Source organism: Momordica charantia, assembly GCF_013281855.1.
Source record: "Momordica charantia cultivar OHB3-1 chromosome 3 unlocalized genomic scaffold, Mcharantia_2.0 BLBB01000003.1, whole genome shotgun sequence".
Lineage (NCBI taxonomy): Eukaryota > Viridiplantae > Streptophyta > Magnoliopsida > Cucurbitales > Cucurbitaceae > Momordica > Momordica charantia.
This window is the reverse complement of record NW_028275161.1, coordinates 19,767,407-19,828,354: the sequence shown is the minus strand read 5'-3', so window position 1 is coordinate 19,828,354 and position 60,948 is coordinate 19,767,407. Positions and strand designations below refer to the sequence as shown.

The 60,948-nt window shown below is 34.4% G+C and overlaps 8 protein-coding genes across 8 annotated transcripts; 2 read left to right on the top strand and 6 right to left on the bottom strand.

The window, feature by feature from the left end:
* Window positions 1-1,295: 1,295 nt before the first annotated feature.
* On the bottom strand, window positions 1,296-4,977 carry BRD4 (bromodomain 4). The gene is made up of 5 exons (XM_022284121.2): window positions 4,466-4,977; window positions 3,429-3,478; window positions 3,194-3,271; window positions 2,313-2,907; window positions 1,296-2,201 (listed from the first exon to the last, which is right to left on the bottom strand). Exons 1-5 carry the CDS (start codon window positions 4,613-4,615, stop codon window positions 1,647-1,649), a joined length of 1,428 nt encoding a protein of 475 aa, XP_022139813.1. The 5' UTR covers window positions 4,616-4,977; the 3' UTR covers window positions 1,296-1,646.
* A 1,360-nt stretch (window positions 4,978-6,337) lies between these two features.
* On the bottom strand, window positions 6,338-14,008 carry LOC111010762 (Transducin/WD40 repeat-like superfamily protein). The gene is made up of 18 exons (XM_022284296.2): window positions 13,629-14,008; window positions 12,943-13,070; window positions 12,442-12,559; window positions 11,998-12,224; window positions 11,812-11,914; window positions 11,437-11,507; window positions 11,149-11,223; window positions 10,897-11,040; window positions 10,609-10,792; window positions 9,280-9,828; window positions 9,117-9,170; window positions 8,592-9,022; window positions 8,082-8,207; window positions 7,651-7,725; window positions 7,395-7,507; window positions 7,035-7,151; window positions 6,882-6,950; window positions 6,338-6,799 (listed from the first exon to the last, which is right to left on the bottom strand). Exons 1-18 carry the CDS (start codon window positions 13,651-13,653, stop codon window positions 6,739-6,741), a joined length of 2,670 nt encoding a protein of 889 aa, XP_022139988.2. The 5' UTR covers window positions 13,654-14,008; the 3' UTR covers window positions 6,338-6,738.
* A 5,378-nt stretch (window positions 14,009-19,386) lies between these two features.
* On the top strand, window positions 19,387-20,859 carry LOC111010693 (uncharacterized). The gene has a single exon (XM_022284196.2). It carries the CDS (start codon window positions 19,711-19,713, stop codon window positions 20,596-20,598), a length of 888 nt encoding a protein of 295 aa, XP_022139888.1. The 5' UTR covers window positions 19,387-19,710; the 3' UTR covers window positions 20,599-20,859.
* An 809-nt stretch (window positions 20,860-21,668) lies between these two features.
* Window positions 21,669-25,021, bottom strand: LOC111010664 (CTTNBP 2 amino-terminal-like protein). Its single transcript, XM_022284160.2, has 2 exons — window positions 24,531-25,021; window positions 21,669-22,307 (listed from the first exon to the last, which is right to left on the bottom strand). Exons 1-2 carry the CDS (start codon window positions 24,843-24,845, stop codon window positions 22,125-22,127), a joined length of 498 nt encoding a protein of 165 aa, XP_022139852.1. The 5' UTR covers window positions 24,846-25,021; the 3' UTR covers window positions 21,669-22,124.
* A 5,671-nt stretch (window positions 25,022-30,692) lies between these two features.
* On the bottom strand, window positions 30,693-33,856 carry LOC111010822 (protein GID8 homolog). Its single transcript, XM_088121966.1, has 7 exons — window positions 33,700-33,856; window positions 33,348-33,466; window positions 32,951-33,110; window positions 32,696-32,802; window positions 31,787-31,918; window positions 31,448-31,604; window positions 30,693-31,059 (listed from the first exon to the last, which is right to left on the bottom strand). The coding sequence occupies exons 2-7, from the start codon at window positions 33,396-33,398 to the stop codon at window positions 30,938-30,940; spliced, it is 729 nt and encodes a 242-aa protein (XP_087978092.1). The 5' UTR covers window positions 33,399-33,466; window positions 33,700-33,856; the 3' UTR covers window positions 30,693-30,937.
* Window positions 33,857-35,581: 1,725 nt separating this feature from the next.
* LOC111010626 (alpha/beta-Hydrolases superfamily protein) lies at window positions 35,582-37,066 on the bottom strand. Its single transcript, XM_022284106.2, has one exon. The coding sequence runs from the start codon at window positions 36,888-36,890 to the stop codon at window positions 35,919-35,921; it is 972 nt and encodes a 323-aa protein (XP_022139798.2). The 5' UTR covers window positions 36,891-37,066; the 3' UTR covers window positions 35,582-35,918.
* A 7,707-nt stretch (window positions 37,067-44,773) lies between these two features.
* LOC111010625 (serine carboxypeptidase-like 31) lies at window positions 44,774-49,191 on the top strand. Its single transcript, XM_022284105.2, has 10 exons — window positions 44,774-45,135; window positions 45,381-45,488; window positions 45,791-45,886; window positions 46,034-46,126; window positions 46,245-46,327; window positions 46,592-46,882; window positions 47,223-47,353; window positions 47,466-47,561; window positions 47,670-47,775; window positions 48,798-49,191. Exons 1-10 carry the CDS (start codon window positions 44,775-44,777, stop codon window positions 48,942-48,944), a joined length of 1,512 nt encoding a protein of 503 aa, XP_022139797.2. The 5' UTR covers window position 44,774; the 3' UTR covers window positions 48,945-49,191.
* Window positions 49,192-52,454: 3,263 nt separating this feature from the next.
* LOC111010697 (NAC transcription factor 25) lies at window positions 52,455-54,170 on the bottom strand. The gene is made up of 3 exons (XM_022284202.2): window positions 53,777-54,170; window positions 53,403-53,701; window positions 52,455-53,336 (listed from the first exon to the last, which is right to left on the bottom strand). The coding sequence occupies exons 1-3, from the start codon at window positions 53,976-53,978 to the stop codon at window positions 52,845-52,847; spliced, it is 993 nt and encodes a 330-aa protein (XP_022139894.1). The 5' UTR covers window positions 53,979-54,170; the 3' UTR covers window positions 52,455-52,844.
* Window positions 54,171-60,948: the final 6,778 nt, after the last annotated feature.

Sequence of the window (60,948 nt, the reverse complement as noted above, 5' to 3'; positions counted from 1 at the left end):
TTTTTGGTCCAACATCTTGCATAATATGTAAATCATCTCTCGCTATTAATTTGAGCAATGGGCCCAATTTAGCTAGTTAGAGACGCTTAATATAATTCAATTATTCACGACATTAATGTTAAAATAAAGAGTAATTGCAATGGGTAATAAAAATATTTTATATATTTCAAAAAATGTCATCAGCTTTTCAAAATTTTAAATATAGCAAAATATAGCAAAAACTAAATGTGGTTGCTATTTTGCTTATTTTACTAAATTTTTTTTGCCATATTTGCAAGTGCCCCTAAAATAAAATACAACATTTAACTATATCTAAAAGCTTCTTGCTTTTAATAGTTCTCTAGATTTATCTGGAAGATTATAGATATGTAGGGTAAATAAAAGTTATAGAAATATCTCACCTTTATCCATAGTCTCCAAAAAGATTATAGAGAATTCCATTTGATAACGATGTATTAAAAGGTATCTAAGATACTTTATGAAAAGGTCTAGAAAGATCTATTTGTTCGATCTTCAAGTAAAGTTAAAGAGTATGGAAGAGCCTTCTCTCAAAGAGGAGTGTCTATATGTGTACTTTTCTAATCGAAGTTTTAAGATTGTCTCATAATTAGCTGCATAAATGGTATCTAGTCAACAAAACCATACCTAGCTCGAAGCTCCAAATGGCAACTTTGTTGGTTAAAACCTGCGATCACCTACTCAAGAATCGTGTATTTGAATTGTCAAAGTGAACTTAATAAAACAAACCTTTGATGTCTCTGGAAGCTGAACCTTGAGACAACAGAACTAAACTGTATAAATGATAGAATCTGAACAAAAATGATGAATCATAATTATCTAATAATATGGTAATATAAGCTAGAGTTTTATTGAACAATTTGCGGGAGAAATGCTACTCCCCGAGCATTACCATATTTGTGCATGGAATCATTTAGAATGGAAATACTTATTGGTAAAATTTTCTTCCAAGTCAAGTAGAATGACTGTTTACGAGATCCTTCCCCTCTGCTAGAAATTTTCTCTTTTATCTGTACAGCCATTAAAAGTTGTTCACTATTCTATTCCCAGAGATAATTTTGAATAAATTCCATAAAGAAATGATGATATCATCCACCTTGCACCCACAATATTATTCTCATTGAATAACATTCTTCGGAATTTACCATTCTAAAGAATGTATTGTGCAGAGAAACAAGCAAGCATGTCTGCATTGCTTTCTAATTCTGTAACTTATGTAATTTATACAGAATGGAACAACAAATTACACAAACAACACTTCTATAATTTCGGTTGCATGTTTGAATTCCATTCTCATCATAGATGAATTATTAAAAAATTCGCTTCAATAAAATGAGTTTCAAGTTTTGTCTTCATCAAATCCAATGCATCTAATAAATTCAAACGGACCTTCCATTGAAAATGGATAAAGTTTCCATTCCATCATCCAACGGACAAATGAGAATCAAAATAAAGATCAATCCCATCAAACAAAATGATAGAATGAACATTCCAATTCCCATTTATCTTTCCAATCTGGCCAGTGGCCAAAGCCAAACACATCCTAGAAACCTGGAGCTACCTGGGTTACAACTTACAAGTTCTAATCTGAAAATATTTATCCAGAGCAAGTTTTAACTTCTTACCATTCACTTTGTTCTCCCTCTTTTCCTTCCCCTGGTGCCAGTTGCAGATCGTTCGCTTTTCGATGTCCCAACGACAGCCTTTCTTGTCGCACCAGGGCCTTTCTTTCCCGTGGATGCCCCAAGTGAAGTCTCTTTCTTTGGTAGTCCCACTGAGGAATGGGGATTAGCAATATTACCCCTTCTTCTTCCGCCATTTTGAGTTTTGACATCTCTTAGATTGCCTTCTTTCTGTGATACATTATGCTTCGCAGGCTGCGAACGACGTGGTTTCACCACCGGATCAATGATCTGTGTTTTCTGCTTGTGGTGGTTGTGGGGTACCACAGTGCTGGAGTTCTTAAAAAGCTTCTTAAATTTACTTGTAATGATACCTCTGAGAAGCACAGCAGACTGGTGCTCCCGCGAATTCCTCGAGTAAAATACCAGAGCGTTATTAGCAAGCAGCAGCAGATCTCTGTACAGCTCCTTTAGCGTCGTTATGTAATGACTTGTAACTCTTGACCTTATTGCTTCAATATCCAAGTGTTGCCTGATTACTTTCTTGTATCTTCCTCTCTTCTGTGACATATTGTACAAAGGTTCATGAGCAATTAACTTCTTGTCAAAAAACAAATATTTGTTCCTACAATTCAAGGAAAGGAATAGCATCGCATCTGATTCGTTTCGTACCTGACTATCGAGGCGACGACGAAATACGGAGGCACTTTTGCTCTGTGCAACAGAATTAAAAGCAGCCATTAGAACATCAACTCCTACCCCATCCATGGCTGAGCTCCTGCAGGCTTCATTTGCATCCGACGGTCCATGAGGCTCGAATGAGTTGCAGCATGATTGAGAAACAGTAGCAGGATTAGGTGATTCGGACAAGTTATTTTCTCCAATGCTTCCTTCCTTGACATCCCTATTACTATTACAATTGCTATTGCTATTAGTATTACAATTCTTCCTCTTTCTCTTCCCTCTTCTCTTCCTGACTGTTCCTCCTTGGCTTCCATATAGTATCCCTCTCAACTTCTCAATGCTCGAAACTTTGTCTTGCAATGCTTCTGCTTCTGCTTTGATCTCAATCTCTTCAGCTGACAATGGAGCTGCCTCACATTCGAGCGAACTGCAAGTTCGGATTTCCTGCGTGAAGCTACCAGCAGATAGCTCGTTCGACGTTCGTTTCTGAACAGCTCCCCAAGATTCTGATCTACTACAGCTATTGACAACACACTTATCTCCACTCCTAGACTTGAGAGCTTCAAGCTTTGATTCCAATGACCTGAAGTCTATTCGACCTTATTTACCATAAAACTCAAGTAATGGGGCAGAGTAGCTGATGAAAAACTAAACCTTCATCAAGGATACTGCCAATCTAATTGCACAGTTCCTATAATTAAACCTTTTAGTTTCAGATCAAAATTTTGGGTGTCATCCTATCAACTTTTGTTCTTAAATTTTACATTAAGTTACCAAACTTTCATACATTAAGAACATGACATTAACTGATGCAAAGAAAATATAATCTATACGTCCATCTAAACCATAAATTATAACAATTTACTGACCCTATTGAATCTTCAGAATGTTCCAGAGCTTGCCTTAGTTCCATGATTCGTTTCCGCCGTAGCTCCTCGTACCAAGCTCTATTAACGAGATACCCACATCAAGAATTAATTTTTTTATAATCCCAAAACGTAATTTAGAAAAAAAAAAAAAAAATATATATATATATATATATATTTGTTTCAGGAATTTGTATGTTATATATATCAATATATAAAGTTGAGTTGCAAGATTTACTTGCATCCAACGAAACGCTTCTGCAAGTCTTCATATTTGGCCTTACAAACCTGCAAATGTAAAAATATACCATCTTCAATAAAAACACATAATTTGATGCCTCACTCATCTTCACTGGAAAATGTTACACATTCCTTAAATTAAGTTCTTGTATTACATTTTCATTTAAAAATGTATGAAATTTATTTTTTTAGTTACATTTCTGCCATTGAAACAGATACTCTTTCAATATAGCAGACTATTAATGGATTTTAATAGCTATTAAGAGTGGGGCATGATTGAACAAAATAAAAACCGAAAAAACTGAGATGGGCAAAATTACATATTTAGACAAAAAAAATAAAAAAAAAATAAGAAATATGCAGTGGTCAAGTGGTTGAATAGAATAAGTCAACCCACTTAGCGATTGATGGAGTCAAGAAAGAAGATATTTTTATTTTACATCGTTTCCACCAACCACCAACTATCATTCCTTGCCGCAAATTTTTCTTTTCTTTGAAACGAAATTTTTTAAACAGAATCCGATTACATGCGTTTTCGATAATCAAAGGTCGAGTAAAAATAAATTAAAAAAAGAAAAAGACTTATGGAAAAGGCAACCTATTTTCTTTTATTTAAAGTTTCTAAATGATGTTTCCCGGTTATGCCCCTGTGGGCCCCTACCTGAGGGTAAAAACGACATTCCGAAAAAATATGGCTTTTTTTATTTATTATTTTTTTTGGGTTGACGTGCGTCGGCTTGTGGCGGATGCGGGGACTGGCTGGCTAACGATACACATCAGAAAAACCCCAATTTTTTTTTTTTTTCCTTTTTTTGAGTTCAAAACACCCCAAAAAATTATTTATGGGCATAAAAACGACTTAAAAACTTGCTCATAAATTATTGACGCAAAAGAATAACCAAATGAAAAATTAAAAAATTGAGTGCCAAAAACAGAAGCAAACGGGAGGAATTGGGGAATCATTCGCTTCCTCATTCCTCTGTTTTTCCCTTTAAGCAAATAAAGTTAATGAGAATAAGATTTTTTTGCTTTTACCTCGGGTGTGCAAGCGTACGGACGAACAATCCTCGCTCGGAGCTCCGCCGCGACGAGGTTCCAGTCGCCGGTACCGTGCCGGAGTACGGCCCCTCCCAATAGCAGCTCTTCCCACGTATCCCACCTCCTCTCAATCGCCTCCGTTCCCATACCCCCTCTCTCACGCGCCGGCGAATTCTCTCCGGATTTATCACCGAACCTCCGCCGGAACCCTAGCTGGCCTCGGAAAAAGTGAAAAGCGGTTTAAGGGAGAAGTATTTAACGAGGAATATGGTTTTCCGGGGTACGAAAAGGCGGTTTCGGATGGGTTGGTTGGACGGTTCATTTCATATTCTCCTTTTCTTTCAAATTTTTTTTGTTTTTGTTTTTTCTCTGGTTATTTTGTATAATGGGTTTTTGGTATTAGTGGTGGATCGCGAAAAATAGGGCTCTTCGTTACTTTTAATAGGGGAGGTTGAAGAAGGACCGAAGATGACAAAGGGAAAACTTTTAAAAGAAAAAACCCATAAAATTAAATAAATCCTCCTAAAAAAAATTTAAATAAAAAAAGATAACGAGAGCCCAAAATCCGATTCCGAGTCCACCGTGGATGTGAGAATCGGAAAAAACATGAAAGATACGCGTTCATTTAAAATTATAAACACTGTAAAAATATTATTGTAGTACTAATCAATAAAATATTGTAACATTTTAAAATTCAATTAGAGATACTTCAAATGATAAAAGTATAGCACAAAATTTTGAATACGTGATTAGGTAGGAGTTCACACCCTGAAAAAAAAAAAGTATTTTGCTAATTAATCCTAAAAGCTTCTATATTTTCTAAAAAAATGGTCAATGGATGGTGGACTAGTCGTTTTCCAATGCTGCTTCTGAGATTGTTCCTTTCTCTCTAACTTTTTAATTTTCCATCTCTCATCTCTTATATTTATTTTGTTTCTTTCCCCACAATTTGATTGAAACATCAAAACTGAATTTGGCAGAGCATTAGTTCATTAGTTTCATGAACACGCGCGTCAAAAAAAATGTGTGCACAAAAATGTTTTTATTCCATTCGAAAAAGTCAATAGGCGGTTGCCGTTTGTTGATATAATGTTGGAATAATGTTGTTTAATAAAAATCAATAAAACTATAGAAGAAAACATTTTCTAACTTATAAAATTAATTTAAAAAACTACCCAAAAAAAAACTATTTTGAACTACATATTTGGGATATGGATATTGGATCCAATATTTTGACTTTTATAGTAAAGCCAACTAAATATTCTAGACAATTTCAAACAATATGACGAAAAGGGGGAGATTTCAAAATACTTTAATAGTTTAATAAGTTGTTTAAAAGAAATTTGATATAATCGTATCTTCATTTTTCAACTTAAAACAAGTACTTAAAGTCATACCGATACGTCTATAGGTTGGTATCAAATTTTCTAGATAGATTTTAGAGGAAAAAAAACAATTAGTGAAAAATTCAAAAAAAAAAAAAAAAAAAACTAATTTTTTAACTAGTGTAAAGTTTAAAAACTAATCTATAATATTTAAAAGTTAAAAACTAAAAAATAAAAATTTGAAGCTTAGAGCCGAGATATATATACATATATAACTTCATGAAATTTAAACATTTTATCACAATAAAAATTAAAAACAACAAAATTAACCAATTGAATCCAAACTAGAGGCAAGCCATTTTACCTATACAATTCAAACATAAGTTACACATAATATTCAGTCTGAGTCTCAAATTCCCTACGAATCGTTGCCTTGTGCCATAACAGTGCTAGGCGATTAGATTTATACGTTAACATGTAAAGGGAAGTTTTTACTTACAGAGAAGAAACATCGGCATTCAATAGAAGATCAAGATTCTGTAAGTAGAAACAAACGGATTTGACTCTATGCACATACTTTCCTTAGAATGTCTCCACGCATTACATGTATGAATTTGCACATAATTACAGAATGTTCACAGAAGATACAAACAATACCCAGAATATGAAGAATCAAAATGATGAGGGGTAACTTTCTGCCTGAAGACTCCGACCGGTTTTCGGTCGATGACCTTTACATTTCCTACTTTCCCTCCATGAATCTCAACATATCACTTTACAACTGACGAAGCTGGAACTGGAAGCAAGCACCCAGGCAAAATTGTGGGGCATGACTTATGGTTCCAACTTGAAAGGTGCTGCATCTCCACATTCTTTCTATTAGGGGGGTTGTCAGCCTACCTACTTATTTGTGTTTTGCCAGAAATTTGGCAGGGAGAACGAAACTTATGATTGTTGAAGTACTAGGTTTAATTCCTGAGCGCTTCGTGCTAGAGAACCGCCTCTCCTGTAGCAAAATTATGCAGAAAAAGAAATGAGACCCAAGCCGAGATGTTAACTGGTAGAGTCCCAGAAGAAAATGATTATACCTTACAAATGATGGAAGAATTTTTTGAATCTTCTGCAGCTGGGTGAAGCATTGCTTACAGCATTTTATCCTGTGAGTTTCAAGCGGATGACGCCATATTTACTCCGGTTTACATATATATTCTAAAGGAACTGAAAACAAGATTAAAAACCACCTCTGCTCTGCATGAAGGTCAACACCAACTACTGGAGGTGCTGATACTGCTGAGGTTATAACATGACCGAAAACCGCCACAAGCTTTAATAGAATCTCCATTGACAAACTGGCATGCCTACCATATACAACGTAAGCCGTAAGAACTTCTTACATCTGAGTGAATTGTCCTCAACAGGTATAGACATTTTTAACTGTTGAATTAGCGGTATTTTTAAAGGGCATTATGTCAGTGACTTTCCAGACCATTTCAGTAAGGAAGGGGCATAAGATGGGAATAAGTTCAGGTGGTATATTTGTTGAATATCCTTAAGCTCGAGGAGTAAGAAATTTATTACCACTTCACACCTGAGATAATTACCTTTCTATCTTGCTATCCAATAAACCCACGAGTACGGGAAGCAGGCACGAGAATAAATCTAGAGTCAAGACATCCATCTTCTCAATGAGAACGCTGATCACATCTGCTTGCACCTGCATCATAACCTAATTGTTCTTGAAAAGCGCCATTTAAAAAGAGAGAAGATACCAGTTGCTTAAAAAAATTGAAGGCACTTCAAAGTATTAAAAAAAAAAAAAAAAGCAACCGCGGATGAACCAATTCAAAAGATACCCACAGAATGATCCGGCAGCCTTGTCAAGGCATTTATGGCACCTTTCATGTCATTCCACTCCCAAAAGTGTCGCACCACCTGCAAGATACTCATTGATATGAACGAAACTTCCAAGAACAGAAAGTTAATGGTCCAAACAAAAATATCAAATAGGCATTCCAATCGTAGGTATTATAATCATCACAAATAGATTGATAAAAGTCACACAACAAAACTGTTTCTGAACCAAGCACATTGATAAGCCAGCATGTTTTTTTGGCGGATGTTGCTTTTTTTTCTCTCTTTTTCAAAAAAGTCGACTTGTGAAGTTTATGAAAACAAGTTTCACTTTGTGGCTCGTTTACAAACCTACCGCTGTTAAAGGGGCATAGTTGTAGTTCACGGTTTGTTTCACATTAGTTCATTGTATAATCTACATTCTGAAAGAAAATTACCTGCAATTTTGTCAGGCGGGAACGGAGGCTGCTTAAGAATACATCATGAGATTGCATTAAATCTTCAATGACATCCCTATCATTTGGAGAGGTAGAATCCCTTCCAGAAACTTGAGGCTCCCCTTTCTGCCATTAACCAAAAAACACAAAATGACTGGTTTGAAGAAACCTAACAAAGTAAATATGTGCCTATGTCCGACTTGCATTTATGAAAATTCATTGACATTCGCTATTCTCTATAACTACTGCATGGAAACAATTTTTCAACAGAAGCACAAAAATTCCTCAATTGGATAGCATTTCAAACAACTTCAAATGTAACCTTAAATTCTAATAAGATTGATGAGGTTCATTAATTTCAGGCCTTTACAAAAAACAAGAAAAAAAATCAGCTTGACAATATAAATTTGCAAAAAGACGCCCGAATGAAGTGCTATAAATATATGTAAATAGATGTCATCATATACATTGGAACACCGCTGTCTATTTAAAGCTTCATAGTAGCTGTACCTGTAAATCGTCTCTTCTATCTGTTTCAGGGATACGAGAAGGTATAATTGTTTTCACTTCATAGTTATTTGTTGTTTTTGCTTCACACTTAATGGTTGGCTTCTCAGTTTCAGGGGTACGAGGTCTAACCATTGCCCGTACTTCATACTTATTAGTTTGTTCTCTTGACTTCTCAGGTTCAGGGACATGAGAGGGTATAACCATTGCCTGTACTTCAAAGTTATTAGTTCGTTCACGTGTCTTCTCAGGTTCAAGGATCTGAGAAGGTGCAACCATTGCCTGTACTTCATAGCTATTAGTCTGTTCTCTTGTCTTCTCTAATTCAAGGACATGGGATGGTGAAACTGTCGTCTGTACTTCACAATTATTAGTTTGTTCTCTCCTTTCAAACCTCTCGACTAGAGTGCGAGTCCTTCCAGGAACAACTGCCACTGCAAAATTAAGATATAAGACCATTCAATTTCCACACATTTACTTCATATTTTCTGCCAGTGGCAAATAGACAAATAGACATGGATTACAAACCTCCATTCACAAATTTAACGGAGTTGACCGCTTTGCTATCAACTGATTTATTGCCTGGAAATTTTGCCATAAAATAAAATAAAAAAAAACTATATAAATGGTTTTAAAATGATGCAGACATATAATAATAGAGCATCCACGCAAGGTAAGGACAACATCTTACGGATTTCTTGTTCAGAAGGCATCTCAGCAGAGGGAACTTTTTCAATCTTCTCTTCAATACTTTTGATGTCAGAAGTTTTTGTATGAGAATCTTTATGTACTTCGGGTACAACACTAGCTTGGAAGTTTGGTTGTTGAGTTCTATTCAAATCATGGAAGGTATGACTAATATTTACAGAATCTACAACTGGTAGTTTCTCGAGATCAATTTTTCTACTTGAATCAACTGACACTGATAGTTTTTCAAGATCCATTTTACTATTTGATGGCTTTCTTACATGAGCTGGTCTGAGTAACATACCACGCCTTGTCTTGGAAAATGTGATAGATTCCCTTACAGAGCTTGGTGAGTCTTTACCCTCGGTACTATCACAAGGTACAACCGGGGGTTTGTCGTTTGATACTTCATTGGATTTCATTTCAACTCTTGATGCAGGACTTTGCTTTGGGCTTGAATCATAGCTAATCTCCTTTGAGTCCAATGTGAATACAACTTTTGGGGAGCTTAAAGATTCAGCTTTCTGTGGGGCAACAGGCTTTCCACCGGTTGCTTTACAAAAACAAAAAATAAAATAGAAACTATATTTAAAATACATGTGTGAAAGCAGACAAGCATGCATAAAATAAGCTATATGTGACATGAAATAATTAGTTTATACTCGTCTCATTGGTATTCTAAATAGCAAAATCCCCTTATGGGAATATCTGACCGACCAACATGAAGTGCACATCAGTTGGATAAATTTTAAAGACACAGAGGTTAATCCTGTTCCTGACTATCAAAAAATGATAGAAACCTAAAGAAGTTGGGTGTCCTATGTAACGGTTGCATGTTGCATCAAAGTTCCGGTTTTTTAATACAATTTCCTGTTCATTTGTGTTAGATTTGGAGACCCAATTATTGAACCCGTTGGGTCAATTTCCAGTATGCTCTGAAATGCAATTTATTATGTTGGGCAGTTGTAAATAAACAGAAAAGGAGATGGAGCGAGCTGCGGCCAGACAACTACAAAGGTGTGAACAATGAATTCAGTATAGCTATAACATATTTGTATTGCATGAAGAGAGAAACCAGCTTCATCGCTAAAAAGATAGAGATCCACTTGGTGATATTATTAAGATCCAGGTTCTTTTCCTAATAAAATTTATTACTTTTGGGGATTTTCTCTGTTTTCTAGCAAAGAAACCATTGCAAACTCATGGTTGCAGTTAGAAATTTATTGCAAACAGTGATTGTACTCCTAACACTTAAAATAGGGTCACGGTCAGGAACCTATCATAAAAACGTTAAGCACAACCCCTCCTTGCGAAGCAGAAAATGAAGACTTACTGTCTACGTATATGTTTTTTATCTCCTTGGTTTCATAATCAGGAGACACAGATTGCAGATTTGAAGTCCTTAGACCAGCTCCAATGCTTTTGCAAGCTAGATTGTTCTTGAAAGTAGAATTAGATTTCTGTTCTTTCGGCTCCTTTTGTGCAGATACTGAACTAGCTCCATAAGGCTCAATATTCTGGAAGTGAGAACAGAAAATGAGGATACTTTTTCTTAATTTACTTGAAAAAGAATGTGGGTAACAGTAACACACAAGTTTCCAAAAAGATTAGGTTAGTATACCGCTACATCAGCTACCCAAACTCCAACAGAATTTCTATAAAATGAGCAGCTCAAAAGTTTCCCATCATGAATGCAAAGGTCACCAAGTGTTGACCATCCCATATCAACAGAATCATGACAGATGACAGGCTCCCATGAATATACCTACAATACCAATGAAAAGAGATATGATGTTAATGTTCGGGTAGATGTTATGGAGGTAATAACTCTTTATTCTGGATCTCGTTGTTGTGAGAAAGTATCACTCCTCACCTTCAGACTTTCATCTAGACCAGAAAACAGGGTCCTCCCATCTGGGTGGAAGGTGATTGCACGTACTCCAGTTGCCTGGATAAAAGATATTAAGTAACTATGGAGGGAGAGAGTATTGAAAATCTTGTAACTTTTTGTTAAAAGAAATATTTTAGAAAGGTTCAGCACCAAAAACATGGAAATATGCTTCACTTTCCAACATTAATCTCCCACCTGGAGGAAGAACAAGAAACTGACCATCTATTACAATGCTAAGGCAACTTGTCTTTCTGAACAGAATAGATATACCTCTGGTCTTGTAGATCCAATCAATTCAAAGGTTTCCAAATCCCAGAATTTTACAGTTTTATCCGCTGACCCTGGAAATATGTATCATACAGTAAAATTTTTACTCAGTGAGGGAGAGAGAAAAGAGAAGGTAATCTTAGGATGCATAAAGGCAATAATACCAGTATCATATTTTTAATAAATATAAAAAGTGCACCAAGAGGGCATTGTTATTTGAGATCTGCATATTTCTCTTGTTTTGGGGTGGGGGGAGGGCGAGACAAGCAGGAGAGATGCAATTTAACTACATCAGGCAGCATGAAAAACTAATTGCTGTTTTTGTATTTAAGAAACTTCCCACTAAAGCATCAACCATTTCATCTTTCTTTCACTCACCTGTCGCAAGGAGAAACTCTAGTGGATGAAAAGCTATGGATCGAATGTGCCCTTCATGGAACTTAAAATCATGCAACAGCTTTCCTGCAGTTAGATCCCATACCTACTCAAGAGCAACTTCAAATTATGGCCATGATAATAATGATGATAGAAAGCTACGCCATTTATAGTGTGATTCATTATTACCTTTACAGCACTATCAAATCCACCAGAGACTACCCATCGACCATCTGGCGTGAACTTGATAGTACTAATGCCTTGAGTGTGACCCTTGTATGTGTGAATGCAACCTTTCTTTCTGATATCCCAGATTTTTAGATTAGTGTCTCTTGAACCTGATGCAAAGAACTCACCAAATGGATGAAACTCAACTGCCGTGCAGTTTGATCTGTGACCAGAAAGAGTGCGAACCACTACACTTCAAGAACATAACAAAAGATTAGAGGTTGTAAATTAAGGAAAATAATCTTATGTTTTTATCAACAATTGAAGGCAGCAATTAACGTTCTATAAATGAACAATGCACCATAGTTATATATGACCGATGATTTAATTAACAATAAATACTCATCTATTGGATAGGAATTTCACATATATGTACAAGTAAAGAAAATTGTCGAGCAAACTTACTTTTAGCCTCTTCAAGATCCCACAGCTTTATCACACCAGAAGAAGCTCCGGCGAGCACCAAAATTTCAGCTGAATCAAAAGCTACTGATTCAACTGGATTAGTATGACCGCACAGACTCTGCACAAGACCAAAAGAAAAACTCCAAGTCTATTACAAGAGAAATTACAACCATGGACCATATATTGTGCCAAAATGTAATCCAGAAAGAATATGCAGCCAAAGGATTTCAACAATTATTTGTCTTTAATTGCATTCTACAAAATCACAATTTAAGCCCCTAAAGTACAAGGATATTTTCATCAACAACATGGTGAGGATAAAAAATATGTCTGAAGACTGGCCATCAGAATGGTACCCATCAAATATACAATTCTTTAACCAACCGTCAAATAAGTTCATGAATATGCATATAATAGGAAACTTATGAATTTATGACATGTCGTCCCTTCGAGGACACCTGATTGCGTACAAAGAGATGGAAGATGAGGCATTCTACTAACCATCAAAGAATGAGGTTTTCCGATTGTCCAAAGGTTGACTTTATAATCTCCACCAGTTATAAACAGTCGGCAAGCTTTTTTCCCAATACTTAGACAGTTGACGTTTGCTGAGTGTGCCGCAAATTCCTCTGGTTTCAAATGGGTCAAGGAAATGCTTTATAACCATAGAAGTTGAGTTAACCCCTTAACAGAAAAAAAAAAGTTCTAATTTTAGCTTTAAGTCATGTAAATTAAAGAAGATAAGCGCCCAATGATATCCAGGAAGCTAAAGAAAATAAAAGAAAATTATTAATCGATCCACGTACACCATCCTGAAGCAAAGGCATTAACTATCCCGAGACATATCAAATTAATGAAAACAACAAAATACGTTTGCACAACCATAGCATGAAGATCATCAATCCTAAGTCATCAGCCCAAAAAATAATTAACCTCCGCTTACACTTCCTCAACATCCAAAAAGAGCATTCCAATCCCTAATGCTATAAATTCGGTCCTAAAGTTGGTTTATGCTTAGATTCATTGAGCTCTTCTCAGCTAACTAGAAATCTGATCCCAAATTTTCCGCGGAGAGCAGGCAAAAAGCTAAAATGACTGAAAGTTATCAAACTCGAATTTTAGCTGAGCATCCGAGCAAAAAAAGAAAAAAAGAAAAAATCACAGTACTAAAGATTACAAAAGGATACGTAGTTTATATCCACGCTTCGCCATTGTCCAGGAGAACTAAGAGGCCAACTCTGAAGTAGAAATAAGATCGGAAAAACGAAATCCGCGCGTTGTACGACTAAATTGAATTCACTTGGAACCGAAATTGACTAGAAGATTCAACGAGCAAGAAAGCTCCCAACTCAAAACAGAGGTCGCCACTGGAAAACGAAAATCAAGAATCACCGTGAAAGATGAAACGTGAACTGCAATTCAGCTCAGATTTGGGATTGCAGTGAAGAAGAAAAGTTGTGGGCTGAAATAGTAAATGAAATAAAAGGAAGAGAATGGTTGTTTGCTTTTAGAGATGGGAACCATAATTCATTCAGACCGTGACTGAACCATTTCCGTATTGTTCTTTTCGCATTTACCATTATACCCCTCCTCTGTTCCGCAACTGGATGAAACCCACGCCCACGCCTTTTGGGCTTTCTGGTCATAAACTGTGCGGCGTGTCAACCCCAAATCCCGCCCCTATATTTTCTCGTGGCTCATACATTTATTTCCTTATATTTAATTTCTGATCATTATTCTAAAATTTTTAATACCATTATTTTTTCTCCGTTTATGTGGTTTTTAAAAATAAATAAATAAACAAGAACGACTTCTGTCAAAATCATATGGGTTGGCCATTCATTTCAGTTTGAAACAGCCAAAGGGATTCCTTGCAAACTATTTTCTCTTCAATATTTATAATTTTCAGGTATTTTTCTATTTTCAATTTGATTATGATGTATAATTTTGATAAATTATTTATACTTTAATTAATATGAAAGCTCTAAACTGCCTAACTGAAATTATTCGCAGTGCACTATTTCTCTAATTTTCATATCTAGACAAAGTTATCTTGTTAATTTAGGAATTAAATAAATTTTTATTATTTGTTAAGTCATATACAAATAAAATTAATGGCTTAATTTAAATATAGAGGCTAATTGCCCATTCTGTCTGTGCAATAATGAATATGGTGTGCATGTTCAGGTTTCAACGCGGAGAAGGATGGCACTATAACGTGGACGATTTCCTCTCGTTTCCCAAAACATTTTTTTTTCTTATTTTTTTAAATCTATATCTGTTAAATAATATCGATCATAGTTTTTGACAATAAAGTATTCCTAATTACCAAATTATTCATTTTATGACAGAACTCTTTATGAAATTCGCTACCTGCATACTGCAGATTTTAGAAATTGAAGTATTGTTTATGGTGAAAGAAGACGACACACGACAACGATGTAACAACCTATAATACTGCAATTGGAATTCTATTTAACTAATAATAAACATAGTAATCAAATTACGAAACAAAAACTGTCCGATTAAGATATCAATTATATAACTGTAGGTTAGCGGTTTGAATCTCTATATATATTTGGTAGAAATGTTACTTTCCGTTCCGACAATATTCGGATAATATACTCGATTTTAACCAACTCAAAGTTGGGAAATAACTTATGTTTCATAAATTTGAATTATTTTAAAATTATGTTTTGTGAATTATATAGTTTGAGAAATGGTTTTAGAAGTTAAAGATAAATAAATATTTGGGATGTGCATGACTTAATTTGGAATACATAGGCGTACCCTACAGCTGGAAGAAAACGTACAAATGTTTTTATCTCGTAGCTGTTTTTTCTTTGAAAAAAATTCAGTTTTGAGATTTTATATTTATTTTATTGGTGGGGTTTCATGACTTGTTGGGGCGAAGTATTGTGATGTATTAATTATTATAATATAATGTTTGAAATACTGTCAGTGGGGTTTGGAATTGGGGAATGTTGGTTTTGCTACTGCTGAGTACTAATGTTCAACCCCAGAGAGTGAACACTAGCTTGATTTGTGAACTTAGGCCTCAGGGGATTAAATTTTAGTTTAGTCTTCAAATATGTTCATTATATTTTTACCTAATGATGTTTTTAAAAAATATGTTTTGATATGGGACTGCAATTGTTGATATAATGGTATTAAAAAAAATTAAATAAGGGATTAAAATTTGATGCAAAATTTAGAGACAAATCATTTTGTTCCATCTATTTATATAACTTAGACTTGAATTGATTTAGCTACGATGTTAGGCTACTTTTGGGCCTAGTCCAATGGGCCATTTACACATAGTCCAAATGGGATTGATCCAAATACGAACACTCGTCACCAATCTAATCTAATGTATATAATGGACTAGATTGTTCCATCAAATGAATTTATTCATATGATATCTTATCTACTATATAGTCCGGCATTTTTTTAGCTCTACTAAGAAAACCTTGTATGATAAGTATGAGCATGTTTTTTATATCACTCATCTAGAGTAAAGCTAATCTCATCCTACATATTTCACCGAATAGTATGATATTATTTAATTAGACTTAAACCACATGATTTTGTGTTTGGACTCTACGTACCTAAAAGATGTCATATGAATATAATAGAAATATTCTATTTACTCGTATACTATTATTTTATTTTTAGTACAACATATAAGAGTGGGGGATCGAAATCACAACCTCTTGGTTGGAGATATAGGCCAATTATCGTTGAACTATGCTAGTTTTGACTATTTACGTGTATACTAATGTTCACTGCATTATATATATATATGATTAATTTTCTATCGGACGGTTTTCAAAAAACCATTGAGAATATTTCAATTCTCCCAACTTTTTATACACAACATAAGGCGGAATAAGACATCTCGACTTTTGTTTGATTTAATTTTTCAATCTAATATGATTTTGCATGTCCCAAACCAATTGAAGGTAGAATAATTAGGATGAGAACATATCATAGGTCTTGATTGGCATTTAAATCGATCAATTAATAAATAGCTAACATCATGATAACAAACTTTACTTAAATCCATAAACAATAGCTCAACTGGTAAAATTGCAATTAATTCAGATTTTTCATATCTTTAAGGAAAAAAACAGAACACTTGTCCTCTTGCAACAAGGAAAAAAATAATCAAACATTTGAATGTCGGGAAGGCAGCCAACATCTCATGCCATGGGGTGTCATATGACCTCCCAAAAATCCAAGAATTTCTGTCCCAAGGACTTTGGGTTCCTTCACACTCACTCCCTTTTATTCCTTTTATTTTCTATCTCAATAATGAGTTCCTCTATTCATTTATGTCCCCTTTAATTTCGCTTCAATGAGACTATACCATCACTCTCCCTTTCAGAAAAAAAGTAATAATTTTTCTTAACATAACATTACAAATATACGAATAAAGAAAAGAGATTCCTAGAATTTTAAATAAGTGAGTTATAAAGTGTCTAACCCACACATTGAGAACGAGAAGTTACTTATATAAAGCTACGATTAAGGACAACGATACTCCAAATATGATATTGTCTGTTTTGGATATAAGCCTTACAATTTTGCTTTTAGTTTCACTAAAAAAAGTTTGGTACTAATGAATCACTCTTTTTTCTAGTCAATGTGAGACTTTGTTTATGCTCCCACTCAAGATCGTGGTTCTTTTGACTTATCAATCTTGGTCGGATCCTATTTTTAAACCGATTGCTCGTTTGAACGTTTTAGACTCTGATACCATATCAATATTCACGAGGTTACATCTCAAAATCATTTGACCGTGAAATCTTTTAACAAAACCAACTATATGATGAATATACTTAACTAACTATATAAATTAGTTATAATCAAAACATAAACTCAATCAAAAGTAATTTTTGCAACCTCTACAACGCCTATTACAACTAAAAAAAATGATTTCATTATTTATGATCATTTCAATAAGTGATTGATCTCGGTCGAGGAAGAAAAAGAGAGAAAATGACGAAATGGAATAAAATAATTGATGAATGATATTTTTTGTTAGGAATAATGTTAATGTTGTATAAAGGAAAGAGGATGAGGCACATGGCGACGACCCAGTGTGCCTCTTCCCGTTCCCGTGCACATGCCTAACCCTAATCCTCTGTAGGCCTACAGCATCTTTTGTAGCTTTCTTTCCAAAATTATGTTTCTAATAAATGCCCATTTTACATATTTTCCTTACTCTATAAAACTTGTTTCATAGCTTATTATTTGAAATTAAAACTGATTTAAAGTCGTTTGTTTAGTTGGAGTTTAAGATTTTCGTAGGACCGTTATCTAGATTTACACGTTTGTTTTTAGGAATATTGTAGGATACCCGAGTGTCTCTAGATGACATTTTGAAACATAGATTTCTAAAATTACTATGTTAAGGCATCGTTCATTCTTTTTTCTTATATTTTATTTTAATCAAATTTCTTTGTTTTGTTTTAATCTTGATATTTTCCCAACCAACTCTATTCAATTAACTAATTAAGTAATATACTTCATTTAAACTATATAATTTCTACCTTTATTTGGTTGGTAGATTTCTTTTTTCAAGATTGATATTAATTGTCATTCAAAAAATCTGCTAAAAAACCAATATTATTTCCTCAAAATTTTTCTTGTGATCTGATCATTTAAAAATATAATCCAATATAAATGTCATCAACCACAAATTTTTTTTTTAAAGAATTCAAGGTCAAGTTCAAATTGGAATTAATAGTTAATATTAAATATTTTATAAAAGTATCAAATTAATATAAATTAATGCGTTCCAAAATAATATTTATATTTAATATAAATTAAAGTAGAAAAAAAAACTATTAAATCAATAAATACATAAAAACCAATGTATAAATTTCATGAATATTTACGATATTTCAGACATTTAAAATTGAAAAATATAAGATGCCGAACATTAAATAGCCACTGCCAAATAAGAATAAGAAAGAGTTTAAAAGGCTCAACTCACCTTTTTGAGGGATGGGCTTTAACTATCATCGTATTTGATTTTGGTATTCTTAATAAAGAATAAAATAAAATAAAAAATAAAAAATAAAAAAATAATCTAATATGATTAAATTATTTTTTGAGGTCTTCAAGTCAATGTAAGACTTCCAGCTTCACAAATTACGAGTCAAGCCTTCGTTTATTTTGATTGGATACTTTAATTAAATCATACACTCATTAGCTTTATAATTGGGGTACACATTCAAAGTGATTTTAAAAATTAAAAAAACACATTAGGTCTTTTTATAGTAATTTTAGAAAAATTAATTAAACTAATATTTCTCTAAAAAGTGCTAATAGAAAAACATTACCATTAAAACTACTCTCTATTTCATGGGAATCAGATGGTTATTTATATGCTCGTGTTTGTTTGATAGAAATATTGGATTCTCGAACATTCTTAGATGTCCGGGCATCCTAAGATACCTATACGGAAGGCATCTGAGTAATTTTGGATGTCCTCCTATAACCTGAATTTATAAGATTCCGATTTTGAGGGCATATTCTATTGACAATTTTGTCCCTCATCGTTTTTGTTCTATAATACAACATTTAAGATGCAAGTTCAGTATCTTAAATTAGAAGTTTAAGAAAATGATAGGAGAGAGTGGGCACTATTGAATTCACGAATTTGTCGAACAAACTTCTATTTTTGCAAACCTGAATTCAACGTCTTAAACTAAACTCACAACCCCAAATTTCAAACACAAATACAAAATTTTACCATAAGAAGGATAAAAGTAAATAGAGAGATTTAGGGGATCTCATGAGAAAAAAAGTTGGTTGTTTTGTTTAACATATCAATTTCTTGCAATGATTCAAAATAGCTATTCGTAGAGCTACTTTCAAAACATAATGTCAAAATAGTTATTTATAAAGCAAATTTCAACTTAATCCAATAAAAGCAATTTTGGATTCCCTTCTCTTCCCGCAGATGCATATCCCCTCCTCTTTCTCTCTCTCTCTCTCTCTCTCTCTCTCTTTTTGCGTGGCTATGTGAACGTGATACCAGAGCAGAACAGAGCAGAGCAGAGCTGCACTTAATGCAATTCACTCTCCTCCAACCAATCGCTCTCCCATTTTAAACTACTCTTTCGTCTTCTTGCTTCTCACTCTCCACTTTCCTTCTCCCTCAAAACCCAAAACTGCAAAATGCTTCTGAAGAATCTCACACTCTGAAATCAGAGCAACAGCAGGAGCTGGAGCTTGTTTGTACTCATCTTCTTCAAAATGGGTTGCTGTGTCAGTACTGGTAGGACTTCTAATTCTGCTGCTCAGACTTCGAGATCTGGTTCTTCGCATTCCAAAATCAATGGCATTGGAAGCAGAGCACCCCCTCCACTGGAGGAGGAGTCTGTTAAGGAGGTTCTCTCTGAAACTCCCAAACCCAAACCCAAGCCGCCGCTGCCGGGTCTGCACGTTGGCTCTCCGGTAGGGGAGAGAAAAACAGAGAAATCGTGCTCCGGGAAAGTCAATGGGGGAGGAGATAGGATGGAGACGAAAATCCCCATTTACCCTGCTGAAGAAATTTCTGAGGTTTCCGACATTTGCAGCTTTAGTGAAACCCTGTCTACTACTACAATGACAGAGAAGATGATGGATGATTACGAAGAAATACGTCAGAGGATCTGTAGATCTCCGGCGAAATTGCCCAAAAACCGGTCGCTCTCCGACGACTGGGTTCCGAGGAGAGATAGACAGGTGGGGAAATCGCCATCGCGAAAATCCGATCAATCGCCCGGCCGGTTAATCGGCGGCGGTGTGGGAGCAGTGAAGTTGGTGCAAAGTAGAGACATGGGACAGAGCATCGCCAGGCGAAGTTTGAGGCCGGAGCCACGCCTGCCAAACAAGAGCGAGAATTCATGTCGGAGGTCCAGATCCCCTGCGACCACTCGGACCGACGGTGTAGCCTCCAGAACCGCCACTGGGCGGAGCCCGTCTGTCCGGAGGTCCGGAATGTCACCGGGGCGGGAAGCAACCACCGGAAGAGACTGTAACCGGAAAGAAGCACCACCGGCTCAGGCTACACAATACGAGACTCCAGAGGGAAAATGGCGGACAACAAACGAGTCCCTCGATAACCCACTTGTTTCATTGGAATGCTTCATCTTTCTCTGATATAGAGAAATATTCCGGCCAGTTTACCGGACCGGTGAGTGCTGTTTCCGGCACTCCGTTCAATCCACCTTTTTTGTGTGTTCTACGGCTGGGTTTTCCATTTTTGGGTCTGGAAATTGTAGTAAGTTGTAAATAATGAATGTCAAAAAGGTCAATTTAGGAAATAGGCCGTATCGGCACAGTTGGGTAGGCGAAATCTCTCTGTTTTCCCTGAAAGTAAATCTTTTGCAATGTTGGTACAGAGATTTCAATTTTCATTTCCCTCTCTCTCTAATTAACATCTTATGGAAATTGAAGATTTGTTAGTATTAATTCTACGCTAAAAGAGTGGTTTTTATGGATAATCAGAGACGTCATCCAAATTGAACAGAGTAGCTATTAGTGAACTCTGGTTTTTGTGGTACAACTAGTCAGGATTTTCTGACCAACACCCTTAAACCCATTAAAGACAAAAGGGTAGGAAGAAAAATAAAAAGTAAAACTTTGAAGTCAGCACAGCACAGCAGATGCTTTCTGAAAAGAAGAACCGATCAAAGATTCAGATCAGAGTTAAGACTTAGAGTGAAGAAGAAGGAAGGATGGACGAACAGACCAACTTTTTCTTTCTTCTGCACTGGTAAAAAGTAATAACAAATCATCTACCATTGCGTCCAACTTTTGCTTTCTGTGTCGACCGACAAAAAAATAACAAAACAATTCCAAAGCTGAAGAAGGGAAGATCTATCCATGAGAGAGGAAACCTGTTCGGTGGTTGCTCAAGTTTGATGTTGTGTAATATTGTAATGTATATTCTATTAAATGTATTTGCTGTCTTGCTCTTGTTGGATTCTCAATTTCGGGCTCTGCCATCAACAGAATGGAGAGAGTATTAGTTGTTTTGGAGTTTTTGAAACTCTTGATCTTTTCGGCAAGAGACAAAAGGAGGATTTCCTTCAGAGTTTTGATTCAGAACTCCAAAAATATTGCTCTACGTGGGATATGAAATTTGCCACTTACCAACTCTTGCGGCACTTCATGCATCTTTTATTTTGATATCATTTTGTGCAAATACAGATACAAATACTGTCTGATTTAAGAGGTAGAAACAGATTGGACAATCATAGAATATAGAAGAAACGAATACAAGTTTCATACATATCTAGACAGTTTCAATTCCGCTCATACTCGAATACCATTTTACATTGCACCACTTGCTCACAAACTAAGATATCTATTTGATTGCTAAGGTGATCAAGCCAAATTTGAAGGGCCAAAAAAAAAAGGGATAAAAACTGAACCTTGTAGAAGGCATAAGAATGTGAAACAAGCTACTTTGAAATAGGGCAATGTAGTCAGAGGAGGTAAAGCAAGGTGGGCTGTGAGCGTATGTACAGAATAAGAACCTCTGGAAGTGGGGGGGAAAAACAGCCTCAAATATGGTACCTTTCTGACTACTGGGTTCTGGAGATTAGTTTTGCTTGAATAAATCGTCACTGAGTAGAGTTTTTACAGAACAGACCTCTTTTCCATGCTTGGTTTCTTTGATCTCATAGGGAACTTGAGTTTTCAGTGAGATGGGAACTGGTGGTGGCATAGGATGTGGTGTTGTGTTGATGCTGTGGCCATGGAATGCGTTCGGGAGGACAGGGAACAGGAGCCGGGTGGGCGATGTACGTAGGTATATGATCTCCTGGCATCAGCACTGAAACTCCACAGGAATAAACAGTCATCTGCACATAAATAAAACAAAAACGTTAGATCACTAAAATCGTCAAAGAACAATATCCCAGTTTTAAGGAGTATGACAGCAATAATTTTTACACGGTATTGCTGCTTCTTCTTTGTAGTACAAATGGATAACATTTCTCACAGAGTTAAAGGGCAACAAATGACTTTGACACTCAGAATCTTGAGATCTTACAACATTATAGTGAGATTGTGTTGTTGATACTGAGAAAACATTCTAAGAGAACAATAAGGTGGAAAAAAGAGGCACAAAGTTGTACTTACATATAAAAATTCAACACTAGATGTAGTACTATATTGCCAATCAAACGATTACCAGAAATTTCAGCAGGATTTTACCATTGCATTACAAGGACAGGCAGATTAAGGCTAATCATAGGTGACTGATTCAAGAAAAAACCTTGTTGCATCATACGATCAAGTGCATATATTGAGCTATAGACTTATAGCTTGGTCCATAAAGTTGAGGGAACCAAACTTCTTGGCTTTTGATAGGAACTAGAAATTGAACTGGAACTTAAGCAAAAATAGTAGTGACGCAAGAAAGGAAAACTGAAAGATCCCAAGCACTTCAAAAGGCCTGGACTCTCTCAAAACTCACTTTATTTATAACCACTCAGAAAAAGTAAACTGAGGTCGACTTGATGATGCAAAGTCGAGGGGAACCGAGTGCCGAAAAAACTGCACTCTAACAACTTCTAGGTAATTACAGTCATGTCCTTGTTCATATCCCTAACATGTACTACCAGTATTCCTAACAGCTTTCCACATACAGGTATTAGCCCTGTAATTGGGGAATTAGACAGGACCCCACTAGGTAGGCCTGATGTGTTTCTTTGAAAGCTACAAGGAGCGCCCGTCGATTAAAGATGTGTCACATGGCAATAAATATGAAATATATCTTATCAACAAGGTTTGGACATAAAATTCTTGACACAGTTTAGCCAGCAATTTTCCACCAATAAATCTAATATTTTTACAATGTAAGATAGACAAAATTACATCCTGAAGTCCATTCTTCATACATGTTTCTTCTTCTAACAAATATTATTGTAGGGTGGAGGGGGGAATGACCCCATATCCATAACAGAAGCAAGGACCATGTGGATATATAAAGCATTGAGATTGACTTTGATGCACAATTTGGTGGGACAAAACACCAGAAACACTTTTGTCAAAAGACACTATAGGGGCAAAACAAGAAGTGACCATTAAACAAACGACTATCAGGTCCTTGCCTAACATCCATAATTACAAGACAATGCCGTCCTATGATAATGGAGGTGCGTATTTTGAAATGGAAAGAGACTTATAATTATAAGTAAAGAACAAATTATATGTCCACTAGCCTGTTCTTTTATTTTTTCCCCCTCCATTTTAGAGTCGAAGAAAGATTGGGCTGATAAAAGTCAGTGCTCGTGAGCAATGCTGAAGCATTCAGGGAGAAGGCAAGAACTACGAGCTACACTTGAACTTTCAAAACCAATTGAAGAGAATGGAACTAATTAGGAGAAAACTGCAAACTAATCCTTTTAAATGTAACTTGGAAGAAAAGTCAAAGTTAGAAACAGAACAAGTTGTTCTGATTCCAAATTCAAGAACACGGGTTGTCTCAGTTAGTTAACTAGTACAGGACGAGAAATTTCCATTTTGAATTGAAGACTGCAAGAACTTTGATCCAACAAACACAAGACATTCAGAGAGAGAGAGAGGGAGGGGGATGTAGAAGAAAGGCCTCAATTTAAAACTATTCAAAACAGAGACAAAGACAAACAAATGAGAAATTATGCGCCTCATGTATTTCCGAATTCCAAATATCCAAACAAAGCCAGCAAAAAATATCTACAATGTACAACAATTCACCATCGATAAGCAAGAAGCAACAAAAATTAAGGTGAAACGAAATGATGAAACAAATTTGTTAAAATTAAGTGCACCCTCTGTCCTCCACATGATTTTTCAAATTTCAATCCATTTCATATTACAAACTAAAATAAGATAAAGGAGACAACAGAAATAAGATAAACAAACATACGGACATCACTTTATAAACCCAGTTCTTTTCGGCCTTTATCCCAAGAATCCAACGGTCCAGATAAGAAAACCCAGAAATTAAAACAGGGGGTGTGCAGTAAATGGCAGCAAAATCAAAATCCAAAAATTGCAGACGAAATAGAAACAGCGAGGAGGAAATTGGGCGAACTCACTTTAGGCGAGGGATGGCCAAGCTTTCCCGCAAACCTCACCTGCGCCTCGGGGTCAAGGTGGCTCCGGCCAGCGGTGTGAGAGAAAGCCGTGGGAGCAGGTCGCAAAAACCTTTCGAAAATGGCCATGACCAAGAACATAGAGACGAGAATGGCGGTAGCAACAAACCCAAAAGAGACGGCGTCGACTGAGTTGTCGAAATGCCTCCAGTGGTCCTCTCTGTGCAGGTCTAGAGGAGCCCCAATTGGGGACCATCCATAGTCTTCTTCACCCATATGATGCCGAAAGGTTTCAGAGAAGTTTCCCCGTTTCGACATAGCTGCTCTTGTAGCTCATGGCAGCTTAATTAGAGAGAGAAGTGGAGGGATTGGATCGAGAGTAGTACAAAAAGTATTGGCAGTAGTTAAGGCTTTTCGCTGTTGTCAAGAAATTGAGCAGTCACTGAACTTGTAATATAGGCCCCAAAAACAGAGAGAGAGAGAGAGAGAGAGAGAGAGAGAGAGAGAGAGAGATGTGAAGGTGGTGTGGGCTATCATCTCAACACAACGCAACATACAGTTTACCGGAGGGTGAAAAAAGGGCTTTGGAATTTGGATGCTTTCTTTCGGAATTTGCAATTCCATTGTCGTTTGGAAAAATGGTTGTTTTGGGTTTTGGTTTTTGGCTAAAGGCTCTGCTGAAAATTTTACAAGTAATCAGCTTTTTGACCTCAATTTTACAGTTTCAACATTGCAACCAAAGCTACCGAGTATCCACCTCTTTGCCATTACACGAAGAAGAAAAGAAAAGAAAAAATAGCACTACTACATGCCATTAATCTTTGCATTTATGAATGAAAAAAAGTTACTAAATTGGAAATATCAGCTCCCTCAGCTGAGAAATAACTTTTTTGAAAAATTTAATGTTTTTTTTTACGAGCATTATTGAGACCGAAGAAATTGAATAATTAGATTAATGGTTCCTCCATAGGACAACATATTGGTTGTAATATGGGCCAACATTTTGCCTTTTCTGGTCTCATTGTTGCACTTACACCCACAGGGCCCAGCCCAACAACTCACCCTCCGCCCCCCTCCCCCCGGCGTTGGACCGACATCAAATTCCTAGTTTACCCCTCTATTTCCATCCAAATTACACAAACTGCCATTCCTCCCTCCAGAGTTCAATTTTTGTGCGCCGACGAAATTAATTGACTAGAAGGAAAGAAAAATAATACTAGATCCGACCCAGTTTGTTTGTTGACTGGATTCCATCCTATTGTGAATGCAACCACTCAAAGTCTGCGACGTGGCTCGATCTGAACGAGCTGTAAATAAATAAATAAAATAAAAGCCGGGGGGGGGGGGGGGGGGGGGCAAAAAAGTACTGCCCAGGCGGACATGTCAACTTCTGGTGTCTATCTTTTTAGACCGAACCCGAACATGTGGAGCATCGAGTTCCTGGACACCGTCCCGCCAAAATCAACGCTTCAGATCTCACCATGCGATGACCACTGGATCCCATCCGTTGAGGCAGTCAAAAGCACACAAATCCCCCGCGTGCGTGTGGAGTGGAGCATTGCACGTGTGATTGCGTGTTGAAATGCACCAAATTGAAAGCTTGCAAAAAAAAATTCCTCATTCGTCCCTCCTTGGACCCACGAAATTTTAAGCGTGAGTGAGACAATAATGTAATAATTTCCAGTAATAAAAAAAAAAAGAAAAAAAAAACTTGGATCAATAATTGAAGGTGGCCTATTACTTCACCTTGTATTGTAATTTGTAATCGGCCATCATAGCTAAAGCCAAACACCCCCTTTATATCTTGTTATCTTATCACATTAATTTACTTTAATTTGGCACAAAACGACACACAACACGACACAAATATACAACTCTTTTAATCATTGGATAAGCAAAACCAACATCTATTTCTCGTTACTTTTGTATGATAAAATTTTTAATTTCGAGATGGTGAATAGAGTTGTGGAGAGGACTAAGTGAGATGAATAATCATAATGATTGGTTGTGTTTACTTTTTGAATTAATCTTTGTTTGGGTGCTGGGAGAGTGAGAGACAGGGCGGCCTTTTTTTACTCTGCTTTTGATGGGATGGGCCCATGGAGCAGGCCTAGTTGTTACGGATTTGGGCTCCCTACCACCAGCAGCCCTATCCCAATGGGCTCGCTTTGAGTGTACCAAAAGCCTTCCATGGGGCCCATTAAACCCCACTCCCTGCCCCACCATAGATACTACGGTCCTTCCCTGCAAGTATACTATATTTTTACTTATAATAGTTATGCACCAAAAGTCAAATACTTTTTCCTCTTTATCTCTTATTTTAATTCACAATAAACTAAAAATGATATCTTTGTTTTGTTTGGCTCAATAATTCTACTTTGAACTAAACATATATGCCTTACCTAATACCTATTAGTAACGCATAATATAACTTTTCATTACAAACCATGCCTTTTGGCTTTGGATAGAATTTAACCCAAAAAAAGGGGGAAAAAAGTGTGTGAAGAAAAGAGAAATATTGAGGGGGGCAAGAAAGAAGCATATGATGATGGGGAGTCGCTTACCTAAAAAGAATAGCCCAGAAAATTCCAAAAGAAATGGGTTGAAAGATCTGGAATCCAACACAACACTGCTCATTCTCTTTTCTGAACACCAGATTTCGGCTCTAGGTGTAAGGTTTAGTTTGCCGAGAAAACCCACAAAAAAAAAAAGTAGTAGCTAGGCTGGAACTGTATTGCTTTGCTTATGAATTAGGACCATTCAATTTGGTCTTGTTCTTTAACGCCACTAATATCTGAATCTCCACATATATATATTCATTAAAGGACAATCGTTTGCTTTTCTTTCTTTTCAGAAATACTTTTAGTAAAACTTTAAATATGGCATCCACTTCTTGAACTTTGCAGCCTTTAAATAAGACATTACTGCAGTAATATATCGTTGAATAATAGAATGATTGATCTCATTCTACTGCAAATAAAAAACAAAAAAACTCATTCGGCCCAATTATTAAGAATAAATAAAGGACAGTGACAATCAAGAAACGGGTTAGTTGTACACTAACGTTCAAATTATTGAGAAGCTCACCTCAAGTATTATGATATTGTCCGTTTTTTACATAAGTCTCACTAAAAGATCTCATATTAATGGAGATGTTGTCCCTCCTAAATATATCCATGATCTTCTCTTTTTCTAACCAATTTGCAAACCTAAAAAGAGAAGTATATAAAATTGTAATAGCTAGGAATGAGGTGGTGTGGAATTGGATCCGACCAAGGAGGGTATGTGGATGAAGATGGCATATCATATTTAAAGGAAAGCTGTGACTTTTGAGGGGACAAACAGCAGCCAACCCACGTGAAAATCATACTAAAAACTCTACATTTTTTCCTTGCTTTGGTTGCATCAAAAAGTGACAACCAAAAGCCAAAAGGATATTAAGTAATATGAAATAAGGGCCCTCTTTTTTTAGTATAATTCCATTTATTTCATTTCAAATAATTTGTTTTTGTTTTTATAAACTTGAAGAATTGTATTGATGAAGTATATTATTTTATTACAAAACAAATAAAATTGTTAATAAACATGGTTTTTTTTTTAAACAAAAGGTAAAATATTTACATTTTAATTCTAAGATTCACCTGAAGTGAAGCAGTGATGATTTATCATCGGATTACTATGGCTTTTTGAAAAATATGGTATAATTTCTTCTATTATTACAAGGGACCAACTTGTAGCAGTAGAGAACCTGCAAATGGTCCATTTGATGTCCTCTGTCCAGTTTGACATATATGGGCCTTCATCTTGGGCCACCAGTAATTAAGAACCCATGGCCCAATAAGTGTCAGATTTCATGTTTTTTTTCTCTATTGACTAAATAGACAATGGAGGAAGTTGAACCCCATTCCAGAAGAGCTCTGTAAATGTTCTAAAACAAAGTTTTAATCAACAAGGTAGATTTCTGAAAAATTCAGGAGAAAAAAAGGACCAAAAAAAAGACAAAATAATATTTTCCCTTCTTTACTATTAGGGGGGGGGGGGGGGGGGGGGAACTCTCGCAGTCAAATGAGACTGAGAGCAAGTCCAAATTTATCAAACACATTTCCTAAATTAAAAAAAAAATCACATTTCCACTAGAAAAGCAAACGAACAGTTTTTAGAATGCAATTCTCGAGCAGGATAGAGAGTTGAATTTATCATAACTTATCCCCTTAAGCTTTTGAGTCAATTGCGGAGTAAAGAAAGAAAAGCAAGAGATGAATTTGGAAACCCCCACAAGGCTATCTATTTAATAGAATTCCAATGGTTCATATGGCCTTTAGTTAGAGACAAAACAGTAAGGAGTGCGAAAGAAGAAAAATAAAAACAAGGAAAATTTTATTGATGCTGATTGATGAATAAAGAGCCACCCTTGCTCATTTATTGCTGCTAGCCTTTGTCTGTGGGGACTTTATAATTCAACCCCTCAACCTTATTCAATGTGAACTACCACCACTCCCACATTGGGATACCAAACACAGCAACAGGATTGGAATATTACCTCCCACTATTAAATATTCTAAATCAGCGGTTTCTCATCAATTGAATTGTCCCTAATAAATGCACAAATGGTAGCAGATGACTCATCTTAAATAAGAAAAAGGAGGCAAGATTTTGTTTTATTTGTTATAAACACAAGTCTTGAATTTTGATTACCCAATCCAAAGAATCTAACTAAATATCAGGAGAGGATTTCGAAATCATTTCAAAAGATAAAAGATAGATCTTCAACTTGATAGTGTAATAAGAAGGCATTAAAATCGTAGCGAGATTCATGTAAGAATGAAAAGGAAGTTTTTCATACTTCCGTAGCTCGTGCTCGTGTATAAGCCGAGGAAGTAAGTTTTAAAGAACTGAATTCAACAATATGCAAGAATTTGTCTTTTTCAAAAAATAATAAAAATATCTTGAACTCTAAAGAATCGGTGTGGTTAGTTAAGTTTCTGAAATGGCCATTAGAATATGGTTTCCTATTATACTGGCTTAGGAATTACCGTTTCAAAGGTAAGTGCTTTATACCAGTAGCCAGGCAGCAACAAATTCTGATAGTGATACGACATTTGAGAGGCTCTCTGCCCACTGCGTCTGCGCCTACCATGCCCTTTTCTCTCCCACCTCTCTCCTCTTAATGGTAGAATTTGAGCCTTCCAATGTGGACCAGTTCAAGCTAAATTGTCCACTGTGCTGGAGACGCCTCAAGGCTCAACCTGTAGCTGTAGCTTCTTCCGAACACCAAACCACACAAGCTTGCGCTCTACACTTGCCACTCTCTTCAAAACTCCTACCCTTTCTCGTAATCCTCATATATATGCAGCTTCTCCCCTGATCTGAGCAGCATAGCGCAGTGTTTCTTCTTATTTACGATACCCTTTGAACTCCCGTGTTGCTCTGGCTGATTACCACTCGAGAAATTTGCAAGCATTTCTTTGGGGAATTTTATCAAACAGGTCGTGTGCAAGAACCTGTGCGCTTACCAATGAAACTTGAAGGCGGAAGAAGCTTGGAGCGGATGAATGCTTATGGGAAGAAACAATGTAGGAGCTTGTTCTGGAGGGCGAGGGCGGCCTTAAAGAAGGCTATGAAGAATGGAAGCAAGCGACAACTCAAGTTTCAGTACGATCCCAGCAGCTATGCTCTTAATTTTGATGATGGTCACAACAAAATGGGCGAGGATTCTGATGCCTTCAAATTTGAACTTCAGTACTGTGGCAGTGCTTGCAATTCCGCCATGTGGGTTTATGTTCTTTGGGTGAAATCTGAGCGATGATGATTTCGATTATGTTCTGTTCTACAAATAGGATAGAGTTTTGGAAAGTCAACATAAGGTTCCGAGCTTGCACAGGCGGCTTGGTTTTCACTGCCTAAATGCAAAAGATTTTGGTTGAACCCTTCTTTTTCTTCTGTCCTTTCTCTTCCATCACTTTATGCAATAATTTTTCTCTCTTTTTACGCCAAGTTTAGGTGGCATGTCATCTTGCTTCACTGGCGTCGATTCCTGCTTACAATGCGCCAGAATTCGACAATCAAAGTTCACTAATTTTAGACTCTAGAATTCACTTAAATTTTTGACAAAAGAAAAATGAAAATTGAAAACCCATAAATATCCATTGCTCCAATTATAAGAAGTACGCAAATATCACACAGTAAAATACTTGAAGAATCGAAGTCCAACAACCATTTTTATACAATCGCCACATCAGTCGGCGCCCAGTCAAGTAATTGAGGAAAGTTTAAACAACGACGATGAAAGAACGGAGGGAACTACAAATGATCATTTCTAGGCACAACCTACATTAATTTTTTTCTTCCATGATGTATCAGTCAAATATACTGAGACACCTTCTAACAAATCTTTTGAGGTGACATGTCTTTCAAATAGCAGGATCTTCAAGCATGGCAGTGGATAGATCATTTATGCGAGGATAAGTGGCTTTCTCATCGAGTTGGTCCTGTGCCCACATTAACATCTTCAACAAGCTTGGCAGTTTCGGATCTGTACAGCGACACCAAATGATATGTTAACCATGTCTATACTAAATATCAACAGAAAACAACAATATGATTTGAACTCAATATCAAGTCAGGTTGAAGGCCAGAAATATGTAGTTGAAACTGAATGACTGATCTTGACTTCTTTTAGTCTACTTTGATGCACCTGCTTACTCCAAATATTGCTATAGAGTTGAAATCAGAACCACCAATTTCACTAGAGAGTTATGCACTCTGTTGTAGATCTAGTATTATTAACTAATAGTTCAATTCTCATTAACATGGCATCATTGGTGGATGCGGCAAAAATCTAGCAGCATTTATCAAGGAAGAAAGAGAATACTGTTTTCAGGCTAGGTACTTCAAATGCAAAAGATGGCAAAAATCTTAACCTTTTTCGTGACTCTGACTTGTTAGGATGGCCGCATTAACTTCACTTGCTGTCTTCAGGCGCTGAGAGATGTCCAGAAGGTCTCGCACAGGACAGTTGGAAACATCTTCAAAAGCAAGTAACGCAACTGTTCGCTCCAACTCTTCCAAAAAGCTTTGCTGAAAGGAGTAGAGGGGTTATTTTGGAAAGCAGATGAAAGGGGAGGGGAATCCATAGTTTGTGTTTATAAGACATTCCAAATGTCAACAAGTAGAAGTACTGTGACATTTTTTTTTTATTGATCTATAATAAGCTACAATATGATGTTAGACAGTTGAGAACAGAGAGCCACGCAAAGTACATTTTCTTCTCCCCTTGGTGCCAGCTCCTCCTGAGCAAATTCAAGAGCTTCTTCTACTTTTCCGTTACGAATTAGTTCTATCAATCTTTGCTGTTGTAGATGAAAAAATAACTGGGGATTCGTATCTAATATCTGCAAGAGAATTCGATTTAGATGCTTAGGAAATATAACAACAAAAAAACGGAGAAAGAACATCACACAAAAAATCTCCAACTATACCAGATACCATATGAAACTTTATAAGGAAGCTGACATGGTAGAGAAGTGAATGACATTTGCTCCATTGAGCGTGCAAGTGTAATTTTTCTTTTATATAAAATTATTTCTTCTTCGATAAAATGATTGGAAATCCAGCTTCCCATTCTATACATATTTGAGAATAAAAATAAGATCACTTATACTCATACCACAAATGGACTGGAATCACAGCCATAAAAGGAAAGGAAAAATAAACTCATTGACTATATTCCAAATAGATCATTAGAATTTGTGCCATCCACTCGCCAAGTGATTTACTGTGTGTAGATGCTAATAGAGAGGGCTAACGTCTAATAACATAATTACCCACCAATCTTTGGTTCAATGAACACAATATTTCCAAAGACACACCAGGTACAACTTATGTGAAGAACTTTGATTGGGTAGCTGATCTATAACATGTCATAAGACACTTAAAATCTGGGTACATAATCACAGAATTCAATAAGATATTCATCAATGGGAAGCAAACAGCAAAGCAATTAAATGGTCGATCACTTGATTTCAAATATTTTCATGCTCATGGCACGTGCTCCAAAAGAATCTATCAAATGAATCAGAGCATTATTCATCCTAAGCTATTATCTCTACAAGATCTTGACACCTATCTAATCTGACCACCAAATAAATTTTTCAGTGCAGGAATCAAACCTCAGGATTCAAATCATTCACTTTCTCGATTGCATCCTCAACATTACCGCATTGTACTGCCCTCTTAACAGCCATTCTATCTGTAATGGTTGCAAGATCTATTTCTGCTATATATCCATAAGGAAAAGCAAATAATGGAAAAATCCCTTAAACACAACATAATTAGCAAAACAAGTTTCTCAGAAATAGATCTTGGGGGGGGGGGGGGGGGGGGGGGGGTGGAGAGTCGTAAGAAATAAACTAACTAATGGATACGCTCAGCCCCAGACTCCATCCGAAATTTCTCAGCTGCGTCAACATAACCTTCAGTCACAAGGAAATTCATAACCAATTTATTCATGTCTTCTTTCCTAATCTTTATGTCGTTGAGCTTCTTCTCCCACTCTTCCCTTGTGATAACTTTCTTTGACGTGGCCTGAGAAAAAAAACGTAAAGCCAGCGGCACGTTATGGGGAGAAAATAACTATAACAAACTATAAACCAATCCTGAAAAAAGTATCTAAAGTGACATTCTAAAGCATCAATCCAACTCCAAAACCTCAAGCCTACGTTCAGTGATGAACTCTAAATTCACTACCTTAAAGAACAGTAAACTATAATCAATAACGTTGTTTAATTATACAATCAAGAATGTGAGTTTGAAGTCATCTACCATTGCTTCGTTCTCTGCAAATTGGCGAATCACAATCCAGAACAATGACATCAGTGCACCGCCTTCAAATCCATCGATTTCACACAAATGAAATCTTCAAACTCACCTTTAGAAGACACCTGAAATAAAAGAGAAAAAAAGAAAGCCGATTATTGTCATCATAATTACACTATTACAAACATTAGATAAGAGAAAATATATTGCTCATTCTAAGTACTAAATCTCAAGCTCCCAATTCTTTTGCTAAAAACAAAAATAGAAAGATACAGAACAAATCCGATTAAGGAATTAGACCCTAATTCTAGTAAATTCAGAGAAACAAAGAAAAAGAGTAGTTGAAAGGATGAATTACTCGAGGTTTCAATCAAGATTCTTTGCTGCTCGCAGTGGATAGCAATCCCTTCTATCGAAGTTATAAATGGTGTTCCGGCGATCCCTCATCGCAGGCGGTCCGGAATTGAATTTCTTCGAGTTGACGGATCCGGGTCTTGGGCTTAGCGGGTCTGATCCGGACTTTTCTTTTGGGTGACTGGTTTCGGATCCCATTTCTGCCGCTTTATTCAACCAGGCCCACACCCAACTGATATTAGTCCCCTAAAACTAAAACTAATAAAAGAATGTAAAGAATAGAAGGAAATTTTGTAATAATTTTTATTTCCAATTTTCACCCACATCAGTTTTTTCTTCTTTAAATAAAAAAGTTCAAAATTACTTAACAAGGAAAAAAAAAATCAATTTTTACCCTTGAAGTTGTATCCATTTTTACTGTAAATTTTCAATTTCATTTAATTGAATCATATAACTTAGATAAGTATTACCATTTTTATCCTTTATTCAATTCCTGCCAATTCACTCACTAATTTTAACCTAAAATAATGTCAAAATTAATTAGTAAAAATCAAGCTTTGTCAAGATTAAGTTTGATTAATATTCAAAATTGATTATTAAATAAGTCTTTTAAAACTTAAAAATGTTAACAAATAAACTAATCTTAATGTTGTTTTGTGTAGATTCATATCAATTTCATACTAAATGTTTTATAAAATTTAAAGTTTAAGGTGAAGATTGTAACAATTATCAAGGTTTAGGGTGCAATTTGATGAAATTGAAAGTTTAAAAGTTTAAGATATTTTGGGCAAAGTTTAAGCTTTTAATATTACAAATTTGGTCTCTATGGTTTGGACAAACTTTGGATTTGGTCTATATGATTTTAAAAGTTTGAATTTAGTTTTCATAGTTTGAGGTCATCTTTAATTTGATCATTATGATTTTAAATGTTTCAATTTGATCCATATGATTTAAGCTTAATTTCATTTTGGTTTTTATAGTTGAGTTAAATCTAGTCATTTCAATATTGAGTTTACCACTCAAAAAACCCACCTATTTTCTTTTATATATTTTTGTACTCAACCCTAAACTCTAATATACTCGAATTACCAAAATATAACACTCCTACATGAAAGGAAAAAAACATTATCAATAGGATAATGATAGAGATGATTTGTGAAGTTTTACTAAATCATAGGGATCAAATTGAAACTTTTGAAATCGATAGGGACTAAATTCAAATATAATGGTCAACTTGAAAATAAACTCAAATCATATAGACTAAATTAAAACTTTTAAAATCATAGAAACCAAAATCTACCTCTGCCCAAATCATAGGAACTTAATCTAAGAAGAAAAAAAGTTAATTTTTTTTAATCCTAAGAACCAAAGTTGTAATTTAATCTTACCCTTGTGCTTTTATTTTTTTAATTCAATGGTTCCTAATTTAATCTTACCCTTATGCTTTTATTTTTTTAATTCAAAGACTTAACTTCATGGTTTATGCTTTTATTTTTTTAATTCAAAGACTTAACTTCATGGTTGTATAGGGGCCTGAACCTTGGCAAAATTTTATTGCAAGTTAAACAAAAACTTATCGGTAAAATCATCTTTTTACCCTTAAATATAGCAAGTTGATCAATTTTCACTACTTTCAATTTTCAATTTGAGCCAGAGTTACAATTTTTTCTCTCTATTCAATTTCCGCTCGTCTTGAGCATCAAAGATGAACAAGAATTCATTGTTTAAGGCGGGTCCTTTTTCGTAACTAGGAAAATTAGGGAGGGAGAAAATTAAAACATTTGTAAGAAAACAACGAAGTTATGCATCTATGCTCCCGTTCGCATGGAAATGTTGAGCTGAAGTAAAAAAAAACAAAAATTGATTATACAAACTCAGAGAGAATATTTTAAGAATCCCCAAGTAATTTAAGGTGTAAATCATCATATCGGTAATATTGACATCGTTGGAATTTTTTCTCCAGAACAAACCCATGGAAAAATGCATATTAGACAATCGAACCCATTGTACAATAGAAGAGAAAATCTGGTTTCATCTGAATCAGAAGCCAACAACTTTAAGTTCAATGAGCAATCAGAGCTTTCATCTTCTCCATGAATAATGTAATAATCAAATCCAACCCAAAACTCCCAGCAGAACAAGAGCCATGGATATTCATTCACAACCCAAAAAACTTAAATAAACAACCAAACAATTTGGATACATTCTCCAATTCGATCTCCTTCACTTTCTCCTGCATCTTCCATTAAACCAAGCAAGAATGTCATTTCGAACAGTTTCCACATTCTCATCAGTCTCCCCAAACAACATAGAATGCATCATGCCCTCGTAAATTTTGATCGTCTTGTCCTCGCTCTTCGCCTCTTCATACAGAGCCTTACTCACACTCGGGTCCGTAACAACATCCGCATTTCCATGGAGGACGATGAATGGAAGCCTCACATCGCTCAGTCTCTGGCTCAAATGCTCCGTCACTCTAAGAAGCTCCAACACGGTTCCCAATCTGGGTTTTCCCCTATACCTCATCGGATTCATCTCCGCCACGATTTTCTTCTCCTCCACCTTCACCGATTTGTCCAGAAGATCCGCCGTCGGGACGATCGCCAGAGTGGGCAAAAATTTCGCAACCGCCGTCAGAAATTGAGGAATCGGCCAACGCGGTTTCACGTTATCGGAGATTCTGCACATGGGCGCGACGAGTACAGCGCCGTCAAACCCTAGAGGATCGGCGAAATGAATCAAGAGGCAAATCGCGCCGCCCATGGACTCGCCGTAGAGGAACGAGGGCAGGCCCTGAAATTGGGGGTCCTGTTTGACAAAATTGAAGAAGCAGAGGCAGTCGTGGACTACAGAGTCAACATTGGGGACGAAAGCCTTGAGGCCTTGGGATGCGCCATGGCCTTCGAGGTCAAGGGCGAAGCAAGCGAAGCCGGATTGGGCGAGGAAGATGGAGGTTGCTTGGAAAGTCCAGCTGATGTTGTTGCCGTAGCCATGGACCATGAAGATCAGGGCTCGGGGAGGGGCGGGAGGGAGGGGAAGCCATGAACGAGTGAAGAGCTTGAGGCCGCGAGGGGAAGTGTAGAAGGATTTCGAGGCTTTGATTCGTTGGGATGCGAAATATTCTTCCTCGGGGGTGTTTCCCCAGTAATTGAGAAAGGGTTTGCGATTTTCTTCTTCTTCTTGTTCTTCATTCATTTCTGAATTTAGGGATTTCGATCGCCGATTATTTAATGATCGAAGTCGGAGTTGGACGGAAAACGGATTTAACCGCACTCCGTTTTCAGGATCTCTCTCTCCTTCAACTTTCAAGGTGCCGTGTACAGACAGTACAGTAATGGGATTCGATTTCTGTGACCAGACGACTCGTCAAATATCAGTTTTTTTTTTTTTTTTTGGAAATACTTGTCCAATTAAATATCAGTTGGTATGGTATGTTAACGTAATATGATATTTTCTAATAAATATCTAAGATTTATATTCTATTCTATACATATCTAAATTTTCAGTTTCTTTTCCTTTTCTTAAATAGCATTTTAATTCTTATATTTTTTTTTCAAGAGCATAACTAAAGTTATGAATTTTTCTTTTTTTTTTTTTGGTCTAATAAAGGTAGGGTATATGGATTCCCTTCAATCTATAAGGAAAGTGTATATGTCATTACTCATTTCTTCAATTTCTTCTCTAAAAGTTGAAAGCCCAAAAGCCCAAGGTCTCTTATGTGAATAGATGGATAATTGAATCATTTTTTATTTGGAATGGCAAGATGTGGATTTGTTCAGGGCCTATTCCATAACGGGAAGGTTTCCTATTTTTCATTTCCTCTTATTTAATAAATAAAAATAGAATTGACGAACAATTCGCAATTTTGATATATATCTTCAATTGAGATATTGTAAGTTTGGTTTTTGACCTCACATGTTGTACTAGAAAAATAAAATTATGTTTGTTAACTATTTCTCTAAGAACAATTACCAAACACTTATGTCTAGGAAAAAGAAATGAGAAACAAGAAACAAAACGTTATCGAACCAGCATTGAATGAAAAGACATTCACGATTTGCCGATTTATGGTTTGAGATGACGACAATATTATTTTAAAAAAGAAAAAACTATTATACTGTTTTATATAATAAACAGCACATTTATGATAAATTTATTTTTTGGCGCAGCGGGTGGGCGCCTAATTTTTAATCTTATCGACCTGAGTTGGAACTCTGTCATAAACAATTTTTTGAGTTTTAATAATAATGATAAGTAAAATGTTAATTAAAAAAAAAAAAAAGAAGCTTGAAGGATGACTTCAATCCGAGCGTGCAACTTTAAATATTAATAGTTTCTTTATTAACATAAGTAAAAAGTTAGTTAAAAAAAAAGAAGAAGAAGCTTGTGATGGATGATTTGAACTCGAGTGTGCAACTTTAAATATTTATAGTTTTTTTTTTATTTCTATTTTAAAAACTTACCTGGCGTCCATGCAAGTTTGTCCTCTCTTCCAGATACAACCTACTTGCATGTGTATTCAGATGGTTGTCTCGTTATCTCTTCTTCAAGAAATGACCACAATCTTCAAAAAATAGACAACCACAATTTAAATTTTAGACGAATGGTGTCATATTATTTGATCGTCTCTTTAAGAGACAACCAACTATTTTTCAACCATTATTCTTAGAAATAGTTTTATAGATATTATATTTTTGGAGTAAGTTTAATAAAAAGCAACACTAAAAGAAAATACCCAAATATGTAATTCAAGACATCATAATTTTGTTAATGATAAATTTCAATGCCAAGTGGTAACTTGAAGAAGTAGAATCAATATTAAGCTTCGGTGTAAAATATATATATATATTTATATATTTTCTTTTATTAGAGTGATATTAAAATAATCTATCTTTAATTTAGTCCTTTCTTTTTTTAACAAATGAGACCTAGCACTCTATAAAAGAGATGGCTTAAATTCAATAGACTTTTTAAACTAATAAGACTTTATTAATTAGACTGGCTTAAGTCAATTCAGCTAAAGTTTACTAGATGAGGTGTAATGAATGGATGTAAATTATTAGTACAATTGGAAGAGGGTAGATGGCCATACTGCCATGTGCAGAAAAGCACATGAACGTAACTTTTTCAATAAAGAGTTAGATTTGGATGGGTATATATAAATACAATATGCTCTCGATATTGTAAAGAGGGAAAAAGGTCTTCTCATTTAGGTTAATGGAGATGGTTATGGATTATATAGAATAATGGTTTTTCTTTCAATGAGTTACGTTGATGTTCTAGAAGAGGTGACCGATGGACTTCAGATTCGAGGTGGGTGATTTGTTAGTTGAGGTGATGACTTGAAAATAGAACATTGTACCAGTGTGGCGCTCAACTAGGTATACTACGAATCTTAAGTTAATAATTAGTTCTGTTAGCTAAGCTCAATAAGGATTGCTTAGAATTGTGTACCATTGTAAGGAATGATCTCGCATAATATAAGGAGATTCAGGAAGCGTTGTCTCGTCATTTCTGACATTCCATATCTAATAGAGAGTAGATTTTTACGTTGAAGACATTTGTTCATTGATGTTGGGCTGGAGTTTCGCCTGATCAATTAGGAGTGAACCTTACCTAACAGCTACTTTGACTTATCCTGATTGATTGTTTGGATTGATATTTTTTAGGTAATTGGATCACTAGCAAGATGTGAGAGTGAGAATTGGAACCTTTAATAGAACATTTTCAATTAAATAGGTCGTTAATCAATAACCTTTTGTGGTCAACAAAAATATTTAAACTTGAATAATTGTGTAGTGGACAATTAATAATGTGACGTAGCAGTTTGATTTTGTTGAAAGTTAATGTTAGAAGGAATGCTTTCTCACCTCCTTCCACCAACTAATTCAACATCCTCTCCGGAAAAAAATAAAAATAAAAACAAATGATTCATATGTTACATTTGAATAATATAATTAAATTATTTGTAATGTTATATTCTTTAGAAAAACACTCTTCAATGTAATGTTTTAAAACTTGTTCGACAAGAGAACTTTTAGAAAACAGACAATAACAATAGTACTATACTATTTTCATGTATTTTACATTTTCTTTTCCATTTTTTAAACTTAGATTTGTATATAATCATCATTAGCTATTTTTTTTAATATAACTTAATTTATTTCAGATAAGAAGTAATAAATAAATAATAAAATTAGAACAAAGCTTTTATACTGTACTTGGAACTTTTTGCTCAATATACTTTTACTTTTTTTTGTGTGTGAAAAGAAGCCTCAAATTAAACTAAAATAAAGAAAATATATAGTTGAAACTACATCCCGAATCCAAGCAAGAAAATTAGAGAATCGTTCTTCTTCTCTCCGTGGACAATCGAAACAACCCCTTTGGTTTTGGCTAATCACAGATTTCTCAACAAATCAGATATTTTCTGTCACATATTTTAAATATCTAAATTTAGTCTATATACTTTAGTAAAATTGTTTTTTGAGATTAATTTCCATCTAACTTGGTTAAAAAAAAAAAATTCACTAAAAACATGATACAATGTGAATATTCTTTTTCAAATTTTATACTATAATTATTAAAATTGAAAGTAAAAAGACTAAACTTGAACATTTAAAAGTAGGGACAAAAATTAAATAAGTTACGGACAAAAACAGTAATTTGAACCCAATAAAATTGGGTGGAAGACAGATTAAAAGGTTGGGAAGTGACATGATTGATACTTGATAGTCCTATCTTTTTGAATAAAAATGAGTTGTGTCCCAACACGAAGCATCAATTATGTACTCAAAATGTCACAAGGAAAAAAAAAATCGAAGGTGAAAATGCTCCACAGAAAAAGTATCGTGAGTGAGTGAGTGGTTCAAAACGCTTTTATTAAAAATTTGAGACAGTTAGGCTTAGGCCACCAAAGTGCAAAACAGCCCTCTCTTTTCGCACGTTGCCCAAGTGTCACACACACACACACCCATCTTCTTCTCAACACATCTCTTTTTAATTTAGAGAACACGAGGAAGCAAAAAGAAAAACAACACAAAAAAGATAAGTAAAAGTTTTTTTATTTATACAAGAATTTTCAAAAGGCAAATGATCCAGATAAGATATTATACATGATTTGATGAATTAGTAGGGCAAAGGGTAAAACAAAACCACCGTACGATTGGCAAAATTTGGTGCTCTTAGAGTCGCATCCATTTTCCAATTTCCATATGCTATTGCTGGCAGTGGCGTGGCCGTCTGGTCTTGACATGACTTTTAGTCAACAAAATTTCAGTGACTTCTCTTTTCCAATCTTTTTACTCTCTCCCTCCGCTTCTTTTAGGATAGGCTCGAATATTTTCAACAAATCGGTCACATATACGTAATAAATATTATTCTTATCTATTATTATAGTTATTTTGTTTATTTATTTTATTAAGTTTTAAGTTATTTCGTTATTTTGTTAAAATTACAAATTTATACCTTTGTCTTTAATACATGAGTTAAAGTTATATCTGGAATATATATAAAAATACTACATGTGTGTTTAATTTTGAATAAGAGGTTACTTGTTTGAACAACTATATATAGTTGTGTATTTCTTCATTTTGAGATATCCAAGTATACCACAATTGGGTATTCTCTTCCTCTCACAAGAATTATCTCTTCTTTTAAATTGTTGTTGTTGTTTGTGTTAAGAGCAAGAATCTAAGGGTTCTGTTAGATTCGAGTAGTCGTTGGATACTGCTGAGAAAATCGCTGTAATCTACTAGCAACTTGTACATAGTGAATAATTGTATTCAAATTAGTGCTATCGAAGCGTGCCTCAACTGCATTTATCAAGTTTTGGTATTCATCAAGTTGTTAGAATTGTATTGTTTGTAGCCAGTTATGTTGTAATCTGTTTGTCAGTATTTCATAGTTTATATATACAACGTATATTTATTCAAAAAACAACTTAAATTACAAATTTGGTAGCATCCATCTAGATTCGATGTTTATGACCATTTAACCTTACATACTTTAATTTCGAGTCTAATAAATTTCTTTTGAGAACTCCATCAATTTGACAATTACGTTCACTCACTTATTTAGAAACGCAAATGTTAACTTGATACGATTAATGATTGGAACGATTAAACACAAGATTGAAAGTTTTAAACCGGTAATTTAACACAAATAACGGAAATGGAAACACCCATTTAGGAGCATTTTTATAAGAAGAGGAAATGGATAGCTAACATTAGGTCAATTAACTCTCTCTCTCTCTCTCTTTTCTTTTGGGGTTAAAGCTACTGGTTGCATAGAAAGGCGTTTAGACAACGGTCAGACAACCACTCAAATTGAAGCATTGGTGTCGCCCATTAACGCCCTCTCGGTTCTTGCCTAATACTACAACTCTAACTCAACATATATATATATCCACATCTAATTCATATTAATTTCTTCGTAACCATCTAATAATATACATGTTAATCAAGATCTTTAATAATTTCGAATGATGAAGCAGCAAGAGGCAAAATACGTCCAGATTTGCTGTCACAAAATTGGAAAAATATAATGAAAATGGATGGTGAGTTAAATCCTACTACGTTTCTGCACATATTTGTTCTTGCGTGTTATTTTTTCCAATTAGTATATAAATTTATAGTCCCCTTCCTCTAGACTTAAGTGGACAATACAACAGAGAAACGAAAATCAAACACGTTATTCGCATTAAAAGAAAAAGATGAAAATAAAATTATGGATACCCAATTAAGAAGGAAAATAATGGATAAATGTCGAAATCCACCGAATGGTAATGGCTATTATAGGATAAAAAAAGGGAAGTAGAGATCGAAACATGGAGTTTGGGTGTTTTTCATAAAGTATGAATAAAGAAATGAATTCCATCTCATTATTCAACTAAAGATAAATGAGTTGAATCCTAGTCACTATATCAATAAAGTAATTACCAACTTTGGGCGTTTTTTTTGTTTTCTCTTTTTACTTGTCACCATATTTTGTGGTTTATCATCAGATCCAAATTCAAGAGTCATAACCCACGAAGGTTCGCCACAAAACTCCATCTTTCAACTTTGTGATGATGATGAAGGATCTCGGGTTTCTCAGAACCACTTTCTTTTTTTTGCCCTCTCAATATATAGTATTTGCCAATTCCACCAACCATGAAATGCCACGTGTGTGTCTAGCTCTGTGGTGAAGAATGGGGTGGGATTATATACCGCAGCTTCTGGCTTTTGAAATGGTCATAGACTCCAGATGAACAGTGTTTTGTAAATATGTTGCAATTGTCGTCCCCTTTCTTTTGGTTTTTTGTTATTATTTTTTTTAGTAATGATTGAAGATTTTCGCTCTCTTTTTGCTCAGAGGAATCGTTAGTGGCTTGTGTGCAGAGTGCTTTTTAATACTGTAATATTATCACACGCTTCTGCACTAAAAGTTGACTCACTTCCATGTTGTATGCTTTTCAAATGGAGCCCAAAAAGCAATCTTATACACAAACCTTTCCGTTTCTTTCTTTCTTTTTTTCGTTTTTCATTTTTTTGAAACATAATCCATTCTAACATAATCTCTAGGAACTTTGTAAAAATTAAGTATCTTATTTTTATTTTATTTAAAATTTTAGAGAAAGAGAAACAAAATTTGTTACTAAATATGTATGTGTATAAAAAAAATAAACATAATTATCAAACATATATAGTTTTGTTTTACTGTGTTAGAAGGGAGGGCTCCAGAAACAAGATTGTCAAATGGGTCATAAGTTAACAATCCCATTTTTGTTTTTGAGTTCAATATATAGAAGTGAGAATTTGAATTTTCGATTTGATATATATGTTGTAACTAGTCATTTTTAGTACAAATAGAAAAAGCATAACTAAATAAATGAAATGAAAATTGCATCTTTGGCGAGAGCATCAATAATCCATGGTGGATGGTTTTCTAACCATATTTGCAAATTTTTGTTTCTTTGAACATGACACGCTAGTTGATGGGGTGATGGGTAGTAGAATTACAAGCGCATGAGGTGAAGAGAAAGCCAACACCAACAAGACCTCATCTCTAATGGTCTTTGAGCTCATTTGTCACATGTTCATCACGATAAGAAGCTTCCAAAGGATCAAGGAATCGACCTCGACCTATAACGGACGAAGACCAGTTTCATGCGCTCTTCTAAATGTCTTCATTCAAAGTCATTGCTTACGCAAGCTCCACAAAACTTGTAATAGTAAAAAAAGAAGACTAGTTAACCCGTGTTGACATCCGAATAGTTAAATTCCACTAAATTAAAATGTTACTACTATGCATGTTAAATACCTGTTAAGTGTGATTATTCAGACATATTACTTCCAAATTATAAACCCCAATTATGTCCTTCCAACAACCCACAAAGGAAAAGTAACAGAAAAAGAAAAAACAATTAAGAATTGCATTCATGTGAATGACGTGAGTGATTTAGAGTTTATTTATATCTCGAGTTAAATAGTGATTATAACTATTTTGTTTTTATTTTCATATTTTGTAAATTAATTTTATAAATACTACTTTCATTCATACATTTTCATTTATTTATTCATATTCTATTTTTTAAAAGAATTTTTAAAATACAAAACACATTTTTTTCCAAATTTGGTTAAAAATTTAAATACATTTTAGAGAAATGATGAAGAACATATCAAACAATTTTCTAAAATCAAAAAACAAAAAACCAAACTATTATCAAATATGACCTAAAATTGATTGAATTTTATCTTTAGTTTTAACCAGTTATGCAATTAAGAGGATAACTCAAATCAATCAATCAATCAAACTATATCCTTTTATTATTCTACAGAAATGTAAACTGGGAAAGAGAGAACAACCATTATTAGATAAAAGATTAGATCTTCCAAATGAACAGTAGTGGGTTATCAAATATTATTCCACACCTCTGCCACACCCACACCTACCATTCAAATAAACAAATTTTGCCACGTGGAACATCTCTCTCTCTCTCTATAATATTTCCACATTTCACAAAATGATAAAAATTAATTAAAATTTAATACCAGAGAGAGAAATTTAGTGTATAAATAGAGTAGTGGGGCGTTTCCAATGTCTCACACTGGGGTGGAATTTCACACTACTCTTAGTCTTAGTCTCCAAGTTATAAAACAATATGAAGTTTGCAATAAAGGCCACATTTTTTGTGCTCTGTGCTCTGCTTGTGGAGCCTGCAGCCTTGGCATTCGGAAGAAGACAATGGCGTTTACACAGCGATCAGAAACAACCATTCTCCGCCGCCGCGAAGAAGAACACCTCGTCACTAACTTGCCCGGCCAGCCCCTCGTCGGATTCCGCCATTTCGCCGGCTATGTCACCGTCAATGACTCCCACGGAAGAGCATTGTTTTACTGGTTTTATGAGGCTCAATCTCACCCTCACCAAAAACCCTTGGTTCTCTGGCTTAATGGAGGTAAAAATGAAATTTTTATTCTATGCTTACAAGAGGAATATTAATTAAAGGCTTTAAAATGTTTTATATAATAATGATATATATTCACATATTCCCATGACCAGAACTTTTTGACCTGATTTATTTGCCTACTGATTAGGTATTTATATACAAAATCTAATGAATGCTCCATTTCAATGTTCTGTGGTGAGGTGACAAGAAATTCTTTTTTTCCATTTTTTTTTTTTTTTTTGGTTGGGTTTCAGGTCCTGGGTGCTCCTCTGTGGGCTATGGAGCAACACAAGAGATTGGTCCTTTCATAGTGGACAATGATGCAAATGGACTTAAATTAAATGACTATTCTTGGAATAAAGGTATATATATATATAAGGAGCATGATAAGTCCTCTCCCACTCCAACAAATTAAAGCATCATATTTAAATAATAATAATAATAAATCATGCCCCTTAAGAGCATATTTTGCCACATATAGGGCACTAAGACACCAATAATATATATAAGAATGCAATATTTTGTAGATTTACTTATTCTACATTGGTCCAATTATCTACCAGATTTATATAAGACATTTTCCATTTGATATCAGTCCTCTTCTTATCCTAATTATCTGTTTATATGTATAATATAATGCAATTTGTGCACTTTAATGATGCAGAGGCCAATATGTTATTCTTGGAATCTCCTATTGGTGTCGGCTTTTCATACTCAAATACAACTAGCGATTACGACAATCTGGGGGACGAATTTACAGGTAATAATATAATATATTATAAACAGTTTTCTCTTTTTATTGGGCATATAAAAAAATAGTACGTATAATATACGTGGAGATTTGTTGAAAACAATTTCTTTATTATTATTTGGATAAGAGCCATTTTATGTGGTGTTTCTTGGACAGCAAACGATGCCTATAACTTTTTGCAAAAGTGGTTCCTCAAGTTTCCATCGTATAAAAACCACACTTTTTACATCGCAGGAGAAAGCTATGCAGGTTTCGAGTTCCACCATCCTTCTGTTTTTTTTTTCTTTTTTTATTTGTTTTTTTTAATCAGTTGATTTAGTGCCTTTTTTTGTTTTTTGTTTTTAATCACATCATGTCCTGAAAGCAGGCAAATATGTTCCTGAGCTGGCTGAGCTCATCCATGATAGGAATAAAGATTCTTCCTTTCACATCAATCTGCATGGTGTTTTGGTAAGTTCAATGTATAGAAGACAAATTATTCTCTTTTTTTTTTTTATCACTTAGCTTAGAAGTCGAGATGAAAATCTCGGGCACGATTGTATATCTGAAGAAACGATTAATCGAAATAATTGATGGGTCCAAGTTCCAAATATTGGCCTTATTGAAAACAAACACCAGTAAAAATTTTGATCATGTGAACTTTTTTAGTCTTAATTTGGTTTATTTGAAAAGGGTTTTTGTGATTATTTGTGTGAATGTTGAATAATCTCACAGTTGGGGAATCCTGAAACTTCTGATGGTGATGACTGGAGAGGGATGGTGGATTATGCTTGGAGCCACGCAGTAATATCTGATGAAACCCACAAAATAATAAGAGAAAGCTGCGATTTCAACAGCAATGACACTTGGAGCAACAACAATTGTAGCGAAGCTGTGGATGAGTTGCTGAGCCAATACAAAGAAATTGACATCTACAGCCTTTATACCTCCCTTTGTATTGCCAATTCCGCATCCGCTGATGGCAGCTCTATGCAAACCCTCACCATCAAACGCTCCACTACTATGGTACTCTACTTTACCCAAATTTCCCTTCTCAAAGTTTTAGAAAATAGTGAATATCTCGAGAGTCTGTCAATATTGATATTGTATAAGGGCCTAATAAGTTCAAACAAACACTCGAGCTAGATTGAGAGAGCATATTAAAAATCACATATTGAAAAAATAAGAGACCTTAACAAAAATTTATAGTATAAGTAGGCTACTTGAACACAATCCTAAAAATTCACAGGGACCAAATTTTATAATTTAAAATAAAAACTAAGTGATGATTTATACAGTGAATATATATATATAATTTTGGTATGTTCAAAATGGATAATATCTTATGATATGACGTAATGATTAGATGCCGAGAATGATGGGCGGATATGATCCGTGCCTCGATGATTACGCAAAAACATTTTACAACAGACCAGATGTGCAAGAAGCCCTCCATGTGAGTGATGGGCACCAGCTGAAGAACTGGAGCATTTGCAAGTACGTAATTGAAAAAGAAAAAAAAAACACCATATAATTAAATTCATACCAATTATTTTGTTGAGGTTTCATTAAGATTAATACATAACTGCTTTTTAATTGTGAAACACAGCAACACAATATTCGAGAACTGGTCAGATTCAAAGCCTTCCATTATTCCCATATACGAGAAGCTCATTGCAGCTGGGCTTAGGGTATGGATTTACAGGTAAATTAATTAACCCAAAAAGAAAAAAAAAATAGGAACAATATTATATTTCTTAGAACATTAATTAGTGAGATTGAAATACGCAATATATTTTGTTTATTGGGACAGTGGAGATACGGATGGAAGAGTTCCTGTGTTGTCCACTAGATACAGTCTCAGCTCCCTCAGTCTCCCCATTACCAAGGCATGGAGGCCTTGGTACCACGAGAAACAGGTAACTAATTACACTTTCGAGATCCTCTAATTAATTAGGTTAAACTAGAATTAGGGCAAGTTAAATTGCAATTTTTTTTTGACTAATATAACTTCCTAAACATTCAATTATGTGTCTTATCATTTATATAAACATTCATTTTTGTGTTTATTTAGACCTTCTAAAAAAACTCACAGATCTGTTAGATACAAAATTGAAAGTTCAATGACCTATCTTATAGCTAATTGATTTTGAGATTGAACTTTATAAATCTTGATATATTAAATACCTTTTAAAATTCAAGAACTAATTACACACAACTTCTAAATGGTTGGTAATTTAGCCTTTTTATTTTATTTTGTCAGAGGATCATGTTTATGATTTGAAAGACTCTAAAAACACTAGAAAATCCAAAGAGAATTATTTAACTAATTCCTTTTTCAAATTTGCTTATGGACTGAGGTGAAGTTGAAGAATGAGCAATTCCCCTTCTAACAAGTTTGTGTTGGATAAAAAATTTATACTAAAAAGTATTTGCCTCTTACTTCCTGGCTTTCATACCTATCTCCGGTAGACCGAACAACATATCCACTTAATGACTAGTCGGCCAAAATTAAGATCCTGCCGTGTATTTTCATTTTAAAAACCTCTTGTGAATTAGGGAAAGATTGGTCGATGAAATTTGAACGGAGAAAATAAGAATCCTCATCGCCCCAGTAAAAAAAGTTTGACTCCCCCTGACCAAATACTTTCAATCTAGCAGACCTCCCCACATCAATAGAAGTAGATATAAATGGGAATTAATTCTAACCTGCCCATTCTACCTTCTCTACATTGTTGACAACCGAGATGAGACCGAGCTGATTTATCTCATCTGACTTATGCTCTTCATGTAGTATTCAGACCTTAGTCAGTTATATGAACAAAAACTTAATTAGAACATACGATTTTGCCCCTTTATACGAAAACTTTTAGAACTCCACCCGTCGTATTTTTACAAAAAGTCATTCTAAACTGATCACTCTAAATTGGAATGGGTGCAGGTGAGTGGGTGGTACCAGGAATATGAAGGTCTAACGTTTGCAACATTTAGAGGAGCTGGCCACGCAGTGCCATGCTTCAAACCAAGCAGTTCATTGGCGTTCTTCGCTTCGTTTCTGAATGGAGAATCCCCACCATCTGCAAAATGATGCCCACTCATCACTGCCTTGCTTTAATACGTCTAATGCCACACCTATTACCTACTACATATTACTATTAGAGTTCAATAAATAATATAATGCTTCTGATCATCAGCTTTAACCACAAGAATTTTGGTATATTATTAAGCTGCCCAACCTATTATAATCCAGCTCTCTATATGTATCCCAAAGGATCGGAGCAATTTTAATATGTTGAAATAGTGTAATGTTTACTTCCCAATTATGGGATGAGAAATTTGTGTTTTCTTTTAAGAAAAAAATTTATATTCTTATCCTATATAAGCTAAAACAAGAAAAATGATTAAATTTAGTTTACAGTGGTATAATAGGAAAAACTGGTTACTAACAGTAACTCAAATGGGTATCTGTTCAAAGCGAACAACAGTAATTGACATATATCTCAAAGAGGTTGGAAGTTCAATCTCCCACCCTCACATGTTGTACTAAAAAAAGGAGAAAAAAAAACTCGAATGGAAATCGACTTTTACCCATAAACTAAGTAAAGTATTTTCACACTAAACTTTCCCTTTCTTCTAAGGGACACTAGACTTGGATAAATATTGTAGATTTTTAGTCTATTTGAATTTGTTGTACTATTTTGAAAGGAAAAAAATAGTACAAGAAATATGAGGTACGAGGATATTTTAAACTTCCGATTTAAGAGAAAGGAGCATATGACTTTACTACTTAGTTATGCTCATATGTTAGCAATGTAAATTGAGTTTGATTTATACATAAAAGTGATCATTGAATACCAACATGAACTTTTTGTTGAAATAGAACACTAACTATCTAGAAGTTTCTTAGAGTCGCTACATATTTCTCTTATGGGTAATAACTAGTCATTCTATATTGTTCTAGAAGATTATATAGAAGAATATTTATATAAATATATATATATATATAAATGCTCTAGAAATATCTTAGAATTTTCCCTTAGGTATCTAAAGAATTATCTAGAATATGTAAAGTTCTAGGAGCCTAGAAGGATCTTTTTGTTTAGGCTCCCAAGGATCTTTCTCCTATAAATAGGAGAGATGTCCCATAAGTAAATTAAATTAAGTGAATAGAGTGATGAGAGTGAATCAAGTCAAGTGAATGAAAAAAGAGAAGAAAGTTAGAAGATGTTAGAGAGTTCTGAGTCTTCGTATTCATACTTTCCGAATAAAAATTTCTTTCTTCAAGCAATTATCTCTTTCTTTTTGTGCTAATTTATTCAACACTTTCTTATGTATTTTCCAGCATCCAATGTTGTAGGATCAGACTGTTGTCCCTTGATAATAGTCGAGGTGTCGCGCAAGCTGGTCCGAACACTCATAGATATAAAGAAAAAAAAAAGAACTTAGCTCAGTAGTAATTGGACATACGTGTCAGAAGTGATCATTTTTATCTTAATCATATTAATTCTATATCAAATCTATGTTTTATAATTCAGTAGACGCAATGGGAATATTTCTTTCAACCATCTTCGTGAAAAATTACCGTACATTCTTAAGGTAAAAATTGGTACACCTGCCTAGTTCAGGATAAGAATTTATCTTCTCCCGTTATATTATTTTTCTTCAAATTACAACAAATGTGTAACTGTTTTGTTTATATACTGTAATTTCTGAATCTTTTCTATAGGGTGTACAATTGTGGGCCGGCAAGTGGTTCGAATCCCGGCCCATAATTTAGTTCGAACTTCAAATGGACAGCCCACCTTTTTCAGTTGTATTCTCCTGCAATCTTGCACAATTTTCCTGGTTTGACAACAGCTTAAAATTTTCAATTTCACTTTTACTCGTTACTATTTATCGATTATTAATTACATGAAGTTTCATTTTCTTTTTTTTCTCCTGAAATAATTGGGAAATGTTTAATACCATGTTGACTAAGTAATTATTTCGCTGGCTTTTTATTTCTTCTTTTTCAACCAAATAAAATATAGTTAGATTCGATAACTATTTCTTCATTTATAATCCTTTCTTTTTCACTACGAAAAGAAAACAGAATCATATTTGTAACTATTTATTATTTTTTTATTATCTAATTCTCAATTAAAAAAGTACAAAAGTTTTATATGAAATTTAGTTTTTTAAATTAAATACTAACGTATTTTATATTATATTTACTTTTCATTATTTATTATGCATCCTACAAGTCAAGATTGATCAAATAACTTTTTTATTTATATTATAGAAAATAGAAACAGAAATAAAAATAAGAAACTTTATTTTATTATTTTCAAAATTTTTACACAATTTAAAAAATATTTATGAAAATGAGAAACAAAAAATAGAAACAAGCTCTATCAAACACTCCTATATTAAAAAAATAAAAAGTAAAAAACAAGAAACAAGACATTCTAGTAAAACTCCATCACCATATATATATTTATATAGATAGATAGATTAATTAGATAGCTAAGAATGGGTGATGGGGCAGCAAAAAAGAGAGATTAGTACGAACAAAAACGACAAATAGAGCAAAGTGCTTTATAAATAGCCAATATCTAATCGATACATAAGACAAGCCAATTTGGACTAAATTACGTCCTCATCTTTAACGCCTCTCTCTCCTCTTGACATTTGTTACCCAAAAAATATAGTTCCATTCTCATATTCATAATTCTATCACCTTTTTCATATGAATAACCACACTCCTCACTCATGGTCTTTAGTTATAAAGTATTTTTTTTTTCATACGCGATAGATCATTATTGGATTTGGAGTTGCATTCCATGTGATTTGAAACTAAGATCTCAAGCTATATCTATTGAGACTAGTTAAAGATATTATTCACGCTCCCAATTTTCTATACTTATTCTCATTCATGTCTTTGTAAAAAAATATCTTAAATATATGTGGTCAAATTTCGAAACAAATAAAAAAAAAGTCCACTAAAAGCAATAAATTTGTAGTTTATTATTTATTTTATATCACTTGATCTTATTACATTTTATTGTCAAGAAAACACATGCATTGGAGTTTGAATCAATTTTTTTAAAAATCTTTTTGATTTACCTTTGTCGAGCTACCCATATCATTGAAAGACTAATTCTCAATTGTTCTTGAAAATATTATTTTCATTCAGCTCTATTAATTTTGCTTGGGTTATACATACACTTTCCTCTTTTAACTGCCACATTACTAACCAAAAAGAGAAATTACATAGTTACGTAGTATAAAATTAATAGGTACTTCAAAAAATATCACAATTTTTCAATTTTTTTTTCAAATATAAAGTTAATGTGATTTTTTAAATTTTTTTTATATTACATTTCTATTTAAATTTGATTTAGGTTAGGTTATTTTTGTAAAATTTCAAACTTTCTACCCTATTTAAAATAAATATTTATTTTATGCTACCACCTCTTTTAAAAAAAAGTACGAAGTTAAAAAGGAACATGACTTTGGAAGCTTGGGAAAAATAATTTCCTTTTGAGAATTTTTTTCTCTCTCTACTTTCTTTTTTTTCCACTGAATTAAAATAATTATTTTGATGATGCAAGCCAGATCAAAGAAGAAAAAAGTAGTTGGATAAAAATGACATCAACGTCAAGTGACGTGATGGAGTATATATAACTCAATTAATTAAGACATATAATTCTTACCGATTAAAAAAATAATATCAACATCAACTACCTCTGCACTTGCACTCGTAATAACTTCGTTTCAAGCTGGCAAAATACAAATCATCTCTTTTAATGCATATAATTAACTAAAATTTAATACTTCACTAATTATAATAACATATAATCCCCCCAAATCTCTAATACACCATGACAACCCTACATGAACTAACTTATATTCTCTAAACAAAATAAGGTTTTAGTCTTAATTGAAAATCCTATAATTATGTTTTTTTGGTGGCTAAAACGTGGCAATATTACCTGAATTAAGTTAATTAAGAGTTCCAATTGATGTTGGTGGGAAGTTGGAAGTGTTGCCTCAAAACGCCGTCGCCGAGAGAGCCGAGAAGTGGCGCACTGGGTTGAACTTGAAACGCTGCGTTTTGCACTGGAAGTTGGTTTAAAAGAGACACGTAGGAGACCGTGTTTTCTTCGGCTCCGGACGTCACGCCGCTGCTGTAGCTATTGATGAGATCAAGCCGGAGTTGCTTTGCTCCGCCGCCGTTCCAGAGCTGACATGGAAGGCCGCGTTTGGTGGCTTTGGAACTGCAGCTCGACGACGGCAACTCCGAGATATTCGAAGCGTTTTGATGAATAATATCGTCGCCGTCGCTTGACAAAACCCCCACGTCCAAGTAGCAGTTGCCGCCGCCCTTGTGTCCGCCGGAAGCCACCGGCTTCAGCGGCACCCGGGAAAGCTCCTCCATGATGGTCGATGCTTGCGCAGGGTTTTTCATGTAAATCCGGCACAAAACCCAATCATCAAGCTTCATCATCAAACAACAATTAATTAATGTTTATTGTAGGTAAAGAAAATAATGAGATTTTTTTACCTTGAGAGAGGGTTTCGGATTGGTGGGGTTGTTGTTGGAATTATTAGGGGCGTGGAGAAGCCTATACTCGTGCATGATCCAATTGGTTTTGACACCTTTTGGAGGCCTCCCACCATAAAAAACCAGGGCTTTCTTAACGCCAACCTTGTGAGTTCCATTGGATGTCATAATGGGCTTGTCAGTTCCAGTCGCTTTCCAATACCCAGATATCGCCGCCCTATTTGGTCTCGCCCCGTTTGGATATTTCCGCTCTCTCGGTGTGAAAAAATACCATTCTTGCTTCCCAAACACCGCCTTGCCTGTCCAACCAACAGCAACAAATTCAACTGATTTTTTGAGATGAAACTACGTAATATTGACAGTTATTTATTTACCTGGGAGGTCCCAGGGATCGAACTTGTACAAGTCGAGATCCGCTATAATGGGGGCGGGAAGCGGTGAAGAAGAGAGCTTTCTTGTGAGATAGTGAACGACGAGTTCCTCGTCGGTGGGGTGGAATCGGAATCCGGGCGGCAGCTGCAGATGCGACGACGCGTTCGACGACGAATCCGTGCTCTCTATGTAGTCGGGATCCATGGTGGTCACAAAAACTTGTTTTAATTTATGATCATTTAATTTGGGGGAGGATTATGATTACGAGGGAGGAGGGAGGAGGGAGGAGGGAGGACACGTGTGGGAAACTAAATGAATGGATTTAATGATGATTATAAATATTAGGTTTTGGAAAGAATAATTAAAATTTGAATTTTTATTGAGAATTTTGGAGATGGGGATGGATTTTGTGGAGGGTTTTGTTTTGGGTGTGTTGTCATGCTTCCCTTGTGAAACACTGCAAACGTGAAACCAAAAACAGATTTCTGATATCAAGCCATATGGCATGCCCTTCACAAGTCACATCCTAAAAACTCTTTATTCAAGCTTTGCATAATTCCAAACTACAAAATCTTAGTTTTTATTTACCACGTGACTTTGTTTATTCCTATTTTTTACTAACAATTATAAATTTAAGTTGTATATTATATCATTTATGGACCTCACATTTTAAGCTACGTATTAACTTTTTACACAGTTAGGTTTTAATATTCTATTATTTTGCATAATTCTAATATATTATACTTGATCTAAAAATGTTACACTTCATGCCTAACAAATTCAAACTTATTAAGATTGGGAATCTCAAATATCACTAGAAAGTAAATGATGGTCAAACGAAAAACTAATATTTTAGATTAAAATCCAATTCATTTATTGAAAAGACAGTCGATTTTTTTTTCAAAGTAATTCAAAGTCATTCAAATTGTCAATTCGAGTATAGCGTAGTGGATAAAATACCTTTATAATTAACTTCCATATTTTATAGGTTGATTCCTCCCTCAACATTTATTGAACTAGTAATTAATGATTTAAACATAATCTAACTGGTTAAAACATATATTTATTGATGAGATGGTTTAATATCTAATCCCTACATATCATTGAATAACTAAAAAAAACATCCTTTAAACTAAAGGAAAAAGCCATTCGGTTCTAAATAAATTATTGACATTTTGACTATTACGTATAAGTTCGAAAGTTCAAATAACGTATGTATATTAATATTGTCCGTGTATATAAGGATTTGAATTTAGTTCAAATAATGTGTGTATATTAATATTGCCCATGTATATAAGGATTTGAATCTTTCTTTTTCTTTTTAGTTCAACAATTTTGATCGCGTAAGATAATTCGATTTTTGCTAGGCCCACTTTGTTTTTGTTGAATTAGGGTTACACAAAACAAAGGGGTTGGGATGCTCGTGAGTTTGTTCTCTGTCTTCTGCCATTTCATTGTACTTTTCATCATTCATATGTGTGTGTTTCATTTTTGACATTTCATTTCATCTTGTCAATATTTTTTCCATTCATAATTACATTTATTCAAATTTTGTCTAGTTTTCATCCATGGCTAACATACCAAAAAGAAAACAAGGCCAAGTAGATAGAATCTATCTAACCCATTTTTGGAATGCGTTCTACTCGTTTTTGTTAATTTTTAAATTATTATTTTAATGAATGATTGGTTTTAAAATATTGTTTATTTATTGATAATGAATGTCATATGGGTTAAATTATATAGGAGTAATCAAATATGTGAAAGTGAATATCAGAGTTGTAAGAACGTAGAAGAAAATTCGTTGCATAACTTTAAATTTTTTTTTTACATATGATTATTTATCATTATATTATATTCCAAGTTCTATAACTATGTTCTAATTGGCAATTTAACAAGAGTATGATTAAAAGAAGAATCTTTTCAATTCCATTGTTTAACAAGTTTTAACATTCTTATTCTCTCTTGATTTCTTGGGTTTCCCTATTGTAACTTTAGTGGGCCATAAGTTGTACAAAGACGAGCCCATAAAGTTGGCGGAAACATCAGGCTTTTCAGGGCTTGGGCCCAACCTCTGGGTGTGTTGAATACAAATGGGCTTCCATGTGTGGCCTTCTTCTTTTTCATTTCTTTTAACTATTAAAACCAGATCATCAAATTTTCATATCAAATTTTTTTTTTTTTTGTTGAAATATTCACATTTAGTCCATAATATATCTTTAACCAATTAAGTTATGATCTAGCTATACACACTTTTGTTCAACCAGAGCTTGACTAAACGATAATTGGCATTTGTCTCTAACTAAGAGTTCATGGATTCGCTTCACCCTATTTTTTTTTAGTATACCATGCAGGGTGAGTGATTGAACTCACAACCTCTTGATTGGAGATATATGTCCAATTACCGTTGAACTATCCTCACTTTGCCTTCGTTTAATCCCATTCTTGTACTTAAAATAATAATAATATATATATACACACACACAATTAGAAACCATGCCTGTAAATGTTCTGAATGATTACATTGTGGTTGGAAAATATTTTACAGAATATATACGAAAATGAAAGCGTCCATGTATACCCGATACACAATATAGATAAAATAGATGGCCAACCGAGTCTAAAATAATTTATATTCTTTCGATCGGTGATTCAAATTCGTACATCATATGTCATAATCTAAATGTAAAATTGTAAAATAATCACATTATTAAATTTAATGACATCCTATGAGTTATTTCTTAAATATAGTGTCCATTTGATTAACTAAAATTGAGATATTCATGAAAATTCGTGTAATTTAAAATAATTACTTTATATCCTTCTCAATTGGTTTACTGTTCTCCTTTATAACTACTTTAATTTTGATTTTATGGGTTTAAAATTTAGCTTATAAATTCTTCTCTATCTTTGTGTTCTTTGTTTTGTTAAAAAACAACGCGTAGTTTGACAACCACATCTTTAGTTTGTTGCCTACTCTTTAAAACATTTTCAAAAATTTAAGCTATGTTTTAAAATAAAAAAATAATTTTAATTTTTAATTTTTAAGATTTAGCTAATAAATTAAATGTGCGTATAAAAATGGTGAAAAACATAACAGAGGAATGGGGAGGAATTAGACATAATTAAAAAAAAATCTAAAATTGAAATTGTTGCGGAACGAGATTGTAGTTTATAAAATTTTATTTTTGTTTTTAAAGTTCGGCTGTATTTTTATAATTATACAAGGAAGGAGGTATAAATTTAAAAAATAGAAAATACAAAATAAAATGTGTAGTTGAGATTTGTATAAATAAATGGGTTAATGTTTGATCTCCAGTGCAATTTTCGATTACTTTATTTATCCCTAAAAAAGTAAAATAATCAATATAACCCCACAAATTTTGGTCAGAGATGGCCGCATATAGAAAGAAATTCCCTTGGAAAGTATGCGAGATTATCGCTGGAACTTTCCTTTTTCAGAACAGAATTGTGTCCTTTTTTTATTCAATTATTCTTGGAAGTTTCTCGAATAGTTCTTCGAAATTCCTCGCGCACAATTTGTCTGAATTTATTATTATCATTATTATTTATTTTGTAGTCTAAAACCGTTTTAAATATTGTGATATGACTACATTAACAAATAGATCTTTTTTTGTCAAGGAAAAAAAAAAAGAACAAATAGATCTAATTACGAGTTCTTATATTAAAACCCAAATAAACGACTTTGTAATTAGTAAAACCGTTTAAATCAACAAATTCAATTCGAAGTGGACAGGCCACACAACACGATGTACAAAAAAATTTCCTACGAAAAAAAACATATAATTTCATGAGATCCACCCAGAAGCACATGGGCATATGGGATTTTGCAAATGACCTACAAATGGAAAAAACAATACTAATTTTGTTCTTATCATTGGTTTTAAAATTCAAGAAATGTTTATAAATGTCACGATTTGAAATTTGAAGAGTAATTTTACATTATTTATATTGTTTGGAACCATTTGAAAGGAATATAATTAAATTGTTTCGAATCTTCGTTGAAAATATAGAAAACGAAATAAAAATTTAGTAATATAAGTTTTTAATCTTAATTTATTAATTAAAAATTAAAATATGATAAAATTAAATAAATACTTTTTAAGAGTTATTTGAAGTCGGGTCAAGTAGCATTGTTTTAGTTAGCAAGTCATATTTACGTGAAAATTCGAATTGAAATCATATTTTCTCTCGTGTGGTAATTCCATTAGAGGTACCAAAACAGACACTTATAGTTTTAGGTTTTATAAATAAATAAAATATTTAAAAGTCAATCAACCGTTTCTTTATTTTGAAATTAATTTACTTTTTTTGAAGATATTTTTTTAATTAAAATCAAATTTACACTTTTTTTTTCAAAAAGTTGTTTTCAACTTTTTTTTTTCCTTTTGTCATTTTTTAGATTTTTAGTATAATTTCAAAAACATTATAAACAAAGTAAAAAAAAAAAATTATCATATAAGCCAGCATAGTTGTTAGGAAAAAATTGTTTGGTAACCAGGTTGGGAAAAAATTGTTCAGCCTATGAATATTTATACTTAATTTATTTTTGCTTTAATATACTAAAGCTGAGATATAATATCATTCCATTGTCTAGGTATATTGGATACATTTCGAGTTCTTTCATTCTCAACTAATTCATCCAGTGAGGTGAGAATGTATCTGTTCTAAAATATTTGAGATGTGTCTTAATGTCCAATTATATGTGTCAAGGAACGAACAATATTATTGTTGTCGATTCACATGTTCGAAGGATGATGTTTCCACTTTTCTTATCTCTTGGTTGATATCATCGAATCAAGTACCAACCTAACTCAGTGGAATGTCTTTTGATTTATAGACTACCAGATTGGTTATTTTAAGCCTTTAATTAAACTTTGCGTACAAATTTCAGTATATTGTATTTGTTAAAATTCTACCCAACGTGTTGATTTGCATGGTAAGTCATATACATTTTATCTTACAATTATTTAATAATAAGAACGAAAAAAAATTATAAAGACCAAAAAGAAAAAAATATATATACGTGTTTAAGGTTGACTAGACAAAGGTGAAATGAACACTTTTGTATCATCAATTGGGCGCTTTGCCATGAAAAGTAACTGAAATTGCATTAAAGTTGAACATTAGGAAAACCACAAATTGACTTTGGATCCATAGCATATTGATAACTAATATCCTATCAAATCAACCAAACAAAAAGTCAACTATACAATAAATTAAACCATGAAATTAACTAAAAAAGAATTCATTCATCATTGTGATGTTCGTAATTCCGTGTATATATAATAAGGTTTTAATTTAATGAAGTCCTTTTCGTTTGAAAAAAAAAAAGGTTTTACTCAAATATAGAAAAGTTATAGTTTCCTTAATTTCCATTACCTTTCCAATTATATCCCTGACTGGGATACTTTATTTCTATCCTTTTTAAAAATTGTTTTTAATATATATAAATATATATTTTGGATTTCTTTTATGTATTTGAATTAACTAAATATTATATCTGATAATTTTGTTTTAAATTATTTTCTGAAACCAATTAGAAAGAAAATTTAGATTTTGGTCGCATCATCATTTTTCTGTCTACAGTTGCCAAGTTACAAAGGTCATATATAGAGACAAAAAATAAATTAATTATTGTACTTCGTTGAAATATTATACTATTATATTTTCGTAAATATAGGGAGAAAATGATTGTTAAGTGTAAGGGATGAAAAAGTATTTTTACGAACTAGATAACTATTTGATTTTTCATTTTTAAAAATACTTTATAAACATTTTCAAAATTGAATCCAAAATTTTGAGAACCGCTACGTCATTCTTTTGGTGTTCAAAGAATAAAGAATAAAGTATCCTAGGTCCACCTCGAACCTGCCGAGGAGATTGGGTTCGCCCATCGACAAGGCTAAGTGTAAAATGTCCCGGTCCGACCTGGACGGGTTCGACGTGAAAAAGGACAAAGGTAACCGCCGGTCGTGAGTACTGTCAGACTCGCCACCTATAAATAGAGGGCCTCATTTCCCGCTCAGGTATCGAATTTCATCTCGAACTTTATATTGAGCCCGACCTACACTGACTTGAGCGTCGGAGAGTTTGCCCTCTTGTGCAGGTTCACTCTTGAGTTCAGGTCAAGCCAGGGATCAGATTCGAGCTTGGTTCGTTTAACGGCGTTGTGCAATTCTTTGCATAAACAAAAATGATCCGACTTAAATTCTCTAATAGAATGGTCTCACTTTTAAAAAATAATTTAATCCAAATTTGACAAATTAAAAGTCAAAATCTCACTTATTTTGTAATTATAATATCTCACCATTTCTCTAAATGAGAGTGTCTTTATATAGCTTTCCTGTGTTATAAGTAATTTCTCAAGTACATTCTCTAATGGAATGGTCTCTGTTTATGCAAGGATATGCACAACAGTGTACTTCTGATTGCAGCTCGAACTCGGCCTCCGGACCGATATGAATACTTGGGCGGACCTGCACAAAAAGGTGAGCACTCCGACGATCAAGTCAGTATAGGTCGGATTCCCAATTTAGTTCGAGGTCAGAAATCATTGTATCTGATCGTGGAGTGAGGTCCTCTACTTATGGGTGGTAGTCCCGCTAATCTCGCGACGGTTACACCCGGTAATCTCGGGACCGTCAGTTACACCCGGTAATCTCGGGACCGTCAGTTACACCCGGTAATCTCGGGACCGACGGTTACACCCGATAATCACGCCGCTGACAGTAGCTCACGTCGGCCCCCACCGAGCTTCCTGGTAGATCGGACCTCGGCCAGGGTCACCTCGGCCCTCATACTTAGCATCTGTCAACGCTAGTGGTGGTGATCTCGGCGGTCCGAGCTGGGGCATGACTCATGGGTCACCTTGGAGCACCAATGGCTGTCCTCCACGTGTCCAGAGTATTCTTTCCCCCAAACATTGGCCCCCTCTCTGTCTGGTCCGATCTCGACCTGGCAGAGAAGTTCATTCGATTCGCTTCGGACACGTGGCGACTTCCTATTCATGGGAAAATATAACCGTTGCGGTGGATTTATCATCGGAATATTCAAATATTCCGACGCTTCGGATCTTCGGGAGGATCCTAGCCGCTCGTTGATTACACGTGCACGGTGGGGAAATTTTCCGACGAGCTATAAATACCCCCAACCC

Coding starts and splice junctions, on each gene's coding strand:
- BRD4 (XM_022284121.2), bottom strand. CDS start 4,615: ATGGGAACGGAGGCGATTGAGAGGAGGTGGGATACGTGGGAAGAGCTG. Junction 3,479..4,465: donor CGTACGCTTGCACACCCGAG/GTAAAAGCAAAA, acceptor TTACATTTGCAG/GTTTGTAAGGCCAAATATGA. Junction 3,272..3,428: donor AAGCGTTTCGTTGGATGCAA/GTAAATCTTGCA, acceptor TCTCGTTAATAG/AGCTTGGTACGAGGAGCTAC.
- LOC111010762 (XM_022284296.2), bottom strand. CDS start 13,653: ATGGCGAAGCGTGGATATAAACTAC. Junction 11,041..11,148: donor GTCTAGATGAAAGTCTGAAG/GTGAGGAGTGAT, acceptor TTGGTATTGTAG/GTATATTCATGGGAGCCTGT. Junction 7,726..8,081: donor CCCGCCTGACAAAATTGCAG/GTAATTTTCTTT, acceptor AGTATCTTGCAG/GTGGTGCGACACTTTTGGGA.
- LOC111010693 (XM_022284196.2), top strand. CDS start 19,711: ATGGGTTGCTGTGTCAGTACTGGTAGGACTTCTAATTCTGCTGCTCAG.
- LOC111010664 (XM_022284160.2), bottom strand. CDS start 24,845: ATGTCGAAACGGGGAAACTTCTCTGAAACCTTTCGGCATCATATGGGT. Junction 22,308..24,530: donor TTGGCCATCCCTCGCCTAAA/GTGAGTTCGCCC, acceptor ATTTATGTGCAG/ATGACTGTTTATTCCTGTGG.
- LOC111010822 (XM_088121966.1), bottom strand. CDS start 33,398: ATGTCATTGTTCTGGATTGTGATTCGCCAATTTGCAGAGAACGAAGCA. Junction 31,919..32,695: donor TGAATGATTTGAATCCTGAG/GTTTGATTCCTG, acceptor ATTCTCTTGCAG/ATATTAGATACGAATCCCCA. Junction 31,060..31,447: donor AAGTCAGAGTCACGAAAAAG/GTTAAGATTTTT, acceptor GTCGCTGTACAG/ATCCGAAACTGCCAAGCTTG.
- LOC111010626 (XM_022284106.2), bottom strand. CDS start 36,890: ATGAATGAAGAACAAGAAGAAGAAGAAAATCGCAAACCCTTTCTCAAT.
- LOC111010625 (XM_022284105.2), top strand. CDS start 44,775: ATGTCTCACACTGGGGTGGAATTTCACACTACTCTTAGTCTTAGTCTC. Junction 47,562..47,669: donor CTTAGGGTATGGATTTACAG/GTAAATTAATTA, acceptor TTATTGGGACAG/TGGAGATACGGATGGAAGAG. Junction 47,776..48,797: donor CTTGGTACCACGAGAAACAG/GTAACTAATTAC, acceptor GAATGGGTGCAG/GTGAGTGGGTGGTACCAGGA.
- LOC111010697 (XM_022284202.2), bottom strand. CDS start 53,978: ATGGATCCCGACTACATAGAGAGCACGGATTCGTCGTCGAACGCGTCG. Junction 53,702..53,776: donor CGATCCCTGGGACCTCCCAG/GTAAATAAATAA, acceptor TTGGTTGGACAG/GCAAGGCGGTGTTTGGGAAG. Junction 53,337..53,402: donor ATCCGAAACCCTCTCTCAAG/GTAAAAAAATCT, acceptor TTGATGATGAAG/CTTGATGATTGGGTTTTGTG.